This window comes from Podarcis erhardii (genome assembly GCF_964252035.2).
Source record: "Podarcis erhardii genome assembly, chromosome: 4".
Taxonomy (NCBI): Eukaryota; Metazoa; Chordata; class Lepidosauria; order Squamata; family Lacertidae; genus Podarcis; species Podarcis erhardii.
Genome location: NC_138508.1, coordinates 91,680,061 through 91,752,149, shown reverse-complemented (window position 1 = coordinate 91,752,149; position 72,089 = coordinate 91,680,061).

Here is a 72,089-nt window from a genome sequence, read left to right as displayed (position 1 = left end):
CTTTCTTTTTAGAGTTTAATGTAGGTGTTGTCAAATGCTCCATGCAGAAAGGAGCTCCAGCAGGTACAAGAGCATATTCACTACCAGGGGAAAATCAAACTTGCCTAAAGGAACTAATCATCTGGGGTAGAAACTGCATCTCCCCAGATTCAGACAGAACATAGAACTGGATGTCAGAATCTCCTGATGACAGCTTCCATCAGCTTCATATAGATGCTAATTAGCATTGGGGGACAAGATGGAAGCCTGTCAAAAACCACAGGGCAACTTCCATGGTGATGAATAAAAAGGTAAAGGACCCCTGACAGTTAAGTCTAGTCGCGAACGACTCTGGGGTTGCGGCGCTCATCTCACTTTATAGGCTGAGGGAGCTGGCATTTGTCTTGAAGTGGCCCTGGAAGTAGGAGTGGAACCATGCAAGTACAGTGCCCTCAACCCCCAACCTCCCTTAGAATCCGTGGCACAGCATAGGGTGCACAGGGGCGGTTGCCCCATGCGCACAATTCTTAGGGGTCACAATATTTCAACACCCGATGCTGCACACTTCCATTGCTGGGCTCCGTTGAAAATGGCTTCTTCATGCGAACCAGGAAGTGACCTCTCCCCCCTCCCCTGACCTTTTCACTCTCCTATCCCTTTATCTTTTTTCCTAACAAATGTCATAGACCAAGGTGACCAGTGCAGTATCAGTCCTATGGAATGGATCCAAATAATCAGTTTCTTCCAGGCATGTCTGAAGCTCTGCTGCCACCACCCTCTCAAGCACCTTTGCCTAGGACAAAAGAGGTTACTTCTCATTATACTCTAAGTGACAGACTAATTTTAGCAACTGGGAGTTTTCCTTCAGGCTGCTCTTTATCACTAGAATGTCCCAAATGTTTAAGAAACACTGCCTGGATCAGAACAGGGGAGGGAACAGAAATGTTTTTCTTGATTTGCAGAGGAGCCAGCAGTCTTGATTCATTCATTGCTCTAGCCTTCCTGCTGCTGCCTTGTTGCTTTAATTTCTCATCCAACTGAAAACATCCTGTTTAGATTAACCATGCATCAAGAGCACAGATGGGCTCCAGGCTTCTTAAGCTGAGCAAACCTTAAGTTACATCTCTGTCTACACTGAATAGTGCCCTGTTGTTTAAGCATGCAGAATCACAGTTGGGGTTTTCTGTTCACCATATGTACATTTCTGGTGTTTTGTTACATATTGAAAGACTCAACTAAACTACTAAAACATAACTAGTTAGAAATCTCCTGCAAATTTTGCTGTGATTCCCATACACTAATATGAACTTGTAGTAATAAATAGCTGGGTCCTCTGAATAGCTGTCACCACCATAAACCTTTTTGGTGGTGGTACTGCATCTGTCGAATGAACTCCCCACTGAAGTATGTCTTAGCCCAAACTTAGTTTCATGACTGTGCTCAGTAAAAACACATCTTTTTGTTATGCTTTTGGAGGCTAATGGCTTTTTATGTTGTTGTTCATTATGTAACTTAAGGGAATGGATGTTTCTGCTTGTTATGTATTTTTATTATGATTACCTTATTTTTGTAAACTGCCGTTTGACCAACTAAGTTTGTTATTGGTATGAGCTTTCATGTGCATGCACACTTCTTCAGGCAAACAAACTAGACTTTGAGTAGGGCTGTATGAAACCAGAAATAGGAAGCAACTGACCCTTCTGACAACTCCTGTAGCCAAGCTGGTTTGAAACATATTACTCTGCTTTCCTTTGGACTGCATCAGCAACGCCAAGAGGGGTGTCTTGTTGTCCGGGAAGCCCAGGACCTCCATACACACAGTCCAGGCTTGTGCCTCAGGGAAGTCACTTTGGTGCTCTAGAACACCAGTTTGACTTCAGCCTCAGAGGCGCACTTCATTGTCTCTTGAGACAGACAGGTGCCAACAGCTCTGAGTTGAACTAACAGTGGAATCTACCCATGGTGTCCAAATTGGATCCTTGATGTGAGCTTGGAAACAGTGAGCTGGTGCAGCTATTTCAATATGCTCCCAATACCTAGCCTCAGACGCTGCAATGTCGCCTTTGTACATTTAATATTTTGTCCATTAGGTTATCACCTTCTGTAGTTCAAATAAATATTAAGGCTGAAGGGGAATCTTAATATAACCTAATTTAAATAGCTCTGATTTGAGAAGTGCAGGTAGGATGCCCTCAGGAGAAGAGGTCCCCGAAACACTTCTCTTTCTCTAATTATTACCACCTGCCCTTCTTGTAATCTTAGTGCCTCTAACTGTTACAAAAAGTAATAGGATGTACTTGGTTTCCATTACTTTTATTAGTATGAATTTTATTCTTCTGGTTAGTTTAATAATTTTTCTCCTTTCGATGATTTTAAACTTTGTTTCATTGAATTGTTTTTTTAAGAATTGAATCACTTGACCACTGATGTGGTGACCACTTTTAAAATCTTTTCCACATGCCAGATGTAACCTCGTGGAGAACCAGTTTTTGTAGCCTCCAGCTAGGCAGTAAACTGACCATTCCCATTTGGTTGGAAAAAACAGATTAGCAGGATTGACACCTCCCAGGTCAGAGAGTTACCCAAAAAAACCCCAAAGGCTAACCAGTTAAAGATACCCAGCAGAAAACCTTTAAAACTGTCCTCCCTTGTACTGTGCAAGAAAATGCTTAGTAAAATACAACAATCTCCCTTACCTGCAATTTATCCCATCTACAATTTATTTCATGCTCATCAATTGTGGATTTTCTTTACAACCTTTCAGCATATATAAATCCACCATAAATGTGCCCTTTGCATTAAACCTCCCAGGACTTTTATAATCTCTGCTTCTATTCCAAGACCATTCTTAAAATGTGAAGCAAACACTTATAGAATAGTTTTTGATTCGGACTTTGAAAGGGTAATGATTATTAGGTCATTTTGATTGTTTTACTTTTTTGCTCAAAATATTTTTAACCCATCCTTCATTGGAATATGGTGTCAGGGCGGAGTACAATCAGAAATTTAAACCAACCAATGCTGGAAAAAACTGGGGGGAAATGTTAGGAGTAGATAAGGTCACAACAGATGAAGCACTAACAAGAATACAGTGGTACCTCGAGTTACAAATGCTTCAGGTTACAAACTCCACTAACCTGGAAGAGTTACCTCAAGTTGAGAACTTTGCCCCAGGATGAGAACAGAAATAGTGTGCTCACGGTGCGGCGGCAGCAAGAGGCCCCATTAGCAAAAGCACACCTCAGGTTAAGAACAGTTTCAGGTTAAAAACGGACCTCCAGAACGAATTAAGTTTGTAACTAGAGGTACCACTGTAATCTAAATCCACCCAGGTGGGCAGCCCCCACCTCCCTCCCATAAAGACCCAATGCAATAGATGGGTTTTCAGTTGACACTGGTAAATTGTCCTTTGGTGGCAACTGCATTTCAAGGGAGAGAGTATTCCATAATTAGGAAGGCACTGTAGAATAAGCCCTCTCCCTGGTTACTGCATGACAGATGTCCCTTGGATGTGGAAAACTTAGGAGGACATCAACTGCTGACCTTCAGGTTGATATAGGAGGTGATACACCTTCAGGTTGCTTATGGGTTTCAGAATGCTAGTTATATTTTGAATTTGGCTTGGTAGGCTTGGTAGCAAACTGGCAAATTGGGTCATTATATTTTGGTGCTTCTCTTAATAATTTCCTTTACTCATCTGTATATATATTTTTCAGCTGTGTAACTTGATCCATTCTACCTAGTGCTGTAATCTCTGACTGCCAGTAGCTCTCTAATGTTCTCTTCCAGTCTTGCTAAACTGATATCCTTTTAACTAGAAATATTGAGAACTGAACCTGGGATTTTCTTCATGCAAAGCATCACGTCCTCTGCAACTTAACTACATGAACAGTGGAGGCAGCACAGCTAAATGAATTGCAGGAAAGGTATTACAGATGACAGGGATATTTTGTGATACTTTGCTATCAGTACAAGAGAACCTCTTCTTCCTATAAGTATTCCTGAGCAGGCAACATGTGCAATAATATTTTCACTAGATGTGTGAAAAAATAAGTGGCAACTAATTCTACAATTCTATGATTCTAATTCTGCCGAGTCACAATTATATTGCATCAGGTTTTCTATTAAAAATAAAGAAAAGTTAATTGCAGACCCTAATTTTAATGCAATGGTGATTCAGATCTGAATTGTGAATACAAAATACCTGTGAGTGGTTTTTGATTTTTTCTCTCTCTGTATAGGTACAGAATACTGAGTTTATTTGAGAAGAAATGAAAAAATGTATGCAGAAAGGAATGTTTTTTGTTCAGCACTGCAGTTTTTGTAAAAAAAATAGCGGGGGGGGGGATTCATATTTTCCCCTGTGTTTTTATCACTGACTTACTGGATGTACATTTGTAGGGAAATATAACCTGGTCCTAGACAAAAATCAAGATAAATTTGGACCAGGTTATCCAGTCTTTTCTGACCACTGAGCAATAACCCTGCATTGCTTCAGATCTGACAGATTAAAATCTCAAGCAAAACAAATTTAGAATTTCAGTTTCTTTAAGATTTCAGTCTTTATATACACTAACTTGGTGGAAAGCTCTGCTTAAGTTGATGGGGGTTTCTTCTGAGCAGCCATGCATGGGTTTTCTCTGCAAAAAAAATGTCAATGGTTGTATTATTTATGTACTTATTGCATTTCTTAAATGCCTTTACCAGAACGAGACTCAAGGCAACATTTTAAAATATACACAAAATTACACAAAAGGTAAAACAAAGCAATACCCTGCAGCGATTTATCAATATAATACTAAAACTACACACACTATGAAATTAGCATAGGCAGCACCTATACAATAATCAATCAATCAAAAGTCAAACAAAGAAGCCATCAGCACACTACCAATTTTCCATCTCCTCTTTCTTCCCTTCCTTTGCTTTCTTATTTTATGTTTGTCAGACTATATGCCTGCAGGTTTGTTTGTCTGTTTGTTTTTTAACCGTACCTAGCAAATTTAGCCAGTGTTTATTATTTATTTACAGAAATGGGAGCTTTTCCATCTCTTCCTTTGGTGATCTTTGTGTGTGGCTATCCTACTATTGAATCTTAAGGGCAAAAAGGAAACCAACAGATATGTAATAATTAAAAGTTTTGATTCATTCTGAAATGGAAAATATATTCATCTGGGGTTATGGACATTTCTTACAAAAAAACGTAAGAGGGAGAAAGACCAAGGTAACTTGTAAGGGGCTGTATGTAAAAAATGTGTTGAATTTAGATTTAAATGTTTGATTATCATACATTTTGACAGGCTTGGAAGAATGTTTGCCCTTAGTAAAAAGTGGCAGGTCACCACTGTCTGACCATTTCAGAAGATTTCTAAACTCAGCCAAGAAGGATCCTTCCTGTTGGCCCAGCTTTAGTAAAATTATACAGCAAGGAGATATAGATTTAGATTTATTTTACTAAAGCCTGAATGACAATGTTACATATCCTTAGAACACATGGGGTAGTTTTACAAACTTGCAGTCTAGCACTTGGGGAAGATTTCACTGAGAAATTCCATAGCTTCCAACATTTCTCTGAAGAAAATAGGAAAGTCCTATTCAATTATTAATTATTATTATTATTATTATTATTATTATTATTATTATTATTATTATACCCCACCCATCTGACTGGGTTGCCCCAGCCACTCTGGGTGGCTTCCAGCATATATAAAAACATAGTAAAATAATATACATTAAAATACTTCCCTGTACAGGACTGCCTTCAGATCGCTCGGGGGTTGCAAACCTCCATACCCTCCAACATTTCTCTGATGAAAACAGGGACGTCCTAAGGAAAAGGATCAAATGTGAAACTGGGATGGTTTCTGTAAATCTGGTACTGTCCCTGGAAAATAGGGAGATTTGGAAGTTCTGAGCTGTGAAAATTAAACCACTATTTCAAATCTGTGACCAACCCAGTAACTGGATACAAGGTTTCTGCACTAAGACTTCTTCCTATGTTGCTTCCTCTTTGTTCTTACATGTTTGACAGCACCTTTCTGCTCTTGTCTTCTTCCTGCTTTCACCCCATCATTCCCTTCCCCCACTTCTTCCAGTAACTCAACAATCATTGGGAAGCTGTCTTCAAGACAATAAAAGAACCTTTCACTGAAGCCTCATAAATGAATTTTTCAGATATTTATAGCTCGGTAGACCTTTCCCTTCAAATCAATGTTCATTACGTTGTGACAGGCTCAGCACTGTCCCTAGCACAAAAAGACGGCCCGCTGCAATGAAGCACAAAAGGAGTGGGTCAGATAAGTGCAAGTGCAAGCTGTTACACAATCAACATGTCTCCAGATGATAAGCTGTACTGTAGGACCATGGGCAAGAGGAGAAACTGAACAGCCTTCCCAAAGGAACGTTAATATCCAGTGCACAGCTGTGTGTTGAGTCAGAGATGCCCATCCTTACATTAGCCCTGTGCCCCACTTAGCATGCCACTGCTATCAACAAGAGCCGGAATGAGTGGGGCATGAATAGTGAACAGTGACAATGCACATGTTATCAGGATATCATTTCTGACTTTTGACCATCAGCTCCGGGGCTGATGGGAATTGGAGTCTTATGACATACAGAGGTCCATAGTGTCATGGTCCAGTTGATGGGCAGTCAAAGTCCTGGTGGAGGACGTTGGGACCGGAGGCAAGACGGCAGGGTGGAAGCAGGAACGGGAGTCCGGATGCCAGGAATCAGGAAGCCAAGGGTCCAAAGGTCCGAGTGCCGAGAGTCAAGAAGCCAAGGGTCCGAGGATCAGGAAGCAAGGAGTCAAGAAGCCAAATGCAGCACGGCAGGAAGCGTGTTGCTGTGCCAAAGGGAAATGCTGACCTTATATCCCTTCCCGGCTCTTGCCACCAGGTGCTGTGAGTTACCAGTCGGCCTCACCTGTGCAGCCACTCCTTGCCTCTTCAGAACAAACTTAGGAAAGCCCCAGTCCTGCAAAGCCCTACCAGTCACAGGGCCTGGCTCCTGCATGCACTCCTGACACATAGGTCCCCCATCTCTAGAGTAGGAGATATGGTCAAGGGGGAGGGGGTTCATGGCCACAGTTGTTTGGGAGCCCAGTACAGTGGTACCTCAGGTTAAGTACTTAATTCGTTCCAGAGATCCGTACTTAACCTGAAACTGTTCTTAACCTGAAGCACCACTTTAGCTAATGGAGCCTCCTCCTGCTGCTGCACCACCAGAGCACAATTTCTGTTCTCATCCTGAAGCAAAGTTCTTAACCTGAAGCACTATTTCTGGGTTAGCAGAGTCTGTATGTAACCTGAAGCGTATGTAACCTGAGGTACCACTGTAAAAGCAATTCTGTGTCTGGGAAAGGTTAGGTAACGCTGTATGACATCATGCCATTGCATATTAGGAAGTCAAGCCACATAGGTCACTGGAATCAATAAGACATAAAATAGTACTTAGGGAAGCTACATTGTGATGTATGATGCTACCAAACATTCCTAAAAGGGGAGTGTGTTTTAAAATAAATACATTATCAAAAATAAAACAAAAACGGATAACCTTCACTACCAGAACCCTGGGGGAAAATAATGTTTCAGCTCAGCCCTCCATTTTGAGTCTAAGCTTTCAGACTTTCAGAATTTCTGTTTCTGGGTGACAGTAATTTATCTTCTATTATCCAGGTTTGGTCCTTTCCACTGGTTTGGAGTAGGCCATTAGTTTTAAAGAATACTGAGAGAGGATCAGTAATGGAGCACCATCTTCTATTAGGCTAAAACCACTGGCCTAGATTACATTGAAACTGGATTACAGTACTACAATTTTGAAAGATTTTTAATGTCCACCAATATTTTTACAGATCACAATATTGTTCCTCTTATGTTCCTCTTTACATTTATGACAATTAGACTAGGCTCCTCTAAGTGGTTTACATGAACTATTAAAATTGCCAGTGAAAACAGTTAAAAACAATGAAAAACCTTGAAATATAATTGAAAGCAGCAGTAAAAAGATGAAAACACATCAGCATGTGTATGTCTGGATAGGCTCAATAAAATTTAAACAAAAAATTAAGCAGAACCCATACTGGAACAGCTCTATGTCACCCAAGAATATGTCACCCTCCATTAGTGAGTACGGTATTTTTGACTGGTTGGTATTTATTCTGGTCCAATGGGTCTAGGGTCAGTTTTGTTAGCAGCGATCATACCACTGCCTCTTACAAGGCAGCAGGGACCCACCTCTCACACAACAAAGGGTTACTGATACTCTGAACCCAATCAGACCCAAACCTCTGTGAGATTTAATGAAACAAATGGGTCAAAAGGTCATTTGGTTTGGCATATAGTTGTGACTGCTTTTTCCACAATTACTGACTGCAGAAGCTGAAATTGATCCCAAAGCACACCAATGATTCTGGCATTAGATACCTCATCTTGAACTGCTAATCTTATACGTTGTTTTCACTATTGTTATTGTCTTCTCTCCCTCATTAAGACACTCACACGGTCAATGCCTGCAGAATAATGATTAGTGCTGGGCTGTGCCTCGAAATTAATACCTGATTGAACACTTTGAAACAGACGAAGATCTTCTGGGGGCAAAGAAGTATCAGTGCTGTATTTTGACCCATCAAAAAATGATCTAATTTATGATAAGTTGGTTCAATGCCTCCTTAGTAGACCAACTTTTCATAATTAGGAGGAAAACCCAAATGTGATATGACTTAATAATGGGACAATCAGTTTCACTGCTTGTGAAATTGAATTATGGCTTTTATAAGTCTAAAGTGGGGTTTTAAAAAATGAAAGCTGGATAATCTGGGGTCATAACCCAAACCAAATAAATATATGCCTTTCACTCCTCTGAGATAAATGATAACAGCTAATCCTGGAGTTACCCTTTCATAGCTTATCTTTACTATGAAACTTGCCGCTCAGTCTCCAGCATAAATTAGCTCGTAGTTGCTGACAGATATTAAGACGCACTAAAGGTTCTGTCTTAATGCTAGATCAATCAGTGTTCAGTGATCACAACAATTTGTACAATTGTCGATTAACAATCTAATGAACACCGTGGATGCAAATTATAAAATCCTGCAACTCTGGAGAAAGCAAATTACAGTGGTACCTCAGGTTAAGCACTTAATTCATTCCAGAGATCTGTTCTTAACCTGAAACTGTTCTTAACCTAAAGCACCACTTTAGCTAATGGGGCCTCCTGCTGCTGCCGCGCTGCCAGAGCACAATTTCTGTTCTCATCCTGAAGCAAAGTTCTTAACCTATTTCTGGGTTAGCGGAGTCTGTAACCTGAAGCGTAACTAACTTAGTTGGTCTTTAAGGTGCTACTGGAAGGAATATTTTTATTTTGTTTTGACTATGGCAGACCAACACGGCTACCTATCTGTAACTGAAGCGTATGTAACCCGAGGTACCACCATAGCTGTCAAGTGTCCCTTATTTGAAAGGACAGTCCCTTATTCCAGCGCCATGTCCCGCTGCTGTCCCTTATTGATGGATGTCCCTTAAATGTCCCTTAAATGATGTTCCTTAAAGGAAGCAGCTCCTCTCCCTCCCTCCCTGCCGGCCAGGGAGGAGGGAGGCTCCAACTGTGTTGCTTGGCTGTGTTGCTCACCCAGTAAGAAGTCTAAGAATGACTGGGGGGTGGAGCTTGCATGCCTTGTGTGTGGCTAGTTAATGCAAGCTGAGGGGGGTTTTGAATGCTGGATGCCATTTGTTGCATGTGCTGCTGCAAACTTTGCAGTGCAAAGCCAGGCCAAGGAGACATCTTAAGTTGAGGCTGCATAGGCCTTGTGGTGCATGTGATTCAGATTATATTCAGTTGAACCTCTGGTTACAAAGTTGGTTGGACAGTGTTCTTGAAGCTACCAGCATGAGTTTGACCAGACTGCAGGAGGACAGGAAGGCTGGAGTGCCTGGAACAGGTGAGGCTGCAGGTCCCTTATTTTCAAGGCTGCTGGTCCCTTATTTTCAAATCTGTAAGTTGACAGCTATGGGTACCACTGTAAAGGCAAAGTTAATATTCTTGAGTACAAAACTAAATGACAAACTTTTCTTTTTAAAGAAAAAAGAAAGTAATCTTGACAGCCTTATAAGACTGCATTTGAGCCGCTCAACCTTATTTCCTGATGTTGGTTATTGAATGGTAAGAGAAAGATGCCCTGCATAAGTTCAGACCCCATTTATGTCAAATTGTCCTGCATTGTCCAGACTCGGAATCTGGACTGGATCACAAGCATCAGTCTGAAATGAGCTAAGAACCATGGGGAAAGCAAACTCAGGGTTGATGGGAAGGATGCAATTCTATGACCCCAGGGAGGGTGGCCAAAGAGCCCTAGGGAATATATTGGAGCTTCCTAAACAGAGGGGGAGAGTCAGTGTTGGGTTTCCCTTCCCTCTGCCACTGCAGTATCTGTGGCCATTAATTCTCAAACCATCCCATTGCCCTGACATGCCTTCAAACTGGTTTAAGTCTCTCCTTCCTCTTTCCCTCCCATTATTTCAAAAAAAGAACCTACCAACTTCAGAATGAATGGAAGACCTTCACCCTGTCAGAGCAAGTCCAGTAAGATGTTGGATGGGTGGTTTAACAGCCTTCAGGTTCCTCCACCATCAGCAGTCTTCAGCAGTCTTGCACTCTAATAGTGTGTTTAAGTGTCCAAACCAATTGTGTTATTTTCTCCATGTACTGAGTAACTCGGATGCCTTAAGGAAGTTATTGAAACATTAGGAGGTCTAATGTGAGTTGGAATATTTTTAGTCATTCCTCGGGATATTGGCAACACTAGATGCACTGAAAGGAACCTTGGAAAGAAAACTAATTTTAATGTGATTTTATAATTTACTCCCACAACCTTTAGAAGAGATTCAAGACATTCTAATTCTTTCTGCCTTAGAGCATGTTCATATTTTTTTACTTAGTAAATTCTTTGAAAATCCCCAGCGCACTTCCTAAATTTCAGACTTAATTGCATGGCTGATATGATAGATGGCAAAATTTCAACATTTCTGAAATACTATGTAGTATTTATTATAGACTGCTATAAATTCCCTGCAGTGAAAATCTCTCTATTCTATTAAAAGACACACACCATCATTGCTTTGGCATCCTACTTATAATAAAAAAATATTTCCATTACTGTTTTTTTAATATATTTTGATGTTGACTGATATATTCAAATACGTGTTAAACATGTATTATACAATTATGTGTTATTTCTTTATTTAACTTATTCAAATAAGTGTTGGAAATGTAAATAGAAAGAAGGTTCTTTTTACCATATGTGGTGCTCTTGTAGTAAGGTTAAAGCTTTCTGGGAAATGATATACAGTGGTACCTCGGGTTAAGTACTTAATTCATTCCAGAGGTCTGTTCTTAACCTGAAACTGTTCTTAACCTGAAGCACCATTTTAGCTAATGGGGCCTCCTGCTGTCGCCGTGCCGCCGGAGAACAATTTCTGTTCTTATCCTGAAGCAAAGTTCTTAACCTGAAGCACTATTTCTGGGTTAGCGGAGTCTGTAACCTGAAGTATATGTAACCTGAAGCGTATGTAACCCGAGGTACCAATGTATAATGAATTGAAAACTCTTATAAAACTGTGGTTTATTACACTAATCCTTACTTTCCCAGTTCCTTAAATTTATTTTAAATATTTTCTGCATATCCAGATTAACGTAATTTGTTCATTTATTCATCTGCTTTAAATATATACTCTTATAAAACTGTGGGTTATTACACAGCAAAGGAAGAATGGATGCAAAAACGTATGGAATATGCAGAAATGACTAAACATACTGGAAAAATAAGAAATCAAGATAACAAACTTTTTATAAAAGAATGGAAATGGTTTATTGCATATTTACAAACAAAGTGTAAACAGATAAGAATGTTGGCAGGATTAGTGTAATAACCCACAGTTTGAAATGCTAAAATGACTGTAAAATTATTGAAATGTATAAAACTGAAAATCGTAAATAAAATATAAAAAACAAGTATGTGTTATACTGTAGGCAACCCTGCTTACTTCACTCACCAACCCCACCTACCTTCACCAGCTAAGCCAAACATCCCCTTCCTTTACTACTCACTAAAGCCATCCCTCCCTCAGACTTTTCCCAAACTACCCCTGCCACACACAACCTTAGACCTTGTCAAACCTCTGCAACTCAACTGGGCCATTTGCCTGGGTGAGCCATGCACTTGTTGGTCCAGACCACCTACCTGATTGCTGGCCTGGGCACCTGTCTGTCCACTTACCCTGCTAAGTGCTCTCAGCATGCCTCAACTTCAATTTCCATTGCCTAAGACAGGGATGGGGAACCTATATCCTTCCATATGTTGCTGGACAACAGCTCCTATCAGCCCCAGCCAGTGCAGTTGTTGGTCAGATGTGATGGTAGCTGTTGTCCAACAGCATCTGGAGGGCTACAAATTCCCCGTCCTAAGGCTACATTAAAGGTAAAGGGACCCCTGACCATTAGGTCCAGTCGTGGCCGACTCTGGGGTTGCGGCGCTCATCTCGCTTTATTGGCCGAGGGAGCCGGCGTACAGCTTCCAGGTCATGTGGCCAGAATGACTAAGCCGCTTCTGGCGAACCAGAGCAGCACACAGAAACACTGTTTTTTACCTTCCCACCGGAGTGGTACCTATTTATCTACTTGCACTTTGACGTGCTTTCGAACTGCTAGGTTGGCAGGAGCAGGGACCGAGCAGTGGGAGGTCACCCCGTCGCAGGGATTCAAACCGCCGACCTTCTGATCGGCAAGTCCTAGGCTCTGTGGTTTAACCCACAGCGCCACCTGTGTCCCTAAAAGGCTACATTAGCCAATTTCATAAACCTGTTTCCCTTGTCATCGAACCTCTCTTCCAGCTTTCAAAGACAATATATAACTGCTCAAATTGGAGACAGAGTGTGTATACATGAATCATCTGTTCCACCTTGACCTTTCTACCTTGAGCAGGAAGGACTGAAAGAGTCTAATAAGCACATTAAGCTGATTGGAAACCGCAGTAACTCAGAATTCCCAGTTCCGGGGAGACTTCTAAGCAGATTCAGCCAAATATTCTTAGAACCTCTCCTAGGCCTTTCCACTCAATTCAGGAAGATCATGGTGGATCATAAATTTCTGGCACACATGGGGATACTGTAACAGTTCTGGCTTGCATGTGCCTAGCCAAGTTTCAGCCCTCACGCCTTCTTTTTGAAGCCTGCTATGGGCTATTTATTTTGTTGTAATGCATATGAAAAGGCTATCTTGAACAGCTTATACAATGTTTTAAAACCACAACCTACCAAATGCTTTAAATGCCCCACCTATGGACCAGTTTCTCACACTTAACCTCACAGTAGGTATCATTTAACTTAGTAGGATTTACCTCTGAGTAGACACACCTAGGATTGGGCTGTTAATACTCTCATTTTAATTAGTTTTCTACCTGTGCAAAATTTCAAATGGGATTTAAAGTGGAAAAGGCTATTTTAAATTCATTCTCCATCATTATCACAAAATGTATAAGCAGGGATTAGCAATGAATTTAATACCAAAAGCACAAAGAGCATCAGCAGTTGTAGATTAACATGGAATTCTATCAAAAAGAAGGTCAATGAAGTTTTTTTTCCCCTTCTTTGAAAGAAACTCAGAAATTTTCTCTGCCCCAAGGATATGACCTTTCGTTTGGTAGGTTAGTTTTTTGCTTATCACTGTTTAGCAATGGTTTAGCATGTTCATTTGTACAAAAGTGAGAAAAGGTCTGTCTAGAGAGGAACCCAGAAGAGTAGGACTTCAGTTTGCAATACGTATTTCTCATAAGTCCCACTGAATCTGTCTACTATTGACTGGTGCTGCATGTCAGAAACTATCCCTGAAGGGCCAGACTCTTTCTAAAAATGTTGATTTCTCTTTCTCCTTCCTCTCTTGATGACAGATACGTCAAAAGAGTTGAAGGAACATCAGGACTTGTAATAGCAGTCAGGAGAATGTGGGCAGCTGCAACACCTTCTATTATTTCAGTCCTAGAATGGGAGAAACTTTATCTCCTGATATTCTGCCTCTCTTGGAAAAACACACCATACTTCTTTCTCTAGAATGCCAGCACATTTCTTGGAGATGGTTAAAACCTGCATATTATAAAGCCCTGAGGAAAACCCAAGGCACAAGAGCATTTCCCCTGCAAAGTCCAGATGAAAGATGACTTGCTTGTAAGGAGGGGAGACATGTTGCAGATATTAATATTGTGCAGTTTGAAGCAACTGGAAGCATAAGAACTGACTCCTTTTGGAATAAATAATTGCCCAGACCCATAAAAATATTATGCAAACTTTTACTGGCAGAACTCTTTAAAATGAAATATAAGCATCAAAGATATACACAATATCTTGTGCTGTCCAGCACAGGCTCAGCACCTTACAAAATATGAATTAATCCAAACAGACCGAAAAACAAAGGTCTCTCTCCCTCTCTCCACAGCTTGCATTCCAGCCTCCAGGCAGTTTACACTCCCTTCAGGAGAGCTTCTTTTTACAACTTCACTCCATTGAGTCTGGGAGAAAAGACTCAAAGGCAACTCCCTTCAAAATGGAGATTTTGCAACCCAATACTTCTCACATGATCTAAGGTTACGCTACTCACATGTTACCTACCAGAGAAACAGGAATCAGTTAGTTAATCATTAACTTAGCAAGAGCTCAAAGTGCTCTCCCTGGCTTTAATATAGCCCTGTGGAAAAGCCCCATGTTAAACTTTTTCACCAATACACATTTAGCCATTTTTCATTTCTGTGTCAATTAAACCATTATACTTAACAAGGGGGAGAGCAAACCAGCAACAAAAAGGCCATCTAATTTTCTTACATCCAGTAGTAGCAGATTTACTCTCTTCTTAGTAAGTTGGAGATGTTTTTGTAGCTTCTCACTGTGGCTTGAGATTGTATTTAGAATCTGAATTAATAGTAGTGACCATGTAAACAGGACTAAGACAGTGAAGTTTATTTAAAAATCTCTACCCACTCATTACCCATCTCTACCCAAACAAAAAAAACAAAACAAAATCCTAAGGTGATTGATGGCAATGTATTTAATGCCAATGATTTCAGGAATGATAGCTGATAAACTTCAAGTGTTTGTTTGCTTTTTTTAAAACTCAAGAGCACTTTTTATCTTCTGCTGTCTGAAAGTGCCCAGCACTGCCTGGGAAATCTAAGAACCCCCCCCCCACACACACACACAAAACCCTGAGATTTTTTAATGGATAGTATACTTTGTTAGTTTTTGTGTCTGTACACCCTGACCCAGATCAAGCCTGAAATCCTTGGTTTCTGCCACAAATGACTGGCTTATATAATGCAACATATTGTAGCAGGAAACACGCCCCCCCCCCCCCATCATTCAGTTTGTACAAACTTCACACACACTCACTCACACACTACATACGCTATGCTTCTGTTATAAATTCATAGAAAATCAACCATGCATCGGATTTGCACTGTTCTACTTTTATTTTACTCCATGAAGGAAGGACTACAAAATGGGGAAGGTTTGATACAGGGCACCATAATCCCTTCACCATCCCAGCACATCCACAGGAGCCCTGCCCAGTTGCCATGCCAACCCTGATGGTCCTAGACAGAAGACAATCAAGAACTTGCATATGGCAATGGATTCAGCATGGACTGGAACAAAGGACAATGATCAGATCTTCCCTCAGGGGGCAGGAAACTGCTACTACCATTTGTCTTCAGAAAATGACTCATGGGGAGGAGGAGAAGGGAACCAGCCAGGTGACAGGACACTCAGGTTACCACCACAACTCCTCCCTCAACCCCTCCTTTCTGTAATGTATGCATGATGTTTCTGGGGGTGGGTTTGACCTAGAGGATGGGAATTTCAAAAGTTTTTATAAGGTCTTGCACACCATTTTTCTGTGTCTTTCTTCTCACCTGCAAGTGAGGAGAGCACCCTGTTGCAACAGTCAATAAAGGCCAAGCCTACAGGCTGCTGATTTGCTCCAATTTACTCTGGTTGGTGTCTTTACTTTTTGTCCAAGGAAGCCCTCGGATTTTTCCGGTAACAATATAAAGCTTATATAAAGAAGGAATCTTTCCTACGCTTGCTTGCAAGGGCACCCCATTCATCTTCCACTGACTCAGTTACACAAGTGCGTGGTGAATTACAGCCTTAACAAACACTAGTGGGAAATGCATATGTGAAAATGTCATTCTTTGAAAATGGGAAACTGAGGGATCTAATTGCAAAGAGCAAGCAGATGCTGGTAGAACATATTCTAAATATTTGAAAATATATTTAGCGGATAATATATTTATACCTTCAAGATGGCAAGCTGTCACTGAAAGTATGTGTGCACACATTCTTGAGAATTAAAGAGTTTCAAAGCTAAATTGTGGAGGTAGTTGGCTTCACACAATGTGCTATCCTTTAATTAATGTGATATGTCTTGCTCGCGTAGTCTGGTAATATTTGTAAGAAAGAAATTACATTACCAATCGGTGCTGGTCAGGGAAGAAACCCCACTATTGACCTTACCCACATGTCTGTTTCATTTAAATATTACTGCGGAAGAGTGAGAACATCCATGCCAGTGTGGGGAAATAATGAGGCTGGTTTAAAGTCATCACTGAAAGGAAAATGATGTACCAATGGTATTTGACTCCTAGTAAGCTAGCAAAAATGTATAGAACAAGCACAAATACCTTCTGGAAATTTAAAGAAAAAGAAGGTACCTTTTATCGTATGTGGTGGTCATGTAAAGTAATAAAGGCTTCCTGGGAAATGATATATAATAAAACTGGAACAATGTTTAAAATAACTTTTGTAAAAGCAAAGCAGAAACCTTTTTATTAGGAATTGTAGGTAGGAACAGAAATGACTTTTCATGTATGCAACAACAGCAGCACGGTTGCTATTAGCTCAGAGATGGAAAGAAGAAAGAATCCCTACCAGAGAGGAATGGTAAATCAAGTTGATGGACTACGTTGAAATTGGAAAACTGACCGGAAAGCTCAAGGACCAAGAAACAAAAAATTTAAGAAAGAATTGGGGGCGGGGGTTAATTTACTTAGGAGACCACTGTAAGCAGATGAAAACATTAGCAAGATTTTAATCTCACTTGTAATGTAACAAATACTATGGCTAATATGGATAGATATAAAATATTGACTATGATATAATATGCAGTTGAAAATGTTGACATTAGGACCCATGGAGGGGATGTGGGTAGGTATCGAGATTCAGAGTAATCTCTTTATATGGAAGTGTAATTAGTTTTGTTATAAATTTATATTTGTAAAATCAAATATGAATGATTTTAAAAAATAAAGTCATCACTGAAATCAAGCATTGCCCATAGATTCACCATAAAATATTGGACCAAAAATAATATCGGCTGAATGAGTGTATTCTTAAAGCCAAATCATATGTGGCACAAAAATGACTTGAATGGGTCTACTAATTTTTAAATTTTAAAGCAGTATCAGACCCAGATTGAATTGGTGTTGAGTGAAGGCTGTTTTACTCTTCGCCCTTCCACCATTTATCCAATTGATGGATGATGCTATTAGGCACAGCTGAGAAAAAAACTCACTCCCATCTGGAAATACAGGTATCAGTGCAGGTGGTTGCTGTAGTGCCTACTTAGCAGGTAAAGGAAGAAATTTAAATCAATGAAGTCTCATATAAAGAAATCATTTCCCCCTCCCCTGAAACCCTCATCCAAAGCAGGAGGGGAACCGATTGGATACTCCAAACACACTGTATTTGTTCCATGTATAAAACAACCCCATGTATAAGACACCCCCTATTTTTTAAAAACCCGAAATTAAGAAATTAAGTTGTTTAGCTTTGGGGTAGGGGTGGGGGAGGTCACTTCTGCCAACTGCTCACCCACCTGCCTGCCACTGCCGATCACTTGCCACAGCCACTGCCGATCGCACACCTTGCCGCAGTCGCCAATTGTCTGCCCGCACACCGCCACCAACAGCCCACCCGCCCACTTGCTGCAGCTGCCAATCACCTGCCCGCCTCACCACAGCTTCCAATCACCTGCCCAATTGCCACAGCTGCAGCCAATCAGCAGCAGGCCTTGCCACAGTCACCAATCACCTGCCCAGTCACCACTGCCAATCTCCTGCTTCCTGCTGCCATTAATCGCATGTCCCCCCTCTGCATTCACTATCTGTGTATAAGAAGACACCCAATTTTTTAAAGCAAAAAGCATTGTCTTATACACGGAGAAATACAGTAGATCTAAAATCAGCCAATCACAGGTTGCCTGCCACACATCCAGTTTGGCCCTTACTTGTTATGTTTGAAAATTGCACAACAGCGCAGCAGAGTGTCAAATGAAATTAAGATAAGGATCTTGTTTCCAATGTGTCAGTTACAGAACTCAGCTTCCTTATCTTGGATGCGTGTTTGCTTAGGGCTGTCAGTACGTGAAACAAAATTGATGACATGACATACTATTAATAACTCTGGACAGTGCTGTGAAGTAAGTGGCTCTTTTGAGTATTCTTTCGAATGCTGTCCCATGTTGGTCACTGCTCAGCTGAGCATGTGGAGAAATTCTGCATAATTGCTCAGCGCTCAATGTTGCATTCTGACTAATAATAATAACCAGATAGCTGGGAGCTGGAGTCCAATATATGGAGGGCAACAAGTTTCCCAACCTTCCTTGTGGACTGCTTGAGCCTGTATCACACTGCCTGCTTATTAATATCAGAGAGCACAGCCTTTCTGTATGTCCCAACTAGGATGGATACATAGCAGGACAGAGCAAAAGAGAGGCGTTTTTGGTGGCTGCACCAAGAACCCCTAACCCAACGAAGTGCATTTGAGCAACTGGTTTTAATGTTCTGCCTGCAACTTTTGGTGTCCTTCCAAATTAGACTATCCATATAAATGTTTTGTATGATTTTGAGAAAGCATAGCTGGGATTGGGTGGAAGGGACTTGAAGTCCTGACCTAAAACACATTCTGAGCCACTGCTTCTGTGAGATGACCACTTAAGAACAAGATGGAGAGCTTTAGCCTAGTTCCTACGACTGTAGGGCCACCTGATGGATGGGCAGGGTAACACCTCCTGAAACACTTTCTGAAAATTACACCAAAAGAGCTGTCCTGCGTACAAGAAGCTGGTCACAGCAAGCCTGTATAAATTAAGCTGCCATACAGTTACACGCTGGTGGCGCTGTGATCTAAACCACTGATCTCTTGGGTTTGCCAATCGGAAGGTTGGCGGTTCGAATCCCCGTGACAGAGTGAGCTCCCATTGCTCCATCCCAGCTTCTGCCAACCTAGCAGTTCAAAAACACACCAGTGCAAGTATATCTAGGTACCACTGTGGCGGGAAGGTAAACAGCATTTCTGTGCACTCTGGCTTCCATCACAGTGTTCTGCTGCGCCAGAAGTGGTTTAGTTATGCTAGCCACATGACCTGGAAAGCTGTCTGTGGACAAATGCCAGCTCCCTCAGCCTGAAAAGCAAGATGAGCGCCACACTCCAAAGTCACCTTTGACTGGATTTATCCATCCAGGGGTCTTTTACCTTTACCTTTACACCAGATCCAAACCCTGCTCAGCAGTGGGGCTGCTGCCACGGCTCTGTCTAAGTCGGGCAAAGGGAAAATAAGAGGGTAACAAGCAATAAAAACAAGTTGAATGAATACAACTTAAAAACAAGATTAAAATACAACATTAAAATATTTAAACATTAAAATGTTAAAATGCAGCCTCATTGCAGGAGGAGAAAGGAAAAAGGAAAAAGAAAGAGGGGGAGGGGAGGGAATCAAATTGGCTCCAAGCCAGGGGCCAGGCAGAACAACTCTGTCCTAGAGGCCCTGCGGAAAGAAATCAGATCCTGCAGAGCCCTGGTCTCATGATGCAGAGCGTTCCACCAGGCCGGAGCCAGTGTTGAAAAGGCCCTGGCTCTGGTTGAAGCTAATCTAACTTCCTTAGGGCCCGGGACCACTAGGGTGTTGCTATTGATGGACCTTGAGGCTCTCCATGGGGGCATACCAGGAGAGGCGGTCCTGTAGGTACGAGGGTCCTAGGCCATGAAGGGCTTTAAAGGTCAAAACCAGCACCTTAAATCTGACCCTGTACTCCACCAGGAGCCAGTGCAGCTTGAAAAGCACTGGGTGAATATGCTCCCATGGCAGAGACCCTGTGAGGAGCTTCGCTGCAGCATTCTGCACCCGCTGGAGTTTCTGGGACAGCTTCAAGGGCAGCCCCGCTAGAGCAAATCACAGTAGTCAAGCCTGGAGGTGACCGGGGCATGGATCACTGTAGCCAGGTCAGGGCGGGAAAGGTAAGGGACCAACTGCTTTTAAATAAGCCTTTAAAACAGTGTTTTATGCTGGGTTTCCAGGTCACATGTCTGAGCTAAACAGGCTTAGGATCCAGTCTAAGCCCCCTTGTTCTGGTCTTGCGACTTCCACACCCCTGTAGTGCCTCTGAGGGGACTTATACCATTTTGACTCAGCCAGGTGGGTGTGCGAGTTACACTGGCAAATCTTTGGCAGACCCAAGGTTGAAATCCTAACACCAGCTAAGGCAGGAGTCACCTGGCTGAGCCTGAGGTCTGCTGCATCCTAAGCCAATCATCCTAGCAAAACCTGCCACAGGATGCCCCTCAAGTCTGAGAAATGACTTTGAAAGGGCATCTTGATTCTCAAACATGGTTAGTTAAATTTAAATCAGTTTGCCTAGTTTTGAAATTTATATCCTGGTGTTCTGCCTCTAAGGCCTTGGAAACGCTTCTGAACAAATATTAATAGGTCAATAAAACCATGATCAAATGCAAGTACACATGCATTTAAAGCAAAATGAAACAATAAAATGGCAAAACCATTAAGCTTGAAATGCAACATCCTTTTACAAGCCAGATAAACTTGGTTCCTAACTTTGAAAGGGCTCATTCCCAAAAGCATGGAGGTAGAGAGAGGTCTGCATCGATCTTTAAATATTTCAGTGGAATTGATCTGGCAAATGGACCTAGTGTTGATGGTGAGGTTTGCTCAAGCCTAGCTCAGAAATCCATTTCAGAGGTTCTTAAAAGCCTGCTTCAAATGAGAAGCAGGTTTTTAAGCTCCATAAAATGATCTCTGGGTTGTATAAAAATCTGAGCTGGAGAATGATTCCTGTCTTGCCTCTTCCCATCCACCAGACTTTTCTGTCCTCATCACAATCCACCACAGAAAACAGCTTCAACATCCTTCTTTTTGTTACCAGCAATTTGAAGTAGCTTGGCAGAAGTAGAAGCAAGCAGGGGAGATAGGATGTTTTACCCCTCCTCTAGATCTCTCCATTGTCCAGACATGTTATTGAACATGCTAGGTTTCAGTGTAACTGTGCATCTACTTAACATGCACCAGCTTGCTTTATACCAGCTTCTTGTGTATAGTATTGCTCCTATGTTTACTTTTTATTGACATTATAAATGTATATTTTTAAATCACTCTTATATTGGTTTGCTTAATATAATTGTGGTTTTGTTGTTGTTGTTGAATTTGGATAGATTTGCTTTCATTTAGTCTTTTCTTCTGTTAATAAATTTTAAAAAGTAAAATTCAGCAGGTTTTCCCAGAGGTGATTCTGTTTTCTTTCTTTCTTTCTTTCTTTCTTTCTTTCTTTCTTTCTTTCTTTCTGTCTGACTGTCTTTCTTGATTGGATGGTATTCAATGCCAGAACTATTCGGAGTAGACAAGTTGAAATTAGTGAACATGACTTAATTAGGTTCATTAGTTTCAACAAGTCTAATCTGAGAAGGACTTAGTTGGGTGTATTTATATATATAATTTTTATTAAATTTCCGTTTTACAATTTCAGATAAACATTTTACATACTTAAGATATCAGTGACTTACCTTCTTCTCTTTCCATGGTTCATCTTGCATATCTTACATCCCTGCATATTTTACAAAAACTATTCCAATTTGTTTTCCATTATTACATCCATCAAAGATTATTTACACTGTTGAATTTATCTTAGTGCTACCAGCATTTTCAGCTGTACACAGTTATTTTCCATGTACTCGATAAACATTTTCCAGTCTTCTTTAAACGTATGTTCTCCTCGCTCTCTTATTCTATATGTTAAGTCTGCAAGTTGTGCATATTCTTTCAACTTAAGTTGCCAATCATCATTAGTTGGGACCTCGCTCACTTTCCATTTTGGGGCTAACAAAACAAGGGCTGCAGTTGTTGCATACATAAATAACCTTTTCTGACACCTGGGGATTTCAGTCTGAGTTATCCCCAACAGAATGAACTCTGGGTTTTGGGGGGAAGTAATTTTAAACATTTTATTTGGGTGTATTAAAACCTTCTATTTTTCTGGAAAAGAAATTTTTGGAAGGAGATGCTTTCCTATCAACCACAGCTTTATTTTTATTTTTTTACTGTAAGATCATTGCTCTCAAGGACATTCCCTAGCCCAGTGGTTTTAAGATGTGTTTTTGTGGAGTTAAACATATCCGAAGCCCCACAAGATGAAACGTTTCAACAAAGATCCTGTGCTTTGGGGAAGGTTTAAGTACGCCCCACTCACTGGATCATCACCTTGTCATGGTGAGTGGGCTTGCATGTTCCTATGACCCTTGTGAGTGAAGCTGTCGGGAATCTCGTACTCCCAGTAGGGTCACCCAAGGTGGTAAGGTCAAAGGGAAGGAGCTAGACAAAGAATGATCCAAGAAGTCCTCAACGGCAGAAAAGGCGGATGATAACAAGCGGTATGTTACAACGGCTGTGAAGGCAGATGAAGGCTGCAGCACATAGGAATCTACCGGTTTGTTGTGACTACTTCATGCCATCGGAACAGAGCCCTACTGCAAACACTGTGCGTTGGTCAGTGTGCACTGATCTACACACATAAAACAAATTCACGCACAGGCGTCTTCCAAAAACCCAACCCCTCCTGCCCAGAAACCAATGTCCCCACTGTGGAAGGACATGTGCATCCAGATTTGGCCTCCACAGTCACTTACAGACTCACGGTTAAAACCGTCTTTATGGGAGACAATCTTACTCGGCTACAAGGGATCACCAAAGAAGAAAGAAGAGGTACACACACATTGTCATTTCTCTTTGAGAAATTGTTTCCTCAAAGCTGCTTTTTCATTCGAGAATCAGGCATTGAGATTGAATTTCATGGAGTTTGCATATCACTTGTGATTTGGCACATAAGAAGCATTGTAAAAAAAAAAAAAAAAAAGAACAATCCAACACCAAGATGTGAACAAAGTTCGGAATTGGTAGATGAGTCTGGGCACATGCAGGGCTACACTGACTCATCCATGTCTCTCCTCCATGCTCAGCCAGATATATACCACTGAAATTGTTCCATCTTGGCTCATCTGTCTCATTTGAAGCAAGTCCCCAAAGAGGGGTGTTTCAGGAGAGAGGTGGGACAGGGCATGGGGAGATCTGCCCCTGTTCCAAATTCTGTTCAGCTTGGTCATACGGCCAGGCATCCCAAGGCAAAAGGGATGGTATATGTCAAACACTTTATTAATGGGCTCCCCCCCCCCACCAGCCATCAGCAGCCCTATGGTTGCTCTGTTAGACATGGTTTAGATAGAATTTATTGACAGACTTAATAATATCCACAGAGAATGCTACAAACTAAGTGTTAAACCAATGAAATATATAGGATAGTGTTCCTTTTGGCTCAGCTCCACTTTTATTCGCTGCTGCCGCTTTGCCGTGCGTTTGTGGGGAGGGCTCTTTCCCCTGCAGGCCCATTTTCCATCTTGGGCCTGGGGACGGGCCCCAGACTCCACCCCAGCATAAAAGACTCCAAGGAGGCCCGGAACACTGCTGCTGCCGCTTTGCCGGTGAGTCTTGGGGAGGACCGCTCCCCCTGCAGGCCCATTCTCCACCTTGGGCCTGGGGGCGGGCCCCAGACTCCACCTCAGCATATAAGGCCCCAAGGAGGCCTTGGAACATCGCTGCTGCCGCTTTGCCGTGCGTTTGTGGGGAGGGCTCTTTCCCCTGCAGGCCCATTTTCCATCTTGGGCCTGGGGACGGGCCCCAGACTCCACCCCAGCATAAAAGACTCCAAGGAGGCCCGGAACACTGCTGCTGCCGCTTTGCCGGTGAGTCTTGGGGAGGACCGCTCCCCCTGCAAGCCCATTCTCCACCTTGGGCCTGGGGGCGGGCCCCAGACTCCACCTCAGCATATAAGGCCCCAAGGAGGCCTTGGAACATCGCTGCTGCCGCTTTGCCGTGCGTTTGTGGGGAGGGCTCTTTCCCCTGCAGGCCCATTTTCCATCTTGGGCCTAGGGACGGGCCCCAGACTCCACCCCAGCATAAAAGACTCCAAGGAGGCCCGGAACACTGCTGCTGCCGCTTTGCCGGTGAGTCTTGGGGAGGACCGCTCCCCCTGCAGGCCCATTCTCCACCTTGGGCCTGGGGGCGGGCCCCAGACTCCACCTCAGCATATAAGGCCCCAAGGAGGCCTTGGAACATCGCTGCTGCCGCTTTGCCGTGCGTTTGTGGGGAGGGCTCTTTCCCCTGCAGGCCCATTTTCCATCTTGGGCCTGGGGACGGGCCCCAGACTCCACCCCAGCATAAAAGACTCCAAGGAGGCCCGGAACACTGCTGCTGCCGCTTTGCCGGTGAGTCTTGGGGAGGACCGCTCCCCCTGCAGGCCCATTCTCCACCTTGGGCCTGGGGGCGGGCCCCAGACTCCACCTCAGCATATAAGGCCCCAAGGAGGCCTTGGAACATCGCTGCTGCCGCTTTGCCGTGCGTTTGTGGGGAGGGCTCTTTCCCCTGCAGGCCCATTTTCCATCTTGGGCCTGGGGACGGGCCCCAGACTCCACCCCAGCATAAAAGACTCCAAGGAGGCCCGGAACACTGCTGCTGCCGCTTTGCCGGTGAGTCTTGGGGAGGACCGCTCCCCCTGCAGGCCCATTCTCCACCTTGGGCCTGGGGGCGGGCCCCAGACTCCACCTCAGCATATAAGGCCCCAAGGAGGCCTTGGAACATCGCTGCTGCCGCTTTGCCGTGCGTTTGTGGGGAGGGCTCTTTCCCCTGCAGGCCCATTTTCCATCTTGGGCCTGGGGACGGGCCCCAGACTCCACCCCAGCATAAAAGACTCCAAGGAGGCCCGGAACACTGCTGCTGCCGCTTTGCCGGTGAGTCTTGGGGAGGACCGCTCCCCCTGCAGGCCCATTCTCCACCTTGGGCCTGGGGGCGGGCCCCAGACTCCACCTCAGCATATAAGGCCCCAAGGAGGCCTTGGAACATCGCTGCTGCCGCTTTGCCGTGCGATTGTGGGGAGGGCTCTTTCCCCTGCAGGCCCATTTTCCATCTTGGGCCTGGGGACGGGCCCCAGACTCCACCCCAGCATAAAAGACTCCAAGGAGGCCCGGAACACTGCTGCTGCCGCTTTGCCGGTGAGTCTTGGGGAGGACCGCTCCCCCTGCAGGCCCATTCTCCACCTTGGGCCTGGGGGCGGGCCCCAGACTCCACCTCAGCATATAAGGCCCCAAGGAGGCCTTGGAACATCGCTGCTGCCGCTTTGCCGTGCGTTTGTGGGGAGGGCTCTTTCCCCTGCAGGCCCATTTTCCATCTTGGGCCTGGGGACGGGCCCCAGACTCCACCCCAGCATAAAAGACTCCAAGGAGGCCCGGAACACTGCTGCTGCCGCTTTGCCGGTGAGTCTTGGGGAGGACCGCTCCCCCTGCAAGCCCATTCTCCACCTTGGGCCTGGGGGCGGGCCCCAGACTCCATCTCAGCATTGGAGCCCTTGGAATCATTGCTGCTGCCGCTTTGCCGTGCATCTGTGGGGAGGGCTCTTCCCCCTGCAGGCCCACTTTCCATCAGGCCAGGGGGCGGGGCCCACGCTTACCACTGCCGCAGCTTTGGGGGACACTAGTGCTGCTGCAGTGGTTGTTTGAAGTGTTTTGATATGTTTTAAACGGTTTTTATTTTTTGCTTAGTTGTACCACCATAAGCGGTGGTTTTTATCTATGTATTTTTATTTTGTTTTGGTTTATTTTGGGTCAGGGTTTTTTTGTTTTGGTTTATTTTGGGTCAGGGTTGGGTGGTTGTGGAGTGGGGTGGGGATTGGTTTTGTTTTCATGTAATTGTTTTTTATTTGTTTGTTTTTATACTCTGTAAATGGAGGCGAATATTAGGCTTGGGATTCCTACTGTGCAGGGGCGAGGGAGGTATGGCGGTGGGGGCAGATGTCATAGGCGAAGGGGATCGAGATACGGATATGCTCGTACCCCTTCCAATCTGCGCCCCATCCCGAGAGACGAGGGTAGGGTGAGCAAGGATTACTCACCTCCGTCACTGGTGTTGTGCAATGCCAGGTCTATAGGCAACAAAACCGCCACCCTGCGAGATTTCTTCACCTCGCAGGGGGTTGACCTGGCATGTGTGACTGAGACCTGGGTGCGTGAAGGGGATACTGTTCCCTTACGAGAGATGGCGCCCCCGGGTTTCTCCGTCCTTCACCAGTCGCGGACTGTGGGCCGGGGGGGAGGGGTGGCGTTATTAATCCGGGAAGATTGTTCTTTCAGGGCTCTACCATCGCCATCGATCCCCGGCATTGAATGTGTTGGCCTAGTGTGGGGCTCCGAGGTGAGCTTGGCTGTCTGGCTGGTGTACCGGCCACCTAGCACACCAGCAGCCACCCTGTCAGGCCTGCTGGAGGCGGTGGCTGGCTGGGCCTTGGAGTTCCCTAACCTATTGGTATTGGGGGACTTCAACATCCATGCTGATGCCACTCCCTCCTCACAGGCTCTGGACCTGGTGTCTTCCATGGCGACACTAGGGCTCTCCCAGTTTGTTTCGGGCCCCACACATCAAGCAGGCCACACGCTGGATTTGATCTTTGGCATCGGTATAGATGTGATCATGTTTCCTTCAATCAAGGTGCCATGGTCTGATCACTATGCTCTGAAAGCCAGGATTGACGTTCCACCCCCACCCTGCTTGGGTGGCGAGCCAATTTGGGCTCGCCCGCAGAGGCTGATGGACCCTGATAGATTCCGTCAAGCCTTGCGGGACCTTTCTCCCCCTGGCGACTCATTGACTGAGCTTGTTGAGGCCTGGAATACCCAGCTCCTGGCAGCCATCGATGAGATCGCACCTAAGCGCCCTCTGCGACCCCGCAGAAACCGGGCTCCCTGGTTTACCGAGGAGCTCCGGAAAATGAAGCGGGACCTCAGACGGCTAGAGCGAGTATGGCGGGGTGCCCGTGACGGAGCTTCAAGAACATCTTATAGGGTTTTTATGAAAACCTATGAGATGGCAGTGAAGGCCGCTAAGAAGTCCTACTTCTCGGCCTCCATTGCATCCGCTAGCTCTCGCCCGGCGCAATTATTTAGTATAATTCGGTCTTTAACGTCCCTTGAAGGACAGCCAAATTTAAATAACAATTCGACACACAGCTGTGAGGCATTCGCGAGCTTTTTTGCGGAGAAGGTCTTGTTGCTCCGCCATGACCTCCCTGCCAATTTGGATACAATAAAGGAATTGGAGGCCCCTCGACTGTCCTCGGGTTCAATATTAGACCACTTTGACTGGATATCCCCAGCTGATGTGGACAGACTCCTCCGAGCTGGAAAGCCCACCACCTGTCCTCTCGACCCGTGCCCGTCCTGGCTGATTAGAGCGTGTCCAGACGAGGTGCGGGGCCCCCTGGGGGATATCATCAATCTGTCTCTTGGCGCTGGGACATTCCCAGGGGAACTGAAGGAGGCAGTGGTGCGCCCGCTCTTAAAGAAAACATCATTAGATCCTTTAGATCTATCCAATTACCGCCCGGTTTCGAATCTTCCATTCCTGGGTAAGGTGATTGAGAGAGCGGTTGCTGAACAGCTTGGTAGGTTTCTGGATGAAACATCAGCTCTGGATCCATTCCAGTCCGGCTTCCGCGCTGGTCATGGGACCGAGACGGCTCTGGTCGCCCTAACAGATGATCTCCGCAGGCAGCTGGATCGAGGCGGGTCGGGGCTGCTGATTCTTCTAGACCTGTCAGCAGCCTTCGACATGGTCGATCACGAACTCCTAGACCACCGCCTTGCCGACGTGGGGATCCAGGGCACAGTCCTTCAATGGCTGCGCTCGTTTCTCTCTGGTCGGGGACAGAGGGTGGCGCTTGGGGGGGAATTGTCATCCCGCCACTCCTTGGTGTGTGGTGTGCCCCAGGGTGCAATACTCTCCCCGATGCTTTTTAACATCTTTATGCGCCCCCTCGCCCAGCTTGTCCGGAGTTTTGGGCTGGGCTGCCATCAGTATGCTGATGACACCCAACTCTATCTGTTGATGGACGGCCACCCGGACTCGGCCCCAGACACACTGATCAGATGCTTGGAGGCTGTGGCTGGATGGTTTCGTGGGAGCCGGTTGAAGTTAAATCCTTCGAAGACAGAGGTCCTCTGGCTGGGACGGGACGACTTGGGACTGAGGGGGCAACTCCCATCTCTTGCGGGGGTGCAATTAGTGCCAGCACCGTCCGTTAAGAGTTTGGGTGTAATCTTCGATACCTCCCTCTCTATGGAGGCGCAGATTGCAGCTATAACAAAGGCGGCATTTTTTCATCTCCGCCAAGCTAAGCAGTTGGCTCCTTACCTCTCTCGCCCTGACCTAGCCACTGTGATCCACGCGACGGTCACCTCCAGACTGGATTATTGTAACTCGCTCTACGTGGGGCTGCCCTTGAGACTGACCCAGAAACTCCAACGGGTGCAGAATGCCGCAGCGAGACTCCTTACGGGGTCTTCGCTTAGAGATCACATTCATCCGGTGCTATACAAGCTGCACTGGCTCCCGGTGGAGTACAGGATCAGGTTTAAGGTGCTGGTTTTAACCTTCAAAGCCCTATACGGCCTAGGGCCCTCGTACCTACGGGACCGCCTCTCCTGGTATGCCCCACAGAGGAACTTACGGTCTTCAAATAAAAACACCTTGAAGGTCCCAAGCCACAGAGAGGTTAGGCTGGCCTCAACCAGAGCCAGGGCTTTTTCGGCTGCGGCTCCAACCTGGTGGAACGCTCTGTCACAAGAGACAAGGGCCCTGCAGGACTTGACATCTTTCCGCAGGGCCTGCAAGACAGAGCTGTTCCACCTGGCCTTTTGTTAGGGCGCAGCCTGACTCCCTCCTTTGGCAATCTTTTCAAGACTTTAGCTTATGGTTGCCATTAATTTTGTTTTTAACTCATTTTTATAATGTTTTATAATGTTGTATTGTTTTAGTGTTGTTAGCCGCCCTGAGCCCGGCTTCGGCTGGGGAGGGCGGGATATAAATAAAATTTATTATTATTATTATTATTATTATTATTATTATTATTCCATGGGTAGGAGAACCGTCAAACTCATCTGAGGATAATATTCAGCTTTTGGAACTGAATGCACTGATTTAAATTTAGGGCATCTAACTCAATAGTATAGTGTTTTGCACATGTGGCAGTCTCCTAGGGTCCATAGGTAAACATCTCCACTTTCAAAGGGTCTCAGATGCCAGGGCAGGGAAAGAATCAAAGACCTTGAAATGTTGCTGAAAATGAGGATAGATGTGCCAAATTCTTGCTGTAAGTGCATCATAGCCCAAGTGGGGGAAAGCACCACACAAATGTGCAGAAAGTAAATCAAAGTGCCTTGTAATTATGTTGAATTTCTAACCTTTGGGGAAATCTTGTTTAGATGGGGGTGGCAGGGTTGGTGCTAGTATTCAGTTGCTTTAAATAGATATTATCATTAGAGAAAGCTGGTTGTGTGGCTCTGGAATAAGCAACCAATATAGCAGCAGTAGTAAAATGCTGGCATTTGTTCATCCCAATGAAGCCATAATTGCCACATTCAAGAGTTTTAATTACAATAGAATGTTGCTTTTTTTCCTTCTGAGTCATGCGATCAGTTCCAGTGCTGTCTTAGTCCATCTGACACCGCTTTCCTTCAGATAAAATGTGTTTAGTGTTGTTTACATAAACAACATTTTTTAAAACTGTTCCTGTTATGGCCCTTAAATATCTCTTCAGATACTTTGTTGGAAATGCACTCCCAGCGATCTGCTCAAAATTCAGGTGCGATTGGGTGCTGAGTTCATCCCTGTGCAATTTGCACGAATGGATATTGGTAGAAAGAGATGCCACATCTTTGGATCGAAGAGAATGATAGCTTTTTGACCCAGGTGTCCAAAGAATTCTTTGTCGTGTTATTCCAGGGGTAAAGGTACCACTGACTGTTAGGTCCAGTCACGGATGACTCTGCGGTTGCATGCTCATCTCGCTCTGTAGGCCGAGGGAGCTGGCGTTTGTCTGCAGACAGCTTCTGGGTCAAGTGGCTAGCATGACTAAGCGGCTTCTGGTGAACCAGAGCGGTGCACGGAAACACCGTTTACCTTCCCGCCAGAGCGGTACCTATTTATCAACTTGTACTTTGATGTGCTTTCGAACTGCTAGGTTGGCAGGAGCTGGGACCGAGCAACGGGAGCTCACCCCATCATATGGATTTGAACCGCTGACCTTCTGATCAGCAAGCCCTAGGCTCTACGGTTTAGACCACAGCGCCATCCACATCCCAGGGGTAGGGAGCCCTTTTCAGACTAAGAGTCTCATCCCCTTCTGCACAGGCTTCTGGGGGCCACAAGTCAGCAATGTGGAGGGCCAGAGGCAAAAGCAATAGACGTGAACATAACCTTTGTATACTAGGTCAGTTTCTATACCCCCTGATCTATAATCTATATATAGCAAAGCAAGAAGCATCATCAGAGTTCAAGGATACTATTCGGTCAGGCAAAAACACTCAAAGAAGTTGGAGAGTAGGCCTGGTAAGGGGCGTGGCTTGGAAACAATGGATGTGGCTAGGAATGGATAATGCTTGGAGAGAGTCCCCTGCCTGGGCTTTTGGTGCCCAGGGTTCCTCGTCACCATGTTATTCCCTAGACTTATTTCACGAGTGGGACTCAGGTGGCACTGTGGTCTAAACCACTGAGCCTCTTGGGCTTGCCGATCAAAAGGTTGGTGGTTCGAATCCCCACAACAGTGTGAGCTCCTGTTGCTCTGCCCCAGCTCCTGCCAACATAGCAGTTTGAAAGCATGCCAGTGCAAGTAGATAAATAGGTACTGCTGTGGTAGAAAGGTAAACAGTGTTTCCGTGCACTCTGGTTTCCATCACGGTGTTCCGTTGCACCAGAAGAAGTTTAGTCATGCCGGCACACGACCCGGAAAGCTGTCTGTGGACATACACCGGCTCCCTCGGCCTGAAAGCGAGATGAGCGCCACAACCCCATAGTCCCCTTTGACTGGACTTAACTCTCAAGGGGTCCTTTACCTTTAAGCTTCCTAGACTTATTTCATTCTGATTTAAGTGTCACTCCTCATTAGTGACTTCTTAAGCTACATCTGTGAAAATGGAAAGAAGGGAAATTGACCCACGGATGGGAAAGGAGCCACTGGTACAATGTGAAAAATGGTGTCTTTTTGGGCTAGGGGCCACTGAGAACCAGCAGTTCATGGTGTGATTATTTTCTGGCTAGTCATTTTGACATTTTAGCACCCTATTTGCAAAATTTAACAATTCCAAAATATAGACATGCTTCACTTTTGCAAGATTGAATATACTGCCTTCGGCTGTACTTGAGGGTTGATTTTTTTTAAAAAAAAAAACCACTGGAAAAAACGGTTATGTCCCTGTGGAGATGGCAGTATTGATTCAGTGGCTCATGTGCTTCTGGTTTGCGCTCTTTATAAAGATTTGAGGAGTGAGGTTATTACCTCTCTACATTGTCCATACCAGGTCACTCAACCATTGCTACTGTGTCCTTTCTTCTAGCACAGGCATCCCCAACCTGCGGCCCTCCAGATGTTTTGGCCTACAACTCCCATGGTCCCTAGCTAACAGGACCAGCGGTCAGGGATGATGGGCATTGTAGTCCAAAACATCTGGAGGGCCGAAGGTTGGGGATGCCTGTTCTAGCAGATCGAGATGATAAGGTGACAGCAAAAACCACTATCTTCAGTACATTTCATTTTACAGTGGTGCCTCGCAAGACGAAATTAATTCGTTCCGCGAGTCTCTTCGTCTTGCGGTTTTTTCGTCTTGCGAAGCACGGCTATTAGCGGCTTAGCGACTTAGCGCTATTAGCGGCTTAGCAGCTATTAGCGGCTTAGCAGCTTAGAAAAAGGGGGCGGGAAAGAAAAAAACCTCACAAGAATTCGCAAGACGTTTCATCTTGCGAAGCAAGCCCATAGGGAAATTCGTCTTGCGAAGCACCTCAAAAGATGGAAAACTCTTTCGTCTAGCGAGTTTTTCGTCTTGCAAGGCATTCGTCTTGCGGGGCACCACTGTATTTTATTGCTATGGCTAGTGGCTGATGCATATAAAGATTCTTCTGATTTTGATTTCTTAATTCCCATTTTGCTTTTTTGACGCAACATGAGCTTATAGGCAAGATGTGTGCAAGATTATGGTATTATTGAACTGACTTTCATACATTTCTTTGCCTGCTGAACTGCATTTCTGAGATCTGAAATAAGTACCAAAACAATGTATGTGATTCTAGGCGTCATGGATTTTTTTTTTTACTTAAACTAACTTTCAGCTACACTACACTCATTAGCCCCCTACTCTTGCTAATCATTGCAACACTCTTTCTGCTTAGCAATTAACTCCCACTCAGATCCACCTCCCTTTTTATGTGGACTCATTTGGTTGCTGTTTTAATCACTTGCTGGATGACTCCCTCTCAGTTAGTCTGCAAGAGGATGAGTGGTCTTCAGGTAATGAGTATTTCTGTTTCGGGTGGTGGTGAAATTCCAAAAGAGACTAGGATAGAATCTCTCACCAGCAAGACTGCATTTAGAGTTTGACATTTTAATGTCGGAGCATTTGGATATCTGTCAGCAATTAAACTCGCTAATGGATTTACTTAAGATAGCAGTTTGAAGTTAGCCAGAGATGCATTAACTTGAGCATTTAGAGCAATTGTTTGAGATGTTAGCATGCACTTGGTTCTGAAGTAGTGTACAGTGGTACCTCAGGTTACATTCGCTTCAGGTTACAGACTCCGCTAACCCAGAAATATTACCTCAGGTTAAGAACTTTGCTTCAGGATGAGAACAGAAATTGTGCTCCGGCGGCACGGCAGCAGCAGGAGGCCCCATTAGCTAAAGTGGTGCTTCAGGTTAAGAACAGTTTCAGGTTAAGAATGGACCTCTGGAATGAACAAAGTACTTAACCTGAGGTACCACTGTACCTATAATCAAAGAATCATAGCATTGCAGAGTTGGAAGGGACCCTGAGGATCATCTAATCCAACCCCCTGCTAGGTAGGAGAGATTCATGTGTGAAAGATTCATGCAGCCACTATTTTAAGGGTACTATTGCTATGTTTTCAAATGCAGAAGAATAATATATTGGGTAAAATCATTTGCCCGGGCAGGTGCATTATGTTGCCCATGAGAGCAGCAAAATAACCAGACTGTACAATAGTGATGAGATAAAATCAAGCCAAATCTTTATTGACAGCAGCAGGCAGGGCAAGGGTTGGCATGACATTGTGTCCCAGGGTCAGTTCATCATTCCATAAGCCCCATGTTAATGAAATGGATCTGCTGGGTTTGGATCACTCCAAACGTGTACAACAGGAGTCAACAAATGTTGAACCTTGTCGTGGTGCAAGCTAAACAAGCAAGGTCTCACTGGGGTGCAGATTCCAACCAGGCAGATTCTGAACCCACGCTTGGGTTTGCCATGGTCAACCTACCCTCAGGCTCCTTATGGGGGGGGGCTATACTATCTTGATCCTGTCCAATTCCATTTCTGCCCTCATACAAACAATGTTCTTCTGCCTAACAAAGGGAGCCCATAATTTCACTGTGGGAAAGGAGGTGGGAAAACCAACCAAGTGCCCATCAAGCTGAGGGGGGGGGGATCATTTCCAGCCCTGTCAACCAATGAACGAAAATTGCTCAGTGAAGGTTCTAACCCAAGGGCGGCAGGAAGCTCTCAAAGCAAAATGGCTGAGAGCTCCAGGGGAAGCAGCCTTATAGAGGCTTTCCTCTCCCCTCTGCAGCAAGGGCTCATGGGACAGCTTTTTCCCACGATCCCATCACACATAGACGATATTGGGCAAAACAAAAGTGTCATGTGCTTATTGGGTACTGAATGGGGCCTAATGAAAAAGAATAATATATTGGATAAAACCATTTATTGGATATGCATAACTATGGGCTGATTCATTCATGCTTCATTAGTGGCAGTATTTACTTATCTATTATGTTGCTTACTTCCTTGCCTCACACATGTGGGCATGGGAAAGGACACTGGGGGGATGTTTGAGAGAAGCTAAGGGGATTTTTATAAGACTAGTGAAATTTGGAAACAAAATAATCCTCACATTCCAAAGCAGTCACTCTTATTTCATCTATGATGAAATTCAAAACCAAATGAGAGGTTCTTCTTCAGACAAAATATCTACATAATTTCAAGGGAAGTCGAAGGACTAGCGAAATTCTGCAGTTTTGCTTATTCCTGATTGTATTTTTGAAAGAAGAAAAATGAATGAGTTGCAGTGAGCCTGAAAGTTATGTTATCATCAAGTCCCAACATATGTTGTTCCTTCCTCTTTCCTTGTTATACAAGTACTACCTAGAAGTATAGCCCGCATTAAATATTCAGGGACTTCTCACAAAGAAATATACTATATTTACGTACATTGTGCCAGATAGCCACAATTTACCGACCAGTTACCAGTGATATGTGACAGCGGCATACAATTTGCATTAAGATATCTACTGATGTTTGTTGGCCACACATTAATTCTCCTAACTTGGACTTCCCTCCTGTAAAATATGTGGATTCTATCTATCATTATTATGTGAATTGGGAGTTATTCTGGCTCCTGTTACATGAATCAGAAGTACCTATTTTGTGAAATGGGGAGTTATAAAGCAAATCATGAAGGCAGCTTCTTTCTGTAGTATGTTGGCTCCATTTTTTTCTATATTAAGTTCCTTAAGTCCATAAAAATGTAAGATTTCTGCTGTTGTGCTTTACATAACAATTAGGACAGACATTTTAATCCTCTTGCATTTCCCCATATTTTTCCAGCTTACTTGTTGGACTGGAAACACATCCTACTTTGGAAGCCCGTCAGATTGGTAGATATACAAACACAGATTTTTTTCTTTGTAGCATTTTGCCCAAATACATTCATAAAATATAAGAGCAAAACACCACCTTGAACATGAGTTGTTAGGAAGGAAACAACTCTGCTTTGCACTTGTCCTTAGTGGTTGGACAGCAAAATGCTGACATGTTTTGGTCATCCCCACCCCCAATGAACAATTGCAGTAAAATAGATGAGAAGTGACAAACCTCTATTAATGCCGTCAAATGGCTTTCCTTTGTTTGAATCCTTGTGACGGAGTGAGCTCCCGTTGCTCTGTCCCAGCTCCAGCCAACCTAGCAGTTCAAAAGCATGCTAGTGCAAGTAGAGAAATAGGTACCACTGTGGCGGAAAGGTAAACAGTGTTTCCGTGTCCTCTAGTTTCCGTCATGGTGTCCCATTGTGCCAGAAGTGATTTAGTCATGCTGGCCACATGACCCAGAAAGCTGATTTAGTCATGTTGGCCTCATGACCCAGAAAGCTGCCAGCTTCCTTGGCCTGAAAGCAAGATGAGCACCGCAACTCCATAGTCATCTTTGACTGGACGTAACCATCCAGGAGTCTTTTACCTTTACCTTTTTGCTGGCATGGGAAGTTAACGCACAGCCTACCCTGCCCAAATGTTTACTTCCCCTCCAGCCTAGAATGGCATCCAAATGATTCACTTCATGCATAAATGTTGCTAGAAGCCATGGCCAACGAGAGATATTTTAAACAAAAAATAAGCACATCTAATCCATGTTCTCCCCAAAATACATTGCTAAAACTGACCCTATTCCAAACATGTAAGAAAATTAGATGTAAATTGCATAGGCAAATAAATTGGTCTCTCATCACTAAAATTGGCTGCTCACTCTTTATTTTAGGAACACACAAGACCTGCCATTTTATTTTTTATGAACTGTGGTGGTGGTTGTTTGCCTGCCCACTTGCTGGCATCATACATTTGTGACACTTAGCAGAAAGTGTGGGTGTGAGATTTTTACAATGCAGTTGCACATCATGCTTTTTATTATTTTGTTCAGCCTTGGGCATTGTGGATCAAGTTCTTTGTTGAAAAGGTCAGTCATCGCTCTTATTTATAAGCCACTAGTTTCTGAACATATGTCCCTAATCTGATGCTCATAGTGGTCAAGTTTGTGAGGGTGGGGGAGGAGCTTATCTGTCATTACCAATCTTTTCCAGTAGTGTGTAGCTGCAGGCTTACACTGGAGGTGTCATGGGCACCCTCTTGGCTTTTTAGGGCAATTTTGAGCACTCCACACACAAACAGAGAGTATTCTGGGCAGCAGAATCCTTTGCAATAGAATTGTTGTTTGTTTTTTGTTTGTTTGTTTGTTCAGGGAAGTTTTTAATATGTGACATATTAGTGTATTTTTCATCTTTGTTGGAAGCCGCCCAGAGTGGCTGGGGAAACCCAGCCAGATGGGCGGGGTACAAATAAATTATTATTATTATTATTATTATTATTATTATTATTATTATTATTATTATTATCATCTATACCCCACCTATCTGGGTTTCCCCAGCCACTCTGGGGAGCTCCCAACAGAATATTAAAAACACAATAAAACATCCAACATAAAAAATTTCCCTAAACAGGGCTGCTTTTAGATGTCTTCTAAAAATCAGATAGTTGTTTATTTCCTTGACATCTGGTGGGAGGGCATTCCACAGGGCGGGCGCCACTACTGAGAAGGCCCTCTGCATTCTGTGGCAGAAATGAAGGCTTTCCTCTGCAGATGAATCAGCACTGGGGATTTCATGTTTGGCTCCAAGAACAAAAACAATAGAACGAGGAATGACACAAAACACAATTCAATCTGTAGAACTCAACAGCTGCATAAATCGGGGCCTCCACCATGGAGGGCACGTGTTGTGATGAGATCACCAGAAACTGCCTCCCTGTTGTGGGGCAGGACTGTTTGGATGGCCACAACACCTCATTGGTTGCCCCTCTGTTGCTGGGGTCAGTTGGGTTGGCTATTGGCTGCTGAGGGGCTACTTAAGCTGCTGCATGTCACTGGAGATTTTCACTTTCTTGTGACGTGCAGCGGATCACACGCCCTTCCTCTCCCTATATTTAGGGTGGTTCTAATGACCTTGCTATGCCTGTCTTGGGGTCATCTGTTTTGGAGCAGGGGCCTGGTAGGAATTTTGCCATTTGGCTGATTGGCTGGTGCAACTTGGTTTTTGCCTACCGTGTAGCAAATCGGCACAACTTTGTAAGGTTGGCGGTTAGGCATTTGGTTCAATGTTTTGGGGAGTAGACGTGATTCGCTGTGCCTGCCCCTCCATTGCTGCTGCTAGGGAATTCCGTTAAAGGAATCCAGAGGCTCACCTTGTTTTTGTCCGAACCCTGTCAAGGGACTAGGGCCACGCCAGAGCCCCTGGAGCATCTGGGGTGAGCTGTGAGATTGAAGCCAGCTTCTCGTTCCCTCAAGATGCTTTCCCTTACTGACATATGGTGGAGCCCTGTGTCAGTCCTGTTCCTGCCACCTTGCAGGGCCAGGTAGTCTGGAACCAATGCCTAAGCAACCACTCACATGCTGTAATCAATAAAGTTGTGGCCAAATTTATGCCAAAAACCTTAAACAAAATCTGTGTCTATTGTGTCTTCATTTGGGGGTGGTTTTGGGGGTCTTCACATGCAACCGTCAAATCTTCATCTCCTTAAACTTACCCTACAGCTTGAAGTGCCAATTTCCAGATTTTGTTCGTAGATGTGATAGCAACTGTGCAAATTTGACTCCACATCACAGATGTTTGGGGCACCTCCAAGGAGTTCCTTTACTGTCACTCATAGGAACAGTCAAAGGTGGATTATGCCAAGTCAGACTGTTAGTCCATCAAGGTCTGTATTGTCTAAACACTGACTAGCAGTGGCTTTGCAGGGTTTCAGGCAAGGGTCTCTCCCAGTCCTTTCTGGAAATACTGGAGATTCAAATTAGGACATTCTGCATGCAGAGCAGATGCTCTACCATTGAATTTCTACATTTCATAATGAACAATTCTGCTTTCCCCAACCCTTTGGATATTTTGGACTACAACTCCCATCAGCCTCAATCAGCATGGCCAATAGGCAAGGATGAAAGGAGCTGTACATTTGAAAAGCACCAGCTTGGAGAAAACAGGAATATGGGATTGAAGTGCTTTCCCTCCAAATAGTGGAGAAGGGTTTGAATTATTTGCTCAGATCTAACACTGTATAGAGTATGAAATATGTGACCTAAATTTGCAGTGCATGGAACTCTTTATTTACGCGTTATCAGTTTTGCTGACATACAGAGTTCCAATGGCTTCGGGATTTTCTTTTCTTCCTTTCTTTGTACATTATGAAACTCGAAAAAAAGGTTAATTAGATGTATATAGTGCACTTTCCTGGAACTCTACAGTGTAAGGGGTTATGAAACTCGCTCATGAGTCAGAGGTGCTGTTGAAGCCTTATGCACTAGGAACAAGCGATCAAAACTAGCTGCTTTATAAAGCATGTCACTCTAGGACTTCTGTGGAAATTTCTGCAAGCTTTTGCAACAAATGGCTTCTTATGAGGTCAGCTATAACTGACATGCTTGAAAACAGGTCCCCAATTACTTGAATAGGGATTAGTGCAGTCTTCCAAACATTTTTTTTAAAAAAAAGAAAAAAAGAAAAACCCTGCCAAATTTATTTTCACATGTTATGTAGCTGGAATACCAATTGAGGTCAAGTGGAAGTTCTAGGGAGCAATATGAGGATTCAACACACTGCAAAATTATTTCTTTACTTGGTCAGTTCTTTGCTATACAGACCTTCCCATCACTGCAGTTGGGGACATATTGTTGCATGCCACCCAAATTTCCAAGTGGTGTGAGATTCCATGGTTTTCCTGGAGCTTACCCAGGGTTCATGTTTTCTTTTGGAAGTGAGGCATGTTGGTGTCTTTATTATAGATGGTTTATTTACACATATATGCAACCTTCGCCTACAATGGAGGGGTTCACAGCATTAACACTCCAAAAGGGTCTTGTTTCTCCCTTAGCCTTGGCTTCAAACAGAAATCAAACCTTACTCTGAAAAATTGCTCTGGGGCTCTCCACAGCTTGCTGCTTAAGGTCACATCATTGCAACTCTATGCTCAACTCTGGCTTTGTCCTTCTAACTGTGAGCTTTGTGCTGTCTCACACGGAGACCCTTTCCTTTTGTTTCCCTTAACGGCTCATCACCAGGACTATCTCCTCAGGAAACTTGTATTTCAACTCCAGCGTTCCAGATTTACAGTTGGTATGTTGTCTCGCCTATCCTATACGTATTTTATTTCCCCACTCCAGCCCATGAACACATCTCAGTCCCACATCTCTTTCCCAGTACTACAGGTAGCAATTTGGATTCCTGCACCATCCCTTCTGTTGTACTAAAAGTTGCAGCATGGGTGCAGTTATGAAGAGAAGAGCTTCTGCTTGGAAGGCAAGGAGCAAGAATATTGATCCAATCACAAAGACAAAATATACAACCGATTGCCTCGTTGGCAAATGATAATATGAAGGTTATGCAACACACAGCTACTTTAACCACGACTATAGGAAAGCTACATCAAATACATTTTGATTCCCATGTCATTTGTTATGATTTGGATAACTGAGTTATCAAAATATGTAAAGGTCGGAAGCACTCAGTTGCTCTCCAGAAATGCTTTGGCAGATGTGTTCTGTAGTCTTAAAAAAAGGGACTATTCTGAGTTTGGTTTTGTTTTTTTAAAGCCAGGCAGCGCCCGCGGGTCTCAAACTGCTAAAAGCGATTGGGGGATCCAAGCAATGTGTTGGTCGATGAAACCGCTGGGCTAAGCTGGCTGGGTTTTTTAAAGTTGAGTTTTCTTTTTAAAGCTATTTCTTAAAAAGTGTGGCATCTATTCTAAAACAAACACTTTCAGTACTGGATCAATTGTTAGCCAATCCAAACATCTGACATGTTTTTTAATAAATTAGCCTTCGTATTGAAAGTTAGATTCTGTTAATTACCTGTTTGGGCCTTCTTAGCCAAACAATTACTGTGTAACACAGACGCTTGCCTGTCCTCTAGATGACTCTATAATTACCTAGTAATTACAGTTCTTAGTGCTCAAGAAAACATCTTTTCTCCTCAATAGCACTCCCACATCAACACTACGTTCTGCTTACGCATCAACAAGTTAAAGAAAGAGATCACACAATAAGGAGTTTTTAACATGCATCATTTCGAACCCTATCTAAAAATCCAAAAACATCCATGAAGCGGCTTTTCCAAACTTGGGAATAGTGTCAGTGTGATACCATATGTCAAATGCTGAAGCCCCATCCTGCTACTGGGTGATGGGTCTCCTAGATTTTGACAGGTGATTTCACATGATGTCGCACCCTGGAACCTTTTCTCCTGAATAATTACAGAAGGTTAATGCCCAGTCGGACAAAGGGTACTGGATGGGGGGGGGAGTCTAGCTACAAAATCCTGGAATAGGAGAAAGGACAGTCTAGTGACCCAGTAAACTCAACAGCTGGATAGCTGCATCTGAGCTTTGCGAACCTGCGTAGAAGAATGGATGCTAGTGGCTTTTACATGATCCTGCCTAGCAATGCTGGAGGAGACTCTTAAGAATCCCATGGACTGCAAGAAGATCAAACCTATCCATTCTTAAGGAAATCAGCCCTGGAATGACAGATCGTGAAGCTGAGGCTCCAATACTTTGGCCACCTCATGAGAAGAGAAGACTCCCTGGAAAAGACCATGATGTTGGGAAGGATGGAGGGCACAAGGAGAATCAGACGACAGGACGAGATGGTTGGACAGTGTTCTCGAAGCTACCAGCATGAGTTTGACCAAACTGCGGGAGGCAGTGGAAGACAGGAGTGCCTGGCGTGCTCTGATCCATGGGGTGACAAAGAGTCGGACACGACTAAATGACTAAACAACAACAACAACACCTAGCAATGTGTGTATAGCTGTTTTCCCACAGAATATTAGTTCGACCTTTATTATCTGCTTGGCTCTACCGCAAGTGGGGCTAGCTGAGATACAACACCCACATGGTTGGAACAATATAACAGCTGACACATGATTCAAAATTGCTAATCTAGAAAAACTACAGTCTTCTTAACTGCTATGTGGCTATTACCCAAGCACGCCAGAACTATTGGGAAACATGAGCAGCAATATTCATGACAAATGCTGGAATCTAACCAGATGCCTTGGAAGGTTAGACTTAAATCACATGGTGCTTACATGTTTCAAGCCAGTAAAGGTAAAGGTAAAGGTAAAGGTAAAGGACCCCTGGATGGTTAAGTCCAGTCAAAGGTGACTATGGGGTGTGGCGCTCATCTCGATTTTCAGGCCTAGGGAGCTGGTGTTTGTATACAGATAGCTTTACGGGTCATGTGGTTTAGCGTGACTAAACCACTTCTGGTGCAGTGGAACAGTGTGATGGGAAGCTGGAGTGAATGGAAATACCATTTACCTTCCCGCCACAGCAGTACCTATTTCTCTACTTGCTCTGGTATGCTTTCGAGTTGCTAGGCTGGCAGGAACTGGGACAGAGCAATGGGAAGTCACCGCATAGTGCAGATTAGAACCACCAGCCTTCTGATCACCAAGCCCAAGAGGCTCAGTGGTTTAGACCACAATGCCACCTGCTTCTCCTTAAGTCACATGGTGCTTACATGTTTCAAGCCAGTAAAGAGCTAGCACAGCTAAATCCCAACCACTACATACAATGAATGCCCTTCTACAGCAGACATCACAAGAGATTTTAATACCATACATTTACTCGCTTTATCATGGAATACATCATAACCAATAAATTGGCTTGGATAGCACAACATGGAGGCTGGGTAAGTTTTATCACTATAAAGATATCCTGATCTTAGAGTTTAGAAAATTATCTGTCTCTTGCTATTTTTCTAGGGGGGAAAAGTGCCAGAACCCACCATGAACACCTCCCTCATCTCATAAAGTGGCAATAGTATCCACCTGAGAGGTGCCAGAACTGAGTTCTAGCTAAAAAAAGGTCCTGCTTGCTATAACAATAACAGCATATGTTTTTTCTTTGTTACTACATTTGAGACAGCATTCTTTGAAGTCTTAGCAAGAAGCATACACTTGCTCAAGAAATATACACTGAAATGGTTATTGTTCCCAGTTTCAAGTTAAATAAGATAAATCTTAACCTCTTCTCTATTATAGAAATGAAACCACAATACATGAGTATTTTCAGTACTGTTTCACTGTATAAAGGACGCCAGATTTTTTAAATAAATGTGTTACGTTCTAACAGCTTCCTGATTGAATGCCTGAGCACATGTTTTGGGAAATAAATATAATACATGACGTGTTTTAAAGGAGGGAAGTGTTACCTTCAAGCAGATTAGAAAACACAGTAGTGTTTTTCCCAACTTGTAATTCTGGATGATTAGAGAGATTTTAAAAGGAGGTATTTAAAAGGGGTCTATCTCCTTCATGGATCACTGCCTTGTGGTGGCGAAGGGTCTTGAATAACTCAGAGAAGCTATGAGCTATGCAGTGCAGGGCCATCCAAGACGGACAGGTCATAGTGGAGAGTTTTGACTAAACGTGAGCCACCTGGATCCAGTATCCCTGCCAAGAAAACTCCATGGACAAGAAGATCAAACCTATCCATTCTGAAGGAAATCAGTCCTGAGTGCTCACTGGAAGGACAAATCCTGAAGCTTAGGCTCCAATACTTTGGCCATCTCATGAGAAGAGAAGACTCTCTGGAAAAGACCCTGGTGTTGGGAAAGATTGAGGACACAAGGAGAAGGGGACGACAGAGGACGAGATGGTTGGACAGTGTTCTCGAAGCTACCAACATGAGTTTGACCAAACTGCAGGAGACAGTGGAAGACTGGAGTGCCTGTAGTGCTCTGGTCCATGGGGTTATGAAGAGTCAGACACGACTGAACAACTAAACAACAACAACAAAAAGGGGTCTATAACAAATCTAATGGACAGACATGTTAATACACAGTTGTTTAGCCTTAAAATCATGCAATTGCTGGGGAAACTGTTGGAAATCAAGATGGACTGAGGTGGGGAGAAGTGATTCCTCACATCAGTTTGGAATCTTGATACATGATGCTCACACAAAGAAAAGAGATTTTTGGCCCTTCACAAACACTTTTAAATCTGCCAGTGGCATTGTGGGGATTCCTGTTATGCTATTGGCCATGACCTAACTCTAGAGGTGTTTTTTTTGGGGGGGGGAATGGTTTGTATAGCTCAGGTGTGGGGAACCTGTGGTCCTCCACATGCTGTTGGATTCCAACTTCCATGGGCCCCAGCCAAAAGGACAGCAAGGAGGGAGCCAGTCTACCATATCCAGGAAAGGAATTCCAGAGTCTGGGAGCAACCGCTGTTTCTCAACAAACAGCCCCCTGCAAACCTGATTCCTGAAATCCATATAGAACTATTCTGAGTTTTGGTTTTAAAGCTATTTCTTAAATAGCGTGGAATCTATTCTAAAACAAACATTTCCAGTACTGCATGAATTGTATGATCAATCCAGGTCATAATATAGACATGGAAACATGGGAACAACTGTAGAATAGGGATATAAAATTTAGAGCATGCTATGTTTTAAGAGAAAATTATAGGAAAATGATATATCAGTGGTATCTAACACCAAGTAAACTGGCAAAAATGTGTAACTCAAATAAGTGTTGGAAATGTCTTTACATAAGAAAGAAGGTTCTTATCATATGTGATGGTCTTGCATTAAGGATAAGGCTTACTGGGAAATGATATATAATGAAATGAAAAGGATGTTTAAAGTAATGTTTGTAAAACACCCCAGAAGCCTTTCTTCTGGGAATTATAGGGATAGAACTACCTAAATTGTATAGAAATTTATTTATGTATGCGACTACAGGTACAGTGGCAAGAATGTTACTTGCCCCAAAATGGAAAGAAGCAGAAGTCCCAGCAAAGGAAGAATGGATATCAAAACTTATGGAATATGCAGAAATAGCAAAACTTACTGGAAGAATAAGAAATCAAGATAACAAACTTTTTTATAAAAGAATGGAAATGGTTTATTGAATTTTTACAGTTTAATTGTAATCAGATAAAAACACGGGCAGGATTATTGTAATAACTTGCAGCTATTTAAGTGTGTGTGTGTGTGTGTGTGTGTGTGTGTGTGTGTGTATTAGAGAGAGAGAAGATAAATAAATGAGCAAGTTAAGTTAATTTGGAGATGCAGAAGATAGTAAAAATAAATTTAAGGAACTGCAGAAAGAGGGGGGAATGACCGCTCCCCACTTAAAACGGGGGGCACCCTTTGCGTGGACGCGTGCAGCCCCTAGATCTGGAGCGGCCCCAACAGCATAGGCTTGGCTTTGCCTTCCCCCAGGTGGGATACCTGGAGGTCTCCGCCTACCTCAGTCAGTTGTCCAATCCCACCTGGGGGAAGTGTTGCCAAGGAGACCAGGCCAGGTAGGGAGGGATTACCTGCCCACACAATAGAGGGAGGATCTTACCTGGGAATCCTCACTTGGCTCCAGAGCTTCCTTTAGTCCATCTTCCTCTTTGCGGCGGCGATACCAGGGTTCCCCGTTAAAGGGTTTTTTGAAGGGAGGCTTTGGCCGTACGCCGAAAGGTCGTCATTGCTCTCCCCTGCGGCGGCGTAACGGGGGCGGCTATCTCTGCTTGAACATATGTTCTCAAGAGCCGGCCCATCCCCCCCCCACACTGGATAACCCTGATGCTCCCTAGGTCCCCGGCTGGGGACTGGGGAGGGATAACGCCCAATGCCTGAGCCAAGGTCTACCCACATTTGAAATTTAATAAAGTTGTGGCCAATTTAATCCCATAGCACGTTGTCTTGAGTCGTTATTCCACATGACGGGGGGGGGGGACCGCGCGGGATCTGGGGACTCCGCCTGTCCACGCAAAAAGTCTTAAAATGTCAAAATGAATGTAAAATCAGTGAAATGTATATATCTGAAAAGTATAAATAAAATAATAATAGTAAAAAAAAATTTGTTAGGCAATCCAAATATCTGACTTAAAAAATTAATAAATTAGCCATCGTATTGAAAGTTAGATTCTGTTAATGACCTGTTTGGTCCTCACCAAGGGTGCCTTTGAGGGTGATGGGACTGAAAAAAGAGCCTCCTCTGAAGATCTAAAAATCTGGGCAGGAATGAAATGAACCAGAAGTTGTTAGGCATATATAACAAGAGGTTCTGATACAAAACATGCCATAAATATATTTTTCAAATTTCATTTTTGAAGCCCTTCTGAATTCCACTTAAAATGGAGAATACAAAAGGTTGTCCCAGAATAATAGCATTTCTAATCTATGCTGCTCCTCAAGGTATCAGCTGGGTAACTACAAACAAGTAGACATAATGAAACTACCAGCAAAATATTGCTCAGCTTTGACATTTGTAGTGAGAAACTGGATTGGGATCTGATCATCATTTGTATTTCTTTCAAACTTGTTGTCAACCTGCTTTTTTTCTTTTTTTCTTTAGAGCAGCACTAGAAAGAAACATTTTCCTCATGAAAATGGACTGCCAGCAGTGGAAGCAAACACATTTAATATAGACGATATTTTTCACCTTAACAAAAAATAAAATCTCAGATGGTCAAGTTAAAAATGCCCCCTTCCCTATTTTTCACCATGTGATTTGAAAACAATGCACTTGACAGCACTTACAAGTTGTTGCTGGAAGGTGCAAAGCTACTTTGGATGAGAAAGTCAGCTCCCCAAAGGCCTATAGCCAAGCTTTGGCAGAATCTGAGAAAACAGGGGAAAATAAAAGCAAAACAGTACCAAGCAACAGGTTTCTGTGTTACACACACCATTTATGTTGGTTTTTTTTTGTTTTGTTTTGTAAAGCAATCCAGTGCTCTAATGCCCAGGTAACATGGAATAGTTACATTGCAAACTGACTTTGATTTATGTTGATAAATAGTGTACAATTCAATTTATCTGAATTTGGCACTAAATCTGAACATCAGCCTATGGCAGAACATTGCCAGAACACAGAGAACGTAGCAGAAAGCTGCTGTATTGCGGTAGCTCTTACAAACACTGACAAGTGCTATGGAACTGATAGTTCTGCAAGTCCATAGGGCAAGACCTATGTTGTTTTGGGAGGTGGAATTCTACAATGACTCAGCATTTTAGGTGTTTAATTAATTGAATGATAAATTGAATATAGAAAGGCAATATTAAGACTTTACATATTCCAAGGCTCAGTCATCTAACTTATTTCCTAGGGATAAGCTTAGCGTTCATCCCAAGGAAAACACTGACATCATATTTCATCTAAACGTGGAAGAGTATATTTTGTTCACATGGCCAGGGAGGGATTTGTGATAACAAACACTGAGTTGATTCCAATTGCACTAATGCTCATTCCACTGGCCCCATATATAAAGTAAGCATTTTTGATAGGGTTAAACCTAGTAAAGTTCTGCTGTGTGTTTTGAGAGAGTATCGTGCCATTAACATGCCAACCATTTCCTTCCATCTGCCGGTTAATCCTTTTGTATACAGCCATTTCCATCATAGATATTATTAAACACCTTCTCCATATTGCAAACTAAAACATTTAATGGCAGCAATGTATGCAGCTTTTGAAATACAAAACAGATTAAAAGCAGTCACAGACGACATGGGCAATTGCCTGAAGCCAGGAAAGCAGAAATGTGACAACATCTAGAAACAATATTAATAAGAAATTGGAAGAGGAACATTAAAAATTACATCCATATTATTTTCAGACACCATTCAAGCTTTTCAGTCTCTAAAAATAATCGTCTGTACTGGAAGTGTACATTTTTCAGATATTTGTGAAGACATTAAAGCAAAATGTTCTTCTTTCTTCCTACTGTAAATGACTTTAAGATTCACACTAGATATGGCACACAGTCATAAGTGTGTTTCATCTCAGGTGTGGTCTAAACCACTGAGCCTCTTGGGCTTGCCAATCGGAAGGTTCACGGTTTGAATCCCTGCAATGGAGTGAGCCCCCTTTGCTCTGTCCCAGCTCCTGCCAACCTAGCAGTTCAAAAGCACACCAGTGCAAGTAGATCAATAGGTTCTGCTGCAGTGGGAAGGTAAACAGAGTTTCCATGTACAGTGGTACCTTGAGTTACAGATGCCTCAGCTTAGAAATGTTAAACTCCACTAACCTGGAAGAGTTACCTCGAGTTGAGAACTTTGCCCCAGGATGAGAACGGAAATCACGTGCCGGCAGCGCAGTGGCAGGAAGAGGCCCGCTTAGCAAAAGCACGTCTCTAGCTAAGAACAGTTTCAGGTTAAGAATGGACCTCTGGAACGAATTAAGTTCGTAACTGTACTCTGGCACTTTTCACGGTCCTCTGTGTTCTTTAAAAAAAACAAAAAACCACACAAATGGGGTTTAGTCCTGCTTGCCACATGACCCAAAAAGCTGTCTGTGGACAAATGCTGGCTCCCTTGACCTGAAAAGCAATATGAGCACCACACCCCATAGCTGCCTTTGACTGGACTTAACTGTCCAGGGGTCCTTTACCTTTACCTTTTACCTACAGATACTCAACACTAATTTGTGTGAAGCTGTAGATCTCTAATGAGAAAAGTAAAAGCAATGCGGTAAAATAGTTATTGAATAAATAATTACCAACAAGTATTACTGAGCTTCATCAGAGGAATTAGTCCAGCATTTTCTGACAAAACATGCATAGAGAAGACACGTTTTTAAGTTTGATGATTTATCACCTGTATTTCTGTAAATTTCACTATTTCTATGAAAGCATCCCAGATGAACTCTAGAGGTTGTAGAACATTAGCAAATACAAATTTCCATTTCCATTCCGGACATGGAACAAATAAGTCAACAATGGCAATTTCCATTTTCAGAATATTTCTGTTAATTTTTCCCCCTCACGGTGTCTGTGGAATGATCTGCTCATTGCAATCAGCAGTGATTGTAATGATTAATTAGTAGTTAGCCGGACTTCCCTGCTGTGTTCGATCAATCACTGGGAATTAATTCAAAATTTAAACCATCTAATCAAAAAAGTTTTTCATATAAAAATGCAGCGATGATTAGAAAACGATCTGTTTAACAAGTTCAGCAATTTGTAAGCGTTGCCTTTGTGAGCAAATATAACAACGTGACAAATGCTTGTTTACAAATTATCAGGCTCAATAAAGAGCCCTTAAAGGCAACTGGTTATTAAGGCATCCATGGGGGAAATAACACCCCCTCAGAAAAACACTTATTGAACAAATCAAGAGACAGAGAAAAACAACCTAAAAGGTTGACATGTGGAAAATAACGCAATGAAAGAAAATTCAATTAATGTGCTATCATAGAAGGACTTGCCAATATTTGTCCTACAGACGTGAAGCATATGATACCATAACATTTGTGTGGGGTTTTGTTTTTGTTTTTTAAGAAATGCATGTTTGAAAAAGAGATAAAGCTCTTGGATGATCATTATAGAACTTTTTCTATTTGATTGGCAATGCCAATTGATTTGCAATGCCCATCAACTTTGGGGTGGCCAGGGCCCATCAAATATTTTATGGGGAGGGGCAAAAGGGCCATTGGTCCCTAGGAGTTGGCTCCTATGTTGGGGATTTAGTATATAGACTCTGCTTACAGGACATCATATGTGGAAGTCTTGGATTCCTGTGTGTTCCTCACTGCCTGCTGGACATAATTTATATTTTGTGAATAGGAAGTATAGCCTATATCTGCTTGCCATAAAAGGGTGGATCCTTCTAGCAGGGCAGGGCCACACATGTGTGAGGATCTATGTGTCCATGCACATAGATCATGCACAATGCTCACTGAGGAGGGCACATATTATGACAAAGCTTGTCTTTCTATGGACGTGCTGAGCCTCTATACCACAAACAGTCACGCAAATGTGCTCTTTATTTACCTTATCTGCTGTGCTGTCTTAATTTCAAACCCTACTATTACCATCAAAAGTTACCCCACAGTGGTAGATATAAAACACTAACATACATTTTAACTGTTCAAGCCCTTAAAAGCTGTTCAGTTAAAACATATGAATTAAAACTACACAATATTTATTTCGGAAAACCCCCTGCCCCCCACTTTCAAACATAATCTTGAATATCCACCTTCCAAATTATGAACCCTAACCCTCACCTTCTAGAAATTGTCTCTAACAATGTGAACATATGTTCTCTCTTCTCCCTTACATAATCTGCACACACGCACACCTTTAAATCACTCTACAACACCACTCATTTCCCTCCCCAAAGAACTGTCTGATTCTTATTTTACACACGTTCGAACCTATAGGAATAACTCATGGTTACCGTTGATGACGATGTAATGGCTGAAAGGATTTTCTTTTTCAAGGGCTAAAGAAATGCAATGCCGAAGATAATGGGGCATGTATCTCATATAGCCTTTGCTTGTCTTAAACCCTTCAACAAAGATATATACAGAGGGAAAAAGATAAAATATTTGTGAGAGGTCATGTAGAATAGTGACTAACAGTCAAGCATATTCATGTGCACTCATAAGTAAGCCTCATTTAGTTGGACTTTCTCCTGTGTAGGTGTAGATGAGATTAAGGACACAAAAAGAGCCCTGCAGAATCAAACCAAAGGCATGTATAGCACAGTATTCTCTTTTCACAGTGACCAAAAAGGATACCTAAAGGATTGCAATTTAAGAGAGTAAATTAGGAAGCAGAAAGTCCCTGGTTTGACTTTGACATCTACAAGGGACTCATTAGCAAGCCTTGGGAAAGCCATAATCTCCGGCAACACCATCACCACTTCTGCCCTTTGGGAACGATAATACCTTCAGAGTTGTTGTAATGGCTACTTGGAAAATGTATTTGATCACTTTGAACATCCGTCCCCCTCACAAACCTGTTGTATAAATGAAATTGTTACATTTCCACATAATCTAGCAGCAAGGCTGGGGCAATGCAAAATTCTGCCGTTGTTAAATATATTTTCCTCAAGGGCAATTAGATGCAATACCCTACAAGTGTATCACAGAAGAAAAGGGAAGCACCAAAGAGCATGTGGAAACCGCTTAGAGGAAATCCATCTCTGTAAGATTGCCAATAGGATACACAATAGGTAAAATTTTGACAAATCACTCACTTTGCCTCAAAAGATCCTGTCTATATGAAACTGCACAGTGGGCTGGTTTCAGCATTTGACACGCATCATCCCAAAGATTCGGTTGTCTACCTACTGTGTCAACAATTGGGCTGATGATGCTATCAACAGGAGCGAGCTGCGACTCATTGATCACAGAGGTTTGATATAAATTTTGAGGCAGAGCGTGCAAAGGTTTTTCATTCCTTAAATCTGCTGCCGAAGCCCTGGAGGGACAGCAGAAAGCTGTGAAGAATGATTTGGCAGCATGGCAGGAGTGTTTTCTCTTGATCCCAGGGATGATCAGAGTTACACATGGAAGAGAGTGACAAAAATATATTCTGTCAAATAAGATGCACAAAGAAAGAAAAATGTCTGTACGCTCAAAGAACTCCCATCAGAAAACACAATTTCTTGCCATGGTGACCACTGTACTTCCATTTTAGCATCGATGTGTCAAAAGTTGAAGGAAGATTAAAGACGAAAAACAACAACCCAACAATACTTTTGGATCCAGATTATTATAGCGGTCTGATGGAGGGAGAACATTAATTATTAGTATTTTAATGTATATATTTGATGTAAACCTCTAAGAGGTTTTGATGATTAAGTGGTGGATACATCCTGTTAAGTAAAATAAATAAAGAAGGTTAGCCTTCCCTTTAATAAGAAAAATAAGATACCCACCAGATGAGTTTGAAGAAAACAGGAAGTACTAATTCCTCATGATTTTTGCTCTGTCAAATCACATCTCATAATAGATCTTTGCATTTTCTGCAAGGGATTCTCGGAGTCTGCTCCCATCTCCCTACTGGAGGATATGGGAAAGATTGATTTGAGATATTGAGATTACAGAAAGGAACAGGAAATAACACCACACTTCCTGCTATATTACCATAAGCCATACGTCTGAACCTTTTACAGCTTTCCTAATAATGCACTTCTTGTTCATGTTTTTAGCTCTATTCAGTTAATATAGTAGTCTGGATCCAAGCCAACCTCCTTTCTCCTCAGAGCCTTCTTCATACCTTCCAACATTTCTCGATGAAAATAGGAATGTCCTTTTAGCCATTAGGCAAAGTCTGCCATGTGCCTCCTAAAGTGCCCTGCTGCCTATATATATATAATGATGGTGCCCAATCACCAGATTTAATGGTCATTTCAGTCAGGTTTCATATGAAATAAGTGTGTGGAGGCAGGTATATATTGTCTTGCCATTCACCTTAGGCTGGGTCTGCTTTTAGGTATTTGGTATGTAACTAAGTCCAGCCTCCACCAACCACTAGTCAGTGCTGCCACCAATTTTCTCTTGGGGCGGAGGACCTACAGTTGTGGACATGCATGGAGCACCCATTTGTGCATGTAATTCTAGACTCTCCACATCTCTCTATTTTCCGGTCCTGGATTTACAGAAGCCGTCCCAGTTTCTGATTTGATCCCAGAATGTCCCTCTTTTTCTTAAGTTGTCCCTATTTTCATTGGAAAAATGTTGGAGGGCAATGGAGTTATGCAAGCCCCGATCCAAGAAGATAAGTAACTATACAACCTCTTTGTTGTTGTTGTTTAGTCGTTTAGTTGTGTCCGACTCTTTGTGACCCCATGGACCAGAGCACGCCAGGCACTCCTGTCTTCCACTGCCTCCCGCAGTTTGGTCAAACTCATGTTAGTAGCTTCGAGAACACTGTCCAACCATCTTGTCCTCTGTCATCCTCTTCTCCTTGTGCCCTCAATCTTTCCCAGCACCCAGGTCTTTTCCAGAGAGTCTTCTCTTCTCATGAGGTGGCCAAAGTATTGGAGCCTCAGCTTCAGGATCTGTCCTACCAGTGAGCATTCAGGACTGATTTCCTTCAGAATGGATAGGTTTGATCTTCTTGTCCATGGAATTTTCTTGGCGGGGACACTGGAGTGGTTTGCCAGTTCCTGCAAGGGGGAATGGATAGGTTTGATCTTCTTGCAGTCCATGGGACTCTCAAGACTCTCCTCCAGCACCATAATTCAAAAGCATCAATTCTTTGGTGATCAGCCTTCTTTATGGTCCAGCTCTCAACCTTTAGATGACATCTAAAAGCAACCCTGTATAAGAAAGTTTTTTTAAAAAAAATAATGTTTAATTATGTTTTTTAATGTTTCATTATTATGTTTATATGTATGTGTTAGAAGCCACTCAGTCAGATGGGTGGGGTAATTTTCATTGGATAAATGTTGGAGGGTATGTCATTCTTTAACCGCATGCGCAGGACTGCTTTCATCCAATATGCTTTCTAGCTATGAAAAGGACACAGCCCTTTAGCAACATGTATGCATGGGGGTGGGGGGAGGATGCAATGCCAGACATTATTCCTAGAAAATATAGCCTCGTTCTACAATGTTACAGTTGCTAGTTATTTCTCTTGCAGTCATTGCAAGGTCTGAGCTTTTGCTGCGTTGTGTTTTCTGACCTACTACAGCAGCCCTTAAGCTCTACTGATAGCAGCTGTTTTGTTCAGTGAATGTTACATGAGAAGCAAACAATTTTAATTGGGAGACAGTGCATTCCCATAGGCATTTTCCACTGTTAAATGTTTTCTTCCTTTTCTTTTTTAGGGTTTCTTCCCCATCCATCCAGAAAACATTGTGATATAACAAGGCATTTTATTTAACCCAGTGGTATCCTGAATGGAACATTTCAGGAAGGTGAAAATACCCTGGTAAATGGCTTCTTGCTGTTAGAACATGTTGCTTTTTCGTTCTTGGAAAAAGTTCATTTACTGCATAGCAGACTGGCATCTCTACCAAAAATGAATACAAAAAAGAGACAGAGGAACTTACAGGTGCATTCAAGCACCTCCTGAAGTACCACATAGGCTTGCCAATAGGCATGTAAGCTAAACTTCTAAACATCAGTTGCATTTATTGCATACTTCAGAAACTATAAACAGACCATTTAAGCTGCAAATAATGCTACTTTACTATCGGAAGAACATTATATCAACAGTTGTGGAAAGCTCTTGTTAGGGAGATGCACTTTGTGCTATCCTTGCGTATTTTATTTTTTTCTGGTTTAAAATCTTTTTTGTTTGTGAAACACGTGACTCCCCGTTTATGTGGGGGCTATGTTCCAGGTCTCTATGCGCATAAGTGACATGCATGTAAGCGGGGAGCTCGATGCGGTACATACGCCCAACAGCTGCTGAGGGGGGTAGTGTGGCAGCAGTGAGCCATTTTGGAGCCCTCACAGTCTTTTTTTCTCCTGGACTTTTGGCTCACTGACATCTTCTTCAGGCTCTGGGGAGGGTCTCCTACTGAGCCACAATGACTTTCCGGCTCTCTCCTGCCATTTCAGGTTAAAATATATATATTTATTTCCTAGCACCACACATATACATTGTCATGTGTGAGTCAATTGATCACAAATGCCTGCATTTTATCTTGTCATGTCACTTTGAGATTTTATTTTATTTTTTGTATCAAGTGAGTATAACATTATAAGGTTTTTGGGGAGGGTGGGGGGAAGTAGGCCATACGCGCGATCCTCCTAACCTCTGGATCCAGCAAATGTTAAAATATAAGCCAGGCTGGCTTCCTGTGTTTGCCTGGGTGATCGCCTGGGTGATGGGTCATTAAGGGGAACAAAGAAAAGGGGCTCTGTGTGAGATGGCAAATGGGTGGAGCCAATTCCTCAACTTGCAGTTAGTTACCATAAGTCCGCCCCAAACATGAATGCCAAAACGGAACTTGTTTGTTTAACTAGGAAAACCCCTAACATTGGGTATATCCAATGTAGTGTTATGTAACTTGTCCTGTCAATGCAAGGATACACAGTTGTTCAGTCTAATTTCTCCCTCCTTCTCCTACCCCAGTGCATCCCCTAAATCTGTTCTTGGTTTCCCTCCAACCTTATGGAGCAGATTTGGTGAAGGTTCAGGGCTTGAGTAGTGGGAGAAGGGGGAGCATTCTCCTGAGCAAACGTAAATCCTTGCATTGGCAGAACATCGAATCTCCATTCATCCTCCGAGTCCTGTCTTCTAATTAACATTTTAGACATTTACACTTGCAGGTATTAGCCATTGTTCTTTACAGCTGAAAAAAAACGTATGAATGCAAGAAGGTTTTAGTTAATTTTTTAAACACACACAAGCACCAATGTCTGCTGGTGTTCTATTTAAGTGCACAAATCCACATTCTATAGTATTTCTATTCAAGCGGGAACACAAATTTCAGGGCTGTATCTGGGTCATGCTGTTAAGCTGGGGAAAGTGCTAATGGTTTTCTGTCACAGACCACTGATGGGCTTCCCAAGTCCTGAGAGTTGTTAAGGCTACTGTGTGGGCTAGACATTGTGTGGTGGTTCCTTTGTGCTAGCGGTTGCAGAGTCCAGGTGTAAAGTGGAACAAAGCAGCACTGCTTGAGCCAGTTATAATTTGACAGTGTCTCTCTGGAAAGAAGAGGGAGGGAGGGAGGGAGGGAGGGAGAGATTTCTCTGAAACAGGTGGAAAATGCTAGGCTCAAGCTTCTGGGGGAAAAGAAAACCATCCTGAATTGTTGTATGCATACAGATTTATTCCATGCAGTGTTGAAGCTTATTGCAATTTAGTGATGATGCTATGAATATTTCAGTCACATCAAGAAAAAATTTCCTGAATCCCTTGTTTCTTCTCCAGGCAAGAGCATCAATTCAATTTTGCACCTTCCGTACTATTCAGACAAAGTATTTTAAAATAATGATAGTGGTAAGAACAATAATTTTAACCTGCCCTTTATCAAACTGGTGATCCCAGGGTGGGACTACATCAAATACAAAATCAAACAATATAACCACTCCAGTAAAAACTTTAAAATAATATAAAATCAATCAGTATGTGAATAGGTTGTATCCACAGTCTGTCCATTTCTTTCTGGGAGATGTAGAAGTGAACTTTCCTTGCCCTGAGGTCTTATTCTGGTCTTCACATCTGTGCGTTGGGGCAGCTGCCTTAGGGAGCAAGTAACTACAATTTCAGGAGCTCTGGGGACAGATCCCCCATCATTTTTAAAGGTTTGATAAAAAGCATATTCCTCCTCTGACTGATTGGGGCTATATCACTAGTGGAGATAATACATCTCTTGTCTCCATCCATCATGTGTAGTTCAGGCCTAATAGTGATTACAGGTGGAGATAGTTCCTAGAAGCATTTATTGACCAGCTGAGAGAGGCTTCTCCATGGAGGCAAAGTGGTCTGTTTTATTATTATGGCAGAGTTGCCAAGCTGAATACTACATTTGATTAGTATGTAGAATATTGGCATTTTAATAGCTTGCTTTCAGTGTTTTCTGAAAGCAACACGCATTAAACTAATAGCAGTCGCTAAATTACAGAGCATAACACATAAGGTTTGACACTGAGGGATCCCCTAAAGATTCCGAGTCCTTTATAAGGAAAGGGAATGCAAACCCTCTTTAAAGGGCAAGAAGTTTTATTTTGCAAGAAACCAGGATTCAATATATTGTACATTATTTTACTCCACCCCCATTTACTTGGAAGCTGAGTGGCTATCAGATCAAAGAAGATGTCTCCTTCAAATCCCTGTATAGCCACTTGTCAGTAAGCAGAACTTGGGATGCACAAATTCAATATTCAGAGCTGAAGGCCACCACTAGTTCAAAGGCTGTTTGAACTCCAGCAGTTGAGGAGACAATTTAATGTTTGCTGCCTTGCATGTTTTTGAGCCACAAGATATTTCTCAGTTAGTATGCAATGCCCAAGTTGGGGGTGAGCTGTGGGAAACTCAACCACAGAAGTAATTCAGAACAGCTTAGAAATTTCTGCTGCAGTCCAAGGCAGCTGTCTACCAGCTCCATCTGGTATGCAGGCTGAGACCCTACCTGCCCGTGGACTGTCTTGCCAGAGTGGTGCATGCTCTGGTTATCTCCCGCTTGAACTACTGCAATGCACTCTACGTGGAGCTACTTTTGAACTACAATTAATCCAGAATCTGGCAGCTAGACTGGTAACTGGGAGTGGCTGCAGAGACTATATAACACCGGTCCTGAAAGGCCTACGTTGACTCCCAGTATGTTGTTGTTGTTGTTGTCAACCCCACTTATATGGGAGTAAACTCTACTATATTCTGTTGGATTCACTTCTGAGCAGACATGGTAATAATAATAATAATTATTATTATTATTATTATTATTATTATTATTATTATTAATTTGTACTCCGCCCATCTGGCTGAGTTTCCCCAGACACTCTGAGTGCCAATCTTCCAACAAAGATTAAAAATACACTAAAATGTCACATTAAAAACTTCCCTGAACGGGGCTGCCTTCAGATGTCTTCTAAATGTCAGGTAGTTGTTTATCTCTTTGACATCTGATGGGAGAGCGTTCCACAGGGTGGGCGCCACTACCGAGAAGGCCCTCTGCATGGTTCCCTGTTGCTTTGCTTCTCACAGTGAGCGAACCGCCAGAAGGCCCTTGGCGCTGGACCTCAATGTCCAGGCAGAACAATGGGGGTGGAGACACTCCTTCAGGTATACTGGGCCGAGGCCATTTAGGGCTTTAAAGGTCAACATCTTTAAAGGTCAAATGTGCCATTTCTTTTTTCTTCAGCAGTCATTCTTAAATTGGAGAAAAATCTGAATTTCATATAATCTGTAATTAGGCCGATGATTTGGAATTATTGGTTAAGATTGCATTTGCTGGTGGCAGGACCAGTTCAGAATGCTACCGGTAAGATCAAATCAAAATGTTGGCAAACAGGCTACAAAATCCTCAGTAGGCCCCTGAACTTCTGGAAAGATCTGCGAGTGTGTTTATTCTCCTGTCTGTCTAGCACAAGTAATTCCTAACTGCCTCTGAGCACCAGTGCACACCTACAGGCAGCATATATTCTAATATTTGTCAAATACTGAAGCATTTTGAGGTCTTCTTTGCCATGAATGGTTAAAAAAATAAATATGCCCTTGATAGTTCAAGAGGCAGGATTTTTATCCAAATGTACAAGTGAGAATTAGTACTGCTGCTGTATTTTTTAATAGAAGTGGATAGGCTCCCACTGTAATTATTTCTTGAGGATGCCCCCATATATTTTCCTCAATATGAATTATATGGCCAGAAACACACTGGGACCATCCTCTCTGTGTGTATGATTCCATACCAAAAAAATAAATAAATTGTGCACCCCCAGTAGTCTGCTTTGCACCTCCTTTTAGTGGCATCAGTTTCTTTCGTGAGAGTTAGATCCAATTTGACGTTGAAGTGTAACCTTTATAGAAAGAGACTATTTGTGTTGGCGTTTCCAACGGGGGACCAGGAAATATCCTTTATGCATCTCTGAGGTTCTGCTTCAACTGTATGGTGCTGAATCTTTGCATAGAAGGATCATGTTGTTCGGTTCAGCACACTGGCAAATGTGCTTTGGAATTATTTATAGTCAATGCTACAGGGCAAACTTGGCCTTGCACAAAGAGAAGCAAACAGTTTTGCTAACATGGTTTCTGACAGATTGTATGTATATGTGCCGCTGCTGTGGCTTCAACACTAGAATTGCACTATCATGTAAACAGTAGCTGCTGTTTGCCAAAAGATTCTGACAGGGTGCCGGAAGGCCTTGTATCTAATGTATGGCAGTTCTCGGTGCTCAGAGAGGTTGGTTTGGAGACAAATGAAATGCTTAGAGACCAATTAGCAGGGAGATGATACCACAATAAATTACAAAAGGCTGCGAGTGGTGTCTCATCTTCTGCTGGAGAGCATTCATGTTCCAGTAGACTGAAATTCGATCATTTGTTAATAATGGAAAGCTACTTGCTCAGTGAGAGGCTCACTGGTAAAAGTGACATGTGCCTGAAGGGTCCAGAAATCAGAATTCCAATAAGAGATGCACAAGGGTTTTGCTTTGTTTTTATCTCCCTGCTTGCAGGAAGAAAGGAGAAGGAGAGGGAGAGGATGTGCTTTTTGCAGCTTTGCAAATTACTAGAGCCATGTTTACATATTACATTTCAAATTAAATTCATGCAGCTGCCAGAAGATCTGAAGGGTTACAATTGAGCAAGTGCCTCCTTCATAGACCCTAGGCAGATTTCCGTGGCCTCTGTCCCCAAGATAATGAAGCATTTCTTTCCTGTATTTCTGCCCTATTTGTAGATGTAAACCGGGAACCTTGCCTTTCTCTCCCAGAAATGAAGGGTAGAAGTGGCAGTAAAGCCACTCAACACATAATCCAAGTTTCAGTGCCCCTATGGTTCAGGAGCACCTGTATTTCTGTCTCATCTCCTAGTTTTATGTAATGAGTGACTCTATCCTTTGGGAAGTGAGAGCTGGACCATAAAGAAGGCTGATTGCAAAAGAATTGATGCTTTTGAATTATGGTGCTGGAGGAGACTCTTGAGAGTCCCATGGACTGCAAGAAGAGAAGATCAGACCTCTCCATTCTGAAGGAAATCAGCTCTGAGTGCTCACTGGAAGGACAGATCTTGAAGCTGAGACTCCAATACTTTGGCCACCTCATGAGAAAAGAAGACTCCCTGGAAAAGACCCTGATGTTGGGAAAGATGGAGGGCACAAGGAAAAGGGGACGACAGAGGACGAGATGGTTGGACAGTGTCCTCGAAGCTACCAGCATGAGTTTGACCAAACTGCGGGAGGCAGTGGAAGACAGGAGTGCCTGGCGTGCTCTAGTCCATGGGGTCATGAAGAGTTGGACACGACTGAACGACTAAACAACAACAACAACAAGGGTCACATTGCCACTTTGCAGGGGCTGCATGAGTGGAGGCCAGGGGTAAAAGTGGGTGGATCAATATGCTGTTATCTTTGTAAAGCAGCTGCAGTCCTGCCACTCACAAGTCAGAGGTCCCTACTCACAGCATGTCAGTGACTGGGCAGAGCTGGGAAATAATGGGAGAGGAGGAGGAAGAAGAAACATCAGGGAGGCCACAGCTGATGGACGCAGTCTTTAGGAAGCATTCCAGATCCCCCTCTCCCAGAACCCAGCAGGAATTGAAAGTAGGAGAGAAGAGATCTCAGAGGCAGAGGGCACTTCTCAGCACCCATAGTGATGACGCATGAAGAGAGAGAGAGAGAGCATGGAGACTCACTCATGCTGCTTTACCAAGCCTCTCTCTGTGAGTATTGGAAAAAAGAAAATTGGAAGGACTTTCCCTTGTCTTGAACATTTCCGGCAACCAGCTGTGGGGGTTGGTTCCTCTGTTGCCTGACAGCTGGTGTTTGTCCATTAGACATGCCCCTATTGTACCCCGTGGGTGGTTCAACTTCAGTAGATCCCACTATGATGTGTGTTGACCACCTCCAGAGAAGAAACAGTTAGTCTTCAACAGAAGCATGTTTCTTTGAGGTGCTGAACCCATGACATGGGCCCACTCATTTGGGTCCTATATGTTTGCTTTTTTAAAAAAAAATAGCAAACATGTTTTGCTTGATGATTCTACTGTATTCAAATGCTATTTTCCTTATACAGTGGTACCTCGGGTTAAATATGCTTCAGGTTACATACGCTTCAGGTTACAGACTCCACTAACCCAGAAATAGTACCTCAGGTTAAAAACTTTGCTTCAGGATGAGAACAGAAATTGTGCTCCGGCAGCGTGGCAGCAGCAGGAGGCCCCATTAGCTAATGTGGTGCTTCAGGTTAAGAACAGTTTCAGGTTAAGAACGGACCTCCAGAACGAACTAAGTACTTAACCCGAGGTACCACTGTATGAGTACAGAGTTGTTGTTGTTGTTGTTGTTGTTGTTGTTGTTGTTGTTGTTGTTATTTATTGGGTGCTTCAGGGGCAAGGAACCCCAATCCTGGAGACCAAATGCAGCACCCTGGTATCTCATCCTGGCTCCCTCAGGCAATGCCCCCCAGACCACACCCATTCTTCCCAGACCCATTTTTCACTGGCCTTGTCCCATGCCCTCCTTGAATGCTTTTACCTGGCCAGAAATGTAATTGATAATGCTGAGTCAGGCAGAAGAGGAACCAACCCCCACGGCAGGTTGCCAGGAATGGACAAGACAAGGAAAAGTCCTTACCATCTGCTTTTATTCAATATTCACAGAGAGAGGGTTGGGGATGCAGCCTCTTAGAATAATGGCATTGCCCCTCCATCTTTCCCACTTCCTCATCACTATAGGTGCTGAGAAGTTTCCTCTGCCTTTGAGTTCTTTGCTCTCCTACTTTCAAGGATCGTCAGGTTCTGGGAGGGTTGGTGGTCTGGAATGCTCCCTAAAGACACTATGTCCAGCAGCTGTCACCCCCCTGGTGCTTCTTCTTCCTGCTCCTGCTCCTCCTCTCCCATTCTTTCCCAGATTTTCCCCTCATCTGCCTCTGAACTGTGACCTCCCTCAAACCCCTGTTGTGATTCTGAACTGTCTTCTTCTTCTCTGGAAGGGTCAGGCTGGGGAGGCGGTCTCCACCATTCCTCCTCTGCCCAGTCCCTGACACCAAATAGCATTTCTTGTCCTTGGCTGCCAGAGCGCAGCACAACCCACCATGAGGTGGGTTCACTGCCTCCACAGAAGGGACATTATTAAAGTGTTTCTGTGTACACTTAAGTCTCACTGGTATCATTTTGGAACCAGCTCACAGGACTGAGTCATAAAAGAATTTCTCTTTTGTCACATAGCTTGTATTACCATGGTTTCAGAGGTAAAGGCAAGGAGAAGCAAGACCTTTTTAGGCTGATAATGAGAAAATGCAAAGATGATGCAATGTTTAGGTTGCACTGTAATGGTTATTTAAAGAAAATCAATCTATATTCCTATTTAAGGTGTCATCAAACCTATAGGTTTTCCACACACACAGAAACGTAGAAGGATTTGCTTTTTCCAATATGGACACACTATCTCTCCCTTTACAGACTTTACAAATGCCTTTCCTCCTGTATTTTGGGAAGGATAATAATGTCCTCATTGATTTTATGGCTCCTGTCTCCCCCATGATTGCCGCCTGCCTTATGGTTTAGCATCTGTGCAACTGTCTCTTCAGAAGAGCAGTGAGCATATTGCAAGGTTGCCAGGTTCACAAATGCACTCTAAATGATGGCCTTGGTAATGGCTGTACAGCTGCTGAACATAACCAAAATCTGTGCTCCCTTGTTTCATGTTGCATATAACCTAAATAAGTAACAAAGCAACATCTGTCAAAGTCTAGCACTCTCTGGGGGATGTTCTATCTTTGAATGTTTGTCACTAGATCATGACTGAATCTTATTAGTTCTGCTATGTTCTTCCAATGGCTCCATCCACATGTCTATCATTTCCTTATTTGGTTGTTTTTGCCCATTGTGTGTGTTTGTGGATAAGCAGTTATTTGCTGTAAAGTATCAAAGGTTCCTTCCTTAGGAGGGTGAAGACTAAATTTCCCTCTGCACTAATTATTTAACACAGGTTTTATTTCAGTTAGCAAACGTAGGAGTATTCATTATCCAGTCTTTTTCTACTCTGTTTTAGTCTAGAAAATGGAACCCTTTATTTTATATTTAAATAGCTCTTAATACACCAACTAGCAATTTTTTTCTTCAAAAAAAAACCTCCTTCCAAAAATCTAGAAATAGCAATATTCAGAAGCCAGTGGGAGAATAGAGGAGCAATCCTGTAGCAAGATCTGACAGGATGAGCTGGAGCGTTTCTGGGGCAGCTGTGCTACACCTCCTTAACTCCTTGATCCTTGGCCTAACCAGATATGTGCCAGGACCTAGCTGACTGATCCTACATTGGCATAAGCCTTGAAAGATGAGTGTTTCAGGGGTGTGGTGGAGATGGAGCCAGAAATGGTGGGAATTCAGGCTAGGTCCTAAGGCTGTTCAGCTTGGTCACATGACTTGACAACCCGGCATACGAAAAGTCTATGAAAAGGGTCAAATGGTGAGAATGCAAGAGCATCATAGGAAGAAACTACAATAAGCTTATAGCAGGAGGAGAGGATTACGGATATCGCTCTGTCCTTTTGCTGCATTAGGAATTTGCAGGGTTTCTGGCACCCTTCCATGCAATATCTGTTTTTTAAAACTCCTTATTTCCCCTTCTTATTAAACTCTTACTTTGCTTCATAAAACTGCATGGTCTCATCTGCTTTAAGCATCATCACGCCCAAAAGCATAAACTGTGCTATTCAGAGAGGCCTCCAGAACCTCAGGAAAGTATTTGGGCTAATTGATAATTGGACAGCCTTGTAGGGAAATTTTGTTAACAAGTGTCAGCAAGTGGGGAGAGGAAGATGCACTCAGAGGGGTATACTCTTTTGTGATCAGATCTCCCTTCCTCATAGTGCTCCAGACCCAGGGTGGCTGGGAAGTGGCCAACACAGTCACAAAAGAAAAAAGCAGATAGAGAAATTCACATGGTAACACATTTCAAGAGTATCTTTTTATCCCACCTTGTCCTCTATGCAACAGCTGAAAGAACTGAAAGAAAAAATTGAAACCCTCAGAGAATAGTCTAACTGTGTTATTATTATTAAAAAGTGTTCCCACTTAAAATTTCAGAATCATTTGCAGCAAACTGAATATTCTGAATACTAACCTACTGTTTTCAACCTCAAAGTTAAGTTACGGGGAATTTTTATTCCCATATCTAACTCCCTTCATTTTGCATATTTCCCTCCCTTTACTCTGAATTCATTTCTTCTCCCTCTCTGTTTCCAAGCACGGTTCTTAATCCTCTGTAGGCAACTTAATTCATCTTAAAGGAGGCCCAAACACCCAATATACTAAAGACTCTGTTTTGTGTTTCTCCTGACTAGTGTGTGCCAATTTCTTTGTACTGCTGGATATTTTATGTTTCAGCGGGAAAGGGTTTAGCTGCATGACATTATCATAAAAAGTATCTACAATTCCATTGATTAAAAACATTTGCAATGAAGTTTGTGCAAGCTATTCAGTTCCTTTTGAAAATGAATGGGATATTCCTAGAACTCTGATGAGCATAAACTGTCTTTCAACAGATTCTCTTTAAAAAAAAATAATTTACTTTTAAAGCTTACAAAAAAGAAAAGGAAGAAAGAAGACAAAAGGGGGGGGGAAAAGAACAAAAAAGAGAAAAAACAATACAATACATAAACAATACAAAACACAACCTTAACAAATTAAACTAACACAATAAACTAAACCAAACAAAACAAAAACAATTTAAAAACATTCATCATACCTTTTCCATATTCTATCTTTCATTCCCTTGTATCATTGACCTCCTCTCACCTCCCTCTTTGTATTCCACTTCCATTAATTGTTTCAGCAATTCCTTTCCATGTCTTTCAACAGATTCTCAAAGCAAAATAAATATCCCAAGAAGGCTGCCTATTTTAAGAGGAGGAGAAATAGCTCTTACAAGTCCAGACTCACATAACTTCTTGTCAAAATGCCCTGTTAATATAATATATACTTTAAAAGGTAAAAATAGCTTTCAAATAGCTTTCAAATATTACACACACACACACACACACACACACACACACAATGTATTTTTACTTGCAGGAAGGCTTAAGTGAGTTTTCAGCTTTTCTCTAAGAGGCAATCAAATATATCAACCATAGGAAAAGATCCATTATTAATATCTGTATTGATCTGTGCCAAAAACACTTATGCATATTAGCGAACTCTGTTACTAACTTGTAGTTGAGTTTAGTATTTGGGACACTCTTCCAGCACCCATTTCCCTATATGCCTTCTCTGTTTCATCATTGCCCCTTGAAACCATCTTTCAATTTCCAAATGCATGTGTGTGACTTTAGGTCAATACTTTCACTGTGATCCAAAGCTTAAAATAATGCCCTGCAATAGTTAGCCTGTGGCCCTCTAGACATTGTTAGATTCCAAGTCCCTTCAATCCCATTTAAGTATGGGTGGGTAGAGAAATTCAATTCAAAATTTGCACTTCTCTGAATTTTGTGATTCGGAAGTCAAGCCAAGTAATTCTTAGATGAATGCATATAACAGGGTGAAGTGTGCCCTGTGAGGTTTTATTACAATACAGCAGCATGTAAATGTTGGGAAATGAATGAAAATGCACATAACAGATGCCCCTGATAGGAAGCGGGAGGGGAAATTAGCAGTTTGAGGTACTACATGAGACAGGAAGAGCCAAACAGAAGTTGATCATTGGTAGATTGAGGGAGCAATCCTCACTCAGATTGGTGAAGTATAGTTTGCCATACTATGGCACAAGCAGATCACGTGAACTTGAGGGCTCTCAGACAGGAGATTTTTGCCACTTCCTTCCTCCCTGGTCCTCTGTACTGCCATGCTGTGCTCAGCCAAGCCAAGGTTTGATTCAGCATGTTATCCAAACTAGAACTCATTTAAGCTCTCTCCTCACTGGGCTCAGGCCCAGACTAAGGTTTCTTCTTGGCTGCATCTCATGGTTAGTGAGGGAGAGATTGTTGGCCATGAGTTCTGGATCTAATGAGAGGGAGAAGCAAAGCAGTTGTGAGGTCCTCTCACAGAGCCTGCACGTTTGTGTGATGTTGCTAAGCCATAGTTTGCTTTACATGTGTCACGGTGTCCCTCTTTTGCAGCATTTGGAATTTATGTTCATATCCACAAGGTTTCAAGCCTTACTACCAGCTGATCAAAGTCTTCCCCAGTTTGCCCATAAGGGGTACATATAGGCTACTTTGAGGCAGTTGAATTCAGGAATCATTCTTAGGGGAGAAGGAAGGAACAGAAAGTCAGTATGACCTCTCCAAAACTTTCTTTTGAGAGAGAGGGGGGGGGGTAAAAAGTTTCTATTGACATCAGATAAGCCCTTACATTCTGCGCTACGCCCAGTTTGTGCATTTCCTTGCACACAGAGACTGTATGATTTCACAAACAGAATATAGATGTGTGAAGAAGGTTGGTTCACAAATGTGTACCTAACAATTCCCCCCCCCCCATTCCCTACCTGGAAGAGACACACAGCTTATTGGCTTTATTTCCTGGAGCAGAGAAGCTTTGAGAGAAATGGTGGGAATGTACTTGGAGCTCAATAGCGTGGACTTAGAAGCAATTGTAAGAGCAATTTTCTTTCTTGGAATTACCATTGTGTGCAACTCAGTGAGCGTGTGGGTGTGTTCATGCATGTGCACACACGGCGAGAGTGTGACAGTGTGCGGAAACAGTGATACACAATATTTAGCAAAGAAATAGTGTGGAGCAAACATACACAAAAACAGCTTGGTCTCTGTACTATTATTCCATCCTGTCTTTCTGCTCAAGGAGCAATGAAGAGGTTAATATACAGTGTTATCATAAACAGAGAAAAGCAATGAAATAAAGTCTTAACAAAAAGTCCATAATCTATACAATTTTCATTTTGGAGAACGGGGAGCCATTGTAGGGATATGAAATGATTCCATCTAGATATTAGCATTGCTCTGTCTGATCTGATACAAAGTAGCAGCTGGACCCAACTCCTATAATTGAAAGACATACAAACAGTGGATAAACTCCCCATATCTTCTCCTGTTGAATTTCAATGCACAGCCAGAGCCAAATATCTTTCACACATCAGTTTATTATCCTCCAAGATTAACCTGTCTTATTTGCTGTATTCCCATGAAGCTGAAGCGAGAGGGGGAAATAAAATAAATGCATTGTAGAGGACAGTGAATGAACTACGGCATCTCAAAAACAGATGGGTGCATTTTTTACAGACATTCTATACACTGATGCATTTTATTTGAACTTCTCTTCTCTGACCAAAGACCAAGGGCTCTGATAACAGACTGTTATGTCACTTACTGTGATGTGGGGTTTATTTGGGCTTAACATAGGCATAAGCAGGTGTGAGATAGAGACCCCAAGGTCAGCAAGACATCCTTGTAGGAGATTGTGATCATAACAGTTCTTATATATGTTTATTCACATGTGATGGCAACTCTTCCAAAGAGCTTAAGGGGGGGTAAGATACCGTACAGTGGTACCTCGGGTTACAGATGCTTCAGGTTACAGACGCTTCAGGTTACAGACTCCGCTAACCCAGAAATAGTACCTTGGGTTAAGAACTTTGCTTCAGGATGAGAACAGAAATCGCAGGGTGGCAGTGCGGCGGCAGCAGGAGGCCCCATTAGCTAAAGCGGTACCTCAGGTTAAGAACAGTTTCAGGTTAAGAACAGACCTCCAGAACGAATTAAGTTCTTAACCCGAGGTACCACTGTATTCCATTTCAGTGAAGGATGAGAGATATCTTAATTGCAAGGCATTAAGTACAAGCAAGCATGCTTTTGCATGGCTGGAATGTGTTCTTGAACTGTGATGATGCCTCTTGCTTGGTTGGAGAGAGAGCAGAGAGCAAGGTGGCAGTGGTCCTACAGGTGTGTGTTGCCACTGGCAACCCGGAACCCCCCTACCTTGTCTTGTCTGTCCTTGCTTCTCCCTCTTCAAACCTTCAGACCAGGGGGCAGAGGAGCTGGTCACAGCAGGAGGAGGAGACACTCTGGCTTCCTCGCCAGTGTGACACATCTCTACCTCTTGATCCCAACCCTCCTCTCCAGCTTCCTTGTCTATCTCTGGTTCTCACTGCCACAGACTCTTCCTCCTCACTAAACCCTGTTACCTCTTCAGCTTCCTCCTCTCCCCAGTTGTCTCCCTCTGACCACTCACCGTTGTCCCAACACCAATCCCCAGGCTCTGAGCCTTCTTCCCTTGGGGGTTCCCTTGGGAGTTCCAGTGTGTGGTGTAGAACTTTAGAGAGCCAGTGTGGTGTAGTGGTTAAGAGCGGTAGATTCGTAATCTGGTGAACCGGGTTCGCATCTCTGCTCCTTCACATGCAGCTGCTGGGTGACCTTGGGCCAGTCACACTTCTCTGAAGTCTCTCAGCCCCACTCACCTCACAGAGTGTTTGTTGTGGGGGGAGGAAGGGAAAGGAGATTGTTAGCCGCTTTGAGACTTCTTTGGGTAGTGATAAAGCGGGATATCAAATCCAAACTCTTCTTCTTCTTCCTCAGCTGGTGACTTCCACCACTCCTCTACATTTAGCCAGTCCATAACATCTTGAGTCTGCCCCTGGAATGTTTCACTGCCTGGGAAAGTAGGGAGAAGACATGCCACTCATGAGTTCAATTCACTTAATTTACTATTTGCAGAGGGAGTGGATAATATTGTGCCGCATTTTATATGCCGAACTCTGTAAAATAATAAGATGTTCCAGTACAATTTGCATAGGCTTGTTTGAGAGCTTCATGTATTATTTCCTTTTATGCACACATAGACACACATAGGCTGAAACATTTTGTTCAGAAGTTCCATTGATGGAGGCAACATTAAAATTCTTGCTAAGGGATACATTTCCGACTACTCACACACTTTATCTTCCTTCCTATTATACAATCTGAATTTCTCAAACTGGTCTTGGGGTGGGGGAGTGTGTGACTTATTTCTGCTGTTGGGTGGTGGGGTGGGGAGCAAAATTGTTGCTCTGCATAAAGAAATATGCAGAAAAAAGTGGTAAGTTTAATGTAACATGACTAGTGAAACTGAAAATCAGAATAAAAATATAGGGGGGGGGGATAGTTCCATACAAGTCTAAGATGCTGTGTCTTGATTTCTGCAGTGTGATTGCTAAAAGGACAAAAAGTGGACTTGCATTACAGGTAATGACAAGTTAGATGGCCTTTATCTCACAATTTCAGGCAAGGAACCCAAAGTTTTCTAACACCACTCAACAGGGATCAGAGATTTTCTTCATCGAGATTCCTTTCCACATTCACACGCACACCCCCAGTCACATGTTCCCTTTCTGGAACAAAAATTCAGTCTTATGTTAAGGTTATCAGTTCACATTTTATGTTCTGAAAAAAGAGCAAAATACACAAAGGGGTTGTTTTTTCCGGGGGTACCAATGCAAGCCTAACCATAGTCCAAACAGACACAGCTTTTTATTCCTCTTCAATACTGGCCTTTAGTGTCCATGTGCATGCAACATAATTTGAATACCCCCCCCATGAATGATGAAAGACCTGAGCTCACCAGACAGTAACAGGGCCCCATCATGATTGCATATTTCCGAAAATTTTGCATAAGTTTTACCACATTTGAAAATATGGGAAGAGTGTTGTCCTGTAGAGGTGTCAGAAGTGCACGTCAGATAGATTTGCAGAAAAGAGACTCCCCTTTCTCTCTTTCCTAAGCGCTGCCTGTTTTGTTTTATACACAGATGTGTATCAGTGTTATGATTTATTCATTGAATGCTGCATACAGAAAAGGGGGCAAAAAAGATCCACATTTAAAATTCAGACACTGACTGTGCTTAGGTGAAGTTGCAAGAGAGGGGATAACCTCTGGATTAATGAATGTTTTTGAAGGGCTCGGCTATCACCCTTTCTTGTTCATTCTGATCACAGCAATAGTAGTGTCACTGCTTAAATGACCTCTCTGCCAGAGTTTCTCATAATTCCACAGATTTTCTTCTTCTTCTGCAGCCTGCTCCTTTGCCATGTAGAATGTCAATTCACTCTCCTTGTCTCTCTCTCGCACTTAATGTCATTAATACTGCCACCTAAATCAGTACAGCTTAAGCTCTTATTCACTTTTTAGCTAGTAGGACACCGAGAGCTTTCCAATGAATGCCATGCAGGCTGTGAATCAAGTTCTCCGGTAATGTATTGGGCTCTTGTTAATGAGCACGGCTGTGCACTCCTATTCTACTTAAATGCTGTCTCAGCTTTGATTAGTGTCCCAAGGTGTGGGAGAATTTATTTCCTCCACCTTTCCCTTAAACCAAGGATGGGATTTCCCCCCCCCCTCCAGTTCCATGTTCCTTTCTGGGCAACTTGCCAATGACCACATGCCAGTAGTAGGTGGGGCCGGAGTCAAAAATGGGTAGAGCAATGAATATAAATTTTACCTTTGTGCAGTAGGCTTGATACTAGGCACACTAATGGGATCCTCATAACAGAGGGTCCTGGTTGCGCTCGGGACCCAAGAGCTCACCTGACAGGGTTAAAATGGGGGGGGAGGAGCAGGAAGTCCTGGCCATGCCCCTGGGATCGTGCCAGGCTGTTTTAGTCAATAGCCAGTGGGTGGTGTTATCCCAGGGGCTTTAAAAGCAGCAGTGTGATGCAAGTGGGGCACTTGCATTTGCACGGCTGAACACCCGCCCGCCCTCCCTAGTTTAGGCAGAGTCGCTTGGCCTTGCTTTAGTTTGGGTCGCCTGTTTTGGAACAGGGGCTGGGTAGGATTTTTTTTCCATTTGGCAGATTGGCTTTTAGCCATTTGTTTTTCACCTACCCCTTAGCAAATCGTCACAACTTGTAAGGTGGCGGTTCGGCATTGGCTCAGTTGGATTGTGGGGAGGGGAGGTGCAGCCATCACCTGCCCCTCCAGGAATTGGGTATTCTGTTAAAGGAATCTGGGGGTCCTGGATCTCGTCTGATGTCCTGGATCTCGTCTGAGGGGCTGGGGCCATGCCAGGACCACAGGAACCCCGGGGTGAGTTTAGGTTGGTCCTCATCAACCTTGCTCCCTCGTTTGGTTTACCCCATTGAACGATCACCCTGAGAGGTGGAGTCAGTTATAGTGGGGAGTCAATGCCTAAGCCAATACCTCTCATGTGATTGTATTTCAATAAAGTTGTGGCCAAAATTTGCACAAAAACTTAAACTAATATAAGTGTCTGTGCGTATTTATTTTGGGGGTGGGTCTTGGGGCCTCAAGACGCAAACATATCTGTTAACCAACTGAATCATGTGCTATTTCATGGTGCCCTTCAGAAGCTTTTCGGCTTACAAAATTCATGATTCCTGACCACTGGCCAACAAGATCCCAAGGACCTTGTTAGCTGCCTCAGATTTAGTGTCTTCCCAGAAGAACTGCCTGAGTGGAGAGAGAGGTGGCTGCTCAGCATAATTTTAGCTTCCTTTGAGAAGCGTACAATAAAGGAAACAGAAAATAAGCCATTTGACCAGTTCAAAATGCAATTTGTAAGTTCTATTAACCCCAGCCATCTGCCTTGAGAATTCCTCCCCATGACCAGTTGTGGGATGGCGGGCTTCAAACATTTGTGAATAGAATGTTGGACCAGATGGACCTTAGTTGGACCCAGCAAAGTGTTTCTTGTACAATGGTATCAAAAGTTAATTGTTAAGGGATCATTTGTAACGGGTCTCGATATTACACACATTGCAACCTGGATGCATTCTGAAATACTAAAGCCATGTTCAGGGCTGCCATCATGCAGTGCTGATGTTTCAACATAGTGCAGCAATAAGAACTCACAGATTCCTGATGTGTCAGGACACCTGCCATACCCTTTCGCAGCCCTTGAAGCTGTTCTGACGAAGTTCAGCTATAGCTATCCGAACATCTGACATTGGAGTAATGGCATCCTGTCAACAATGGCATCGTGTCAACAGCATTAGCAATCAGAAAGAAGTGGGAAACATGAATAGTCAGGTATCAAGTATGAGATAACCAACCTGACTGTTGAAACTGAAACCGACTTGACCTGAGGATCGCCAGTAGATTGTTGCTTCATAAAAGGGAAATGAATGCAATTTTGCACAGGAATGTGTGGGATTCTTCACACAAATTTTGCAGATCTTATGGAAAACCTTGTTTTTTTCATAATTTTTAAAAATTGACTTAAGAAAATTATATAGACAGCAAAAGGAAGAAGCCTCAATTAACATTGCCTTCTACCAATAAGAAATAATAACTATTACAATAATGAAAATACTAAAAATACATTTACTTCCCCTTTTGAACTTCTATTCTGGTTACAATATATTACTATTCTATAAGAATCTATTATATCCTTTGCTGTCCCATATATTATTTTATTTCCCAAATTCAACCTAACCCTCCCCTTCTCCCCACTGCTTTCCTTTCACCTGTGTGAAATCTTCCCATCATAATATTTTTTTCTAGTTGCTTTAATAAAATAGAATAACATGAAAACTGTTAAATTATAATTACTTCTTTTGTCCTTACACGCTTAACAATTGCCTATTAAGAGTTCTGCTTTAACACCCTATTTCTTCATGTATTCCCATTCTGTATAGAATTTTTGATTGGAGTAGCCCCTGACGGATGCAGTCATTTTTGCATTTTGTTTATTCTTGCAGCTAACTGGAATATCCCAGTACTGAGAAGGCTAGGCTAGAAGTATTTGCTCTGCCATGGACTCTTCTATTTTGTGTTTCCATGGGAGACCATTTAGTTGTGTGCCACATCTGCAGTCTGAAGTAGTGCAGTTGAGAAACAAATATGGCACCTCACCTGAATCAGGGGTTCAGCCTGATCAATTTTCCCTGAGCAAAAACTGAGATCAGTCTAAAGTACACAGGTTTTCTTTAATCTCATCACTTGTCAATTAACAATATATTAATATCATGTTTTTCACTTATTTCTCTTACAGAAGAAGAAACAATACAAGCAATTTTCTGGATGGAGAAGGAGCAGGACAAAGACCATTAGAGCCCTACCCCCTCAGTGTGCAATGTTCTGTAATGCAAAAATGTTTTGTGTTGATTTGAATATTTAAAATGTGAATCCTACTAAAATAATTGTTTACATTGTTTATACATAACAAATCAGTTTATATTGAGAATAAAATACAGTGGTGCCCCACAAGACGAATGCCTCGCAAGACGGAAAACTCGCTAGACGAAAGAGTTTTCCGTTTTGGAGGTGCTTCGCAAAATGAATTTCCTATGGGCTTGCTTCGCAAGACGAAAATGTCTTGCGAGTTCCTGCGGGGTTTTTTCCTCCCCCCCCTTTTTCTAAGCCGCTAAGCCACTTATCCGATAAGCCGCTAAAAGCCACTAATAGCACTAATAGCGCTAATCCGCTAATCCGTCAATGGGCTTGCTTCGCAAGACAAAAAAACCGCTAGACGAAGAGACTCGCGAAACGGATTCTTTTCGTCTTGCGAGGCACCACTGTAAATGATTTTT